The sequence below is a fragment of the Mytilus californianus genome, unplaced genomic scaffold (assembly GCF_021869535.1).
Source record: "Mytilus californianus isolate M0D057914Y unplaced genomic scaffold, xbMytCali1.0.p SCAF_44, whole genome shotgun sequence".
Taxonomy (NCBI): domain Eukaryota; kingdom Metazoa; phylum Mollusca; class Bivalvia; order Mytilida; family Mytilidae; genus Mytilus; species Mytilus californianus.
This window is the reverse complement of record NW_026262695.1, coordinates 331,165-403,253: the sequence shown is the minus strand read 5'-3', so window position 1 is coordinate 403,253 and position 72,089 is coordinate 331,165. Positions and strand designations below refer to the sequence as shown.

At 31.8% G+C, this 72,089-nt stretch overlaps 1 protein-coding gene and 2 long non-coding RNA genes across 4 annotated transcripts; all 3 read right to left on the bottom strand.

The window, feature by feature from the left end:
* Positions 1–3,530: 3,530 nt before the first annotated feature.
* On the bottom strand, positions 3,531–7,037 carry LOC127699917 (uncharacterized). Its single transcript, XR_007981293.1, has 2 exons — positions 6,846–7,037; positions 3,531–3,848 (listed from the first exon to the last, which is right to left on the bottom strand). It is a non-coding gene; the product is annotated as an uncharacterized LOC127699917 (long non-coding RNA).
* An 11,858-nt stretch (positions 7,038–18,895) lies between these two features.
* LOC127699908 (uncharacterized) lies at positions 18,896–28,781 on the bottom strand. The gene is made up of 5 exons (XM_052203299.1): positions 28,595–28,781; positions 27,189–27,311; positions 22,058–22,162; positions 20,911–20,986; positions 18,896–19,793 (listed from the first exon to the last, which is right to left on the bottom strand). The coding sequence occupies exons 1-5, from the start codon at positions 28,722–28,724 to the stop codon at positions 19,307–19,309; spliced, it is 921 nt and encodes a 306-aa protein (XP_052059259.1). The 5' UTR covers positions 28,725–28,781; the 3' UTR covers positions 18,896–19,306.
* A 7,214-nt stretch (positions 28,782–35,995) lies between these two features.
* Positions 35,996–47,133, bottom strand: LOC127699923 (uncharacterized). 2 transcript variants are annotated; one of them, XR_007981300.1, is made up of 3 exons: positions 47,063–47,133; positions 45,071–45,262; positions 35,996–36,117 (listed from the first exon to the last, which is right to left on the bottom strand). It is a non-coding gene; the product is annotated as an uncharacterized LOC127699923 (long non-coding RNA). The 2 variants fall into 2 exon arrangements; XR_007981299.1 differs by lacking the exon at positions 35,996–36,117 and adding an exon at positions 40,426–40,547.
* Between the last annotated feature and the right edge of the window lie 24,956 nt (positions 47,134–72,089).

The window sequence follows — 72,089 nt, the reverse complement described above, 5'->3', positions numbered from 1 at the left end:
TTGATTGATTAACGCACGTCGTTACAAAACCCATAGCCCCTGGGTGTTGCTAACCCATATACCCGGACGTTGCTATCCATTACCCCGGGGGACGCCACGTGCGTTTTCCTTAGTTCAATGGTTGTTCCTTGTAAAATATAAAATTCTGTAGATTATCCATGATGTCTGTGCTTAAATGTTTAATCCACTAACGAATTTATCTTATGATGTCGATCGTTTGCACTCATTTTAGTGAATGCATCACTTGGCTGCCACATTGTCCATAAATAGAACTCCTGACCTAGTTATGCAAATGACCCACGTTGACGTCACACCGTCTATGATGTAACTCTCACAACATTGAGCGCCAAATTCGACCCCTTCCAGTTTCTCTCTCTCCGGATTAAAACGTCTTGTATTTGACTACCTGTAGGGTTCTACCCAAACTCCGTACAGTGATCGTTTCCGTTCCGGAACTATTTTCCTTTACTCCATCAATCACTGCCACCGGATTTCGAAATTCGTTCCAAAATTTGGAACGAATATTTACGCAAATATATTTTCTCAGAACCATTAGTTACCGGCTTGAAAAACGTCAATTTTATAATGTCTTTCTAAATTTTAAACAACTTTTCCTAGATATAAAAAATGAGCATTAAATTTACGCACAACGACAGGACTTTTTTTTATGTATGTATTGTTATCCTCCCCAACCCTTTCGAAAGTAAATATGGAGGGAAAAGTGAATGATTGTGAATCAGATATAGATTTAATGTATGTTAGGCGTAAGTCCAAAGGAAAAACAAGCCCAAACGCTGCAACATTTACTTGACCAGGAACAAATGATTTAAATTTGATTTTGCGGTTGTCAACGGAGAAAGCTTAGAGTGACATAAACTTCAACGTGTTGAAGGCGGTCATTACAAAGTAGAAGTACCAATATAGTTCTGCAAGCCTTTCCTTTTCTCACACAACATTATGAACATAAATGGAAATCTTTAACCCATTCATAGGCGGATCCAGCCCCCGGGCAAATTTTGGTTTATGTAGGGAATCACTGAAGCATGCCTGGAGCAGCCCCTACCCTTTTTTTTCGGTCAGTCAGTGCACCCCTTTATAAAAAGTTCTGGATCCGCCACTGCCATTGTTACATTACTCCAGTAAATTGACCCTATATAATTTTTTGATGTTCCAAAAAAAGCAGCCCAGACCTGTGTTTACCTTGATCAAAATGAGAAAACAAGGGATCATATTTCTCTTGAGGGATTGTCTTTCAGACAAATGGGTTATTTTCCTGTGCATACGGTAGACAAGAAAAAAAAACTTAGCGTTTTAACTTAAAAGGGGGTTAGGGAATTCCTTACATTTGAAATAACCTTTTTAAAGAGGGACCGGTCCTCTTATTTTCAATAAATAAAGTAAATTGATGATGTCCATGAATACAATACCAGATAGAAGTATGGTTCTGTGGGAAAAGTTTTTGCAAATAATATAAATATGTTCCCTTTTTACTCTTTTGTACTTTCACTATGATAAGACATTTCAGTATGAAATCTCAGTATGAATTAAGAGGTTGTCAGTTAGATTACAACCCTACAATTTTACATATATAAACTTAGTATGCATCATGAACATATGATAGTGATACACTTAGAGACCAATATGCAGTCTTTTAACTTCACACATTTGTGACTAATTACCAAATGGCAATGTTAACCTTCTCTTCAATATGTTAATACATGGTGAGATTCAGCATATCAAAGAACCAGAAGAATTTAATTTTTGATGAAAACCAACTAAGTTTAATTTTGTTTTCATCACCTAATTCCTAAATACAAATGTACTAGTAGATAAGACAATAACCCCCAAAATCTATCTCAACCTTCATTTTGTGGTATGGAACCTTGTGGTATTATTTCATACAGATCCTTCACTTATACTTTAGTTATTGTCTGGAAACTAAATGTTTTCTGATGATGACATTTGTCGATGATCACCATACCATTATACAGCCACAAAATTTTTTAGTAGTTGTATAAAAAAATGATATATGCAGTTTAAATTTATGTTACTTCTGAGAAGGAAAACAAACCTCCCCCCCCCCCCCCCCCCCCTTTAATCGATAAATGGTAGGTGTAAAAGTGACAGTCCCAATAATTATGAAACCTATTCTCGTTCAAGCATTTTACCTAGACACCTATGAAATAACATGGGGCCCTGCCGAATGGCGGTCGCCATATAGTAGTCTGTCCATCCGTCTGTAACAAATTGTGTCGCTCTATATCTAGAGAACCCTTATAATTTCATACTTTATACATGACATGTGTATTAACCAACACCAGAGGGTGTGTCATAATGTTTGTATAACTTCCTAGGTCAAAGGTCAAGGTCAAAAACTTTGGTCTTAAATGACAACCCCATGTCCTATGGTAAAGATCGTGTCCACTTTATATCTTGAGAACCGTTATGATTTCAAAGTTTATACTTGACATGTATATTAGCCAACACAAAAGAGTGTGTCGTAATGAATGTACAACTTCCTAGGTCAAAGGTCAAGGTCAAAAACTTTGGTTTCAGTTGAAAACTCTATGTCCTTTAGTAAAGATACAAATTTTTTACCACACGTTATTTACAGCGGGGCCCACAGAGCTGGCTCCCATCTCAACGATATCTAGTTCTTTCAAGTTCTGAACCTTGCTGCATTAGTTTTTATTATTCTATTTTTATTTCTGGTCATCAAAAAAATTATCTTGACCCCTTCTCTCTTACATGTACTCTTTACTTTTACTGCACATTAACCAGTATCAATTATTTAATATACACGATTGGGGACTGGGTTTTAAGCTAACATATATCTTGGTAGCTGTTACATCCAAATTATGTCCTGATACTCTTGGCATTAACAATAATTGTTATTGTAGTTGTGTGCATTAAACCAGTGATGAATATATGTACTGTAAATCAATTGCTACTATTTCAAGTTGAAAAGGACTGTGGTCCAATGTCCTGTTTGTCACTGCTAAATTATTGTCTCACTAGCAACTAAATCATCTCATAATTTTTATTCAGTAGGCAAACAAAAACTGGAAGCTACATGGAGCCTGAATTTCACATCTGGTAAAATATGCCATATTTATTTAAACATCAAATTAAGGACATAAAATAATTGTCATTGTAGTTATAAAGGTAATCTTATGCATAAAATCTACCATTTAATCAAAAGCGAACATGATGTACCCATTTTCATGATTTTGAGATCCAGTTAATCCTGTTTGCACAATAATAATTCATTTGCAAGATAACTTTTATTACTGTTTTCTTTTTGTATTTTTATATATATTCACACTTTTCGAAGAATGGACAATTGAAAGTTAAAACTTGTCTGTTTTGGAAAACTGTATGTAACTTAAGTCTTGTTTTTTGTGTTGTTGGAATGCTGTCCAATGGACCTTTACCCAACATCTCCTTGTATTCATATGCTTAAATCTTTGGAAAAAAGTTAAATTAGAGTTTTATTTTCATACTGCTTTGCAAAAACTGAGAAAAAAATATTCTTTATTTCTTTTTTAATTATTAACAACAATATGTTCATGATAAAATTATGAAGACATACAATTTTTTCAAAACAATTAATAAAATGGAAATTAATATTAAAAAATGCACACAAAGTTTCATGCGCAACTGGTATGCACTCCAATTCACTCATTGAAACATGAATGATCCTTGTTTGAGATTGCATTAGTCACTGTCTTGTCTGAAAGTTTTTTGAAAGTGTGAGTCTATTCCATTTGTGTATATAATCTACAGGCTTTCAATGCTTCTCATGTAACTTGATAATCTTCCAAAGATCAGATTGACATCATTGTGATCTGAAAATATAATAACACATTTTTGTTTTACTTTGTAACTTCTGGTTTTGATGTAGGTAAGGGACATTATATGGTATGCCATTGTTTTCCCATCCATCCATTCAAATGTCAACATTTTGTTCAATATCTCAAAGGAGAAGTGGTTATAAAACGTTATCATTTGGCCCAAATATTACTTCAAATTAAAAAGTTACCCTAAATATTGTAAAATTTGTCCAAACTAGACTCAGGTACAAGGTATTCAGATAATATTGACTTTATTAGCTCACCTGGCCCAACTTTTACAAAAATGTGTCCAATGACCCCGCCTGCCAAACAACATGGCCGACATGGCTAAAAATAGAACATATGGGTAAAATGCAGTTTTTGTCTTATATCTCTGAAACTAAAGCATTTAGAGCAAATCTGACAAGGGTAAAATATTCATCAGGTTAAGATCTATCTGCCCTAAAATATTTAGTCGAATCAGACAACCGGTTGTTGGGTTGCTGCCCCTGAATTGGTAATTTTAAGGAAATTTTGCAGTTTTTGGCTTTTATCCTGAATATTAATATAGAGAGATATAAACTGTAAACAGCAATAATGTTCAGCAAACTAAGATTTACAAATAATTCAACATGACCAACATTTTCAATTGACCCCTTAAGGAGTTATTGCTCTTTATAGTCAATTTTTAACAATTTTTTGTAAATTTTTGTAATATTTTACAAAAATCTTCTTCTCTAAAACTACTGGGCCTAATTTAACCAAACTTGGCCACAATCATCATAAGGGGATCTAGTTTATAAAATGTGTCTGATGACGCTGCGTGCCAAACAACATGGCTGACATGACTAAAAATAGAACATAGGGGTAAAATGCAGTTTTGGCTTATATCTCTGAAACTAAAGCATTTAGGGCAAATCTGACAGAGTAAAAATGTTCATCAGGTTAAGATCTATCTACCCAGAAATTTTTGGTTGAATCAGACAACCCGTTGTTTGTTTGCTGCCCCTGAATTGGTAATTTTAAGGAAATTTTGCAGTTTTTGGTTATTATCTTGAATATTATTATAGATAGATATAAGACTGTAAACAGCAATTATGTTCAGCAAAGTAAGATCTACAAATAAGTCAACATGACCAAAATTTTCAATTGACCCCTTAAGGCTTTATGCCCTTTATAGTCAATTTTTAACAATTTTTTTTCGTAAATTTTTGCAATCTTTTACAAAAATCTTCTACACTTAATCTACTGAGCCAGAAAGAATTAACCTTAGCCACAATTTTCAATAGGGTATCTTGATTGAAAAATATATCCGATGACCCTGCCATCCAACCAACATGGCCGCCATGGCTTAAAATAGAACATAGGGATGTACTATACAAGTCTAAGGGAAAATTGTAAAAAAAACAATTTCAAATGGTCACAATTGAAAACTAATTTAAATAATAAGGGGTCTTCAGTTACTATTGTAAGTCTAGTTACTAGTGGGATGACCTGCTTTTAATTTAATTACTGGACCAAATTAAACCAAACTTGGCCTCAATCATTATTAGGATATCTAATACTATTTATTATGATTTAAACCTTATTTTACATGATTTCCAAAACCACAGTAGATACAATGTACAGGTGAGCGACACAGGCTCTTGAGAGCCTCCAGTTTAAACATTTAACGAGTAACCATAGCAACAAACTTGACGAAATTTGTATATTTTGTAAAATTTCTTGTTTTCCTTGTTTTTGGTAATTTTTTTTTTAGTATATTTTAGATTGGCAAAGTATGTGCTCATCAAAGAAACAACTTTATATTTAGTGAGATTATGTCATGTATGTCAATAGTTATAATAAAGGTTTTCTTAAATTATTTTGTTGTTTATTGACTGCGCTTGATGTTTCAATAATGGAAATAACAATGGAAAACTGCATATATTCTACATTTGTCCTCGTTTTCATGACAACTTTATATACAATGAAGTAATTGTGACGTCATCAGATTAAAAAAATCTTATGTTTATTATTCATATTTCTTATATCTACGCATTTCCAAACATCATGTGCCTTTTTTGAATACTTGTCACCAATTTAATTTTTTTTTTGATCAAAAACAGGCCTTTAATAATGCCCCTTCTCCTTGCTTTGAACAATTTCTCATGAAATTTTAACACTACATTTGGATTTAGTTCCCTTTTGATTTTGTTTTTTGGAGTCTGTCGTTCAAAAGTTGTGGGACCTATCAGATTTAGGGTAATTTCTCACATATTAAGCTTGAGTTTGCTTAGAGTATATACTCTCAGATCTGTACTGAAGTGTCTTTTAGTTGTTTGGATGTACAAGTACCCAGCCATGTCCACTCTGTGTTTTTGTTAAATGTATTTCTAATTGTATCCATCTGAAGAGCTAAGACTTTTTCGACTGATTTTTATAGTTTGTTGTTACACCACTGTCCCAGGTTAGGGTTGGGTTGGGCACCAGCAAATATGTTTAACCCCGCCACATTCTGTATGTACGTGCCTGTCCCAAGTCAGAAGCCTGTAATTCAGTGGTTGGTTAGTGTGATACGTATTTGTTTTTCTTTCATTATTTTACACATAAATTAGGCCGTTAGTTTTCTCGTTTGAATTGTTTTACATTTGTCATTTCTGTGTCTTTTATTGCTCTCTATGTGGCATGGGCTTTGCTCATTGTTTAAGGACGTACGGTGACCTACTGTAGGCTATAGTTGTTAATTTCTGTCATTTGGTCTCTTGTTGGAAGAGTTGTCTCATATAATTGGCAATCATACATCACATTCTTGTTTTATATTCACAGTTTATAGCATAAACCATGTAGTTGTATCTCACAATCTGGTCATATAATTAATATCACCATAGTTACTATAAGTAGTGTTTAGAAAAACGTTTGTGAGTATTTGTTTTAATATATAATTTGGTCCTGTATTTACTCAAATATACCTAGTAAAAACTTAATTTTGTGAACAAACCAATTTATAACGTTCATAGAAAATATACTAACAGTGTACCAATCAATTGATTCATATTGAAGCTACATGTACACTGTATATGTAAATTTTCTCAAAGTTTCATTCTGTCTGATTTCAAGTTTTAACAATTACTGTTAACATCTCCAAGGAAACTAAATCAATAATCATGTGAAAAGTTCTTCTGGTTGATGTAGCTGAAAGTAATAATGAAATAATAAAATGAGTATAACTAAAAATAATGTCAACTTTGTGTTGAAATGCAAGGACCTGTATTATTTAACATATAAAAAGTTTGAAAAATAGGGGGGGGGGGGAGTATAATTGACAATGAAAAACTGAATGCAACCTTTTTTATAATTCTTTCACACGCATCGATCTGTAATATCTTACTATCATCATTGATCATAATTAAAGAAATGTATTGAGTGTTTAAGTGTCACATACATTTGAAACTATAAAAAAAAAAGTCATTGTTAATTGCTTGGTTAAAAAATAAGGCTTCTCATCAAACTCAGTTTTCATTTTGACAGTTTGAACATTATTATTAAGCATTAATATTACATATGGAACTATTCAAAATGAGAAGCCACCTTATTTACAAACATTTTTTTAAGAACAATGAAAGTAATCATTTTTATACCATGTGACAGCGAGACGAGATAATTAAATAGTTTTGTTTTATAATTTGACAAAGTAATTAATCCATGCAAATAAAAAATTTATAAAAATAAACCAATACCTAATGAAAACTTTTTGTTTTATTCATTCTGATTCAATCTTAGCACTGTGCTGTTATCTATTGTTTCACCATCTGTAAGATAAAAAGAAAAACATTAGAATTGATTATTGTCATCCTGGAATTAAAGTCAATTTTAAAAGTGTATTTTTTTGCAGGAATAAATTCACTCATTTTGGTTCAGTAAATATTTTTGTAACTTAATTTCTCTAATTCTTCGTCAATTTATCCCTTTCTGTACCCATTGTATAAAAAAAATTTAATCAACGTGTGGTTCGTTTGATCTCAGTTCTTCATTGGTTAAAATCCGATTATGACGTCGAATTTTCTTGCTTTCCTCTGAATTTCCTATTGTGACGGCATGAAAAAAGGCGACCATGCCTGATGACGTCACATAGAAAGAACACATCTTTTTGCAGATCATTCGAAAAGAAGGAATAAATTTGCCTGCGTATTGTTTGAAAATCATAAGAGAAACAGATTCCACCACCAAATCTCGTGTAATACGATATTTATCCACTCTCGACAGTTACATTTTAAATATTTAAAACGCTCGGCAAGCCTCGCGTTTTAAATTTGAAAATTTAACTGTCTCGAGTGGATAAATATTGTATCACACTCGATGCAGTGGTAGAATCTATATATATACATTATGTAGATATGATATTGTTGAAAGTATAGTATCTTCACGGACCTGTATAGTGAACATTTTAGTGATATGCATGTAAAATATTTCTCTATTGATTATGAGAGAAGTTGGAAGTAATAAGAACTCAGTGGCGGATCCAGAAATTTTCATAAGTGGGGCCCCACTGACTACATAAGAGGGGGCCCACTCCGCTCATGCTTCAGTGATTCTCTATATATCAACCAAATTTTTCTAAGAAAAGCCCCCCCCCCCCCCTCTAAATCCGCCTCTGGAACTGTCTACATGTATATGCAAATGAACTACATGTATGGAACTTAAGAGTTACACAAACATAAATTTCAAAAAGTAAAGAATAGTCTTTAAAATCACATACTGTATGCACCATTTTTTATTTCAATTTGAGTAAATTGCTTAATGCTGCATAAAAATCATTAAAATGGTATTAGAACATTAACAAACTGATTAACTTGATTTAAGATTTTATTTTAGCAATACCTTATCAGCATAATCAGGCTTATATACATTTGTACATGTAGATGGGTTTATACATTCTATATCTAAATTCAAAAACGACATAATATTGAGTACATGATAACAAACAAACAAAAATCATTAAAATGGTCTAGTTTTTTTTGTGCTAGAATTTTGCTTCAGGGCTGGACAAAATATTAAATATAAAATGAGAATTTAGATATTGATTCAAGCTCTTTCCTATTATCCAGAACTTTTATGTTAAAGATAGAAACTTATAAAGGGCTCAAAAACATAAAGATTGTACTTTTTTTTAGGGGAGGGGGGATGGGTGGACATTTATAATTGTACATGTATAGTTATAAATTTACTGGATAATACATTAACAAAAAAATATTCTGGAAAAAAAGTAGTAAATTGTAATACAGAAATAAAATAGCTCCCATGCAGACCATTGTAAATTCATACATATAATAAAGGCAAAATGCAATACAATTTTAGTATACAATATATGTGTGTTACATATATTATTTTTCAAATTATAATCCATGAAATTATACCTGAAGTGAGTTTTTGAGAAGTTCAGATTGGTATATAAAAGGAGTTTTGATACTAGTTGGAAACCCTAATTCAACTTAGTCAATTTTGCTCAAACAACCTATTTGAGGCCTTGTATCAATTTGACATTATTTGGAAACTCTTCCCCCTTTCTATAAAAAAATCCAAAAATCCCTGCATGGAGTCCAATTTTGTCTTTTTATAAAATATCTTGAATTCCATTAGGAGCAGCTTCTCTGGAAAATTTGAGTCCTGACAACATTTTTTTTTCTATTTTGTATATGTATTTGATTATTTTACACCAGTTTGATAAAATTAGGGTTGAGGTATTGATAAATTGTGAATACTGTGAGAGGTCTACAAACGACTTTTATTTGCTGATGATTGGGTGCCAGTATATTAAAGGGATGAATAATTAGTATCAACAGTTCAAGTCCGAACTTTCTTTCAAAATGCAGAAATGAATTTATATTTCTCCAGTAACGAAGATAATTTATTTTGCAAAGTTGATCGAGTTTTCAAGCCAGAAATGGTTTCTTTGACGTGGCGATACAGAAATTTCAAAAACTTTGATTTTGTAATAGATTTTTTTTTTTATTTCCCAAATTACAGGGCCCATAAAGGGCATAAAATCAGATACAATTGATTTACATAATTGGTAACAACAACAATAATAGTCACTTGAAAATATATATTTAGTATATTAGCATTGGTCAGAATCAGAGCCAAAAACCACATATATATATTGTGAATAAAAGAATAAAATTACATTATATGCATTCATTCTCAAATCATTTACTTGACTTAGTGTAATATTATTTGGATTGAGTTTGTTTTACTTACTTTGATTGTGTTTTTCCTCATTTACTGGTAAAGTTGGTAAAAAATATCCTTTCATCAATATGCAGCCATATTTGCTTCAGTAGCAACGAAAGGTCAATCCGGGTCAAACAGCTTGAAGATCGGATTACGAAAAAAGCCGAAAGTAGTGATTAGTGTAGAGTAGTATGCGGATCGGAGCTGGAACTGCCGGGGAGTTTGGGTTCTACCAAAAGTAGTACCCTACACCCCGTAAAAAATATGTCGAATTCCCAAATTTCAATATAAGATTTAAAAAAGATGAAAAAAACGTTACTTTCATGTTACACTTTGTGGTCGAATTTCTCTAAAAATGGCCAGATTTGGACTAAGACCGGGGATAAATTCGTTATTCAGGGTGTTAAAATATCCATATCTACGGATATGAACGTAGATAACTTATATTCTACGTTTCTTTTTTTCTTATATTTATTATTTTTCTTCCACGTTTTTTGTGCAGCTGATATCTTGGAACTTTATGAACCAATGGTCATGGAACTTTACCATAATGTTACCCAGCATGTACAGATGTGCAAACAGGGTATGGCATATTCAAGATGGCGGCCGTTATCATGGAAACTGACAAAATGTGGAAAAATTTCAAAATTCTAAATCTTTCATTATGAGACCAAAGTGAATGAAACTTTATGGAAGTGTTACCTGATATGCCCAGATGTGCATGCAATAGTGAGAAGTTCCAAACTGGCTGTCATTGTCGTGGAAACAGGGCGAAAGTTTAACATTAACCCCACGGGAAAACACGTTGAAACTGCATTTCTTACAAGAATATTGGATCAAATCTAATAAAACTTTATGGTTATGTAACATGGCATGTCCAAAAATTGCACCTGTCTTTGGAATTTTGGAAATGGTAACCTTTACCATAGAAACCACAAAAATTTCAAAATTTTTAAAATGCTCCAAAATTTATGAATTTTAACAACTATGTTAATAGACATCTGTAGATGCGCTCTTTGACTTTGGAATTTTCAAAATGGCTGCCTCCCACCTGGCAATAGGGGAAGGGTGCCATCCGTTATTGCTAGCAATTACAAATCTAGTTATTATTATTATTATTATTATTATTATTATTATTATTTACCTAAAGATGTCTAACCATTTTATTCCAAGCCTTAAATGATGGAAACTTTATATTTGGTATAATGTTGGACTAGTATCCCTAGGGGTGCAGTGACTTTTTTCTTATCTGAAATGGGGGTCATCTTGGCATATTTTAGGGGGTCGAAACATGAGTGGGGTCATTTTTCGAATATGGATTCGCTACTGGTAGAACTTTAATGTTTTGTGTTATACAAGAGACCGACGTCCAGGCGTCTATTCCACATTTTTTTTATTTCAGCCCGGGGTCCCCTTGGCATAATTTTAGGGGTGTCAATTTTCATGGAACATTCTAGAACAATAGGCATGTGATAGTGTTGAATTATTCCTATCACTTTATATGTTATATGATGATAGATTATTATAAGTGGCATCATATGAAGCTGCAATTTGACTTTGGAATTTTCAAAATGGCCGACGTTACCATGAAAACTGCAAAAAAAGTGTAACATTTCAAAATGCTTCAAACTGAATGAAACTTTACACAAATGTTAACTGGCATATGTTGATGTGCTATTTAACTTTGGAATTTCCGAAATGGCTGCCGTTACCATGGATACCGCAGACCAATGATTGGGGGTCCATTTTGGCGACTTTTGTGTTAGCATTCTAAAACAGGCTTACTTGTTATAGTTTTTTTTTTTTCTGTTCTCAGTCTTTTAACACATATTATATGAATTACAAGGGTGCGTCATGTATGATCTTGCCAATAAATGTTCAATTCAATTCAATCCAATTTTTCCAGTGACAGTCCAAATTTCGACCCTTCATCCCAACTTACACACTTTGCAGAACCTACCTGTGAGTTTTCGTCCTGAACGTGCATGAAATATTTTCCAGTCGACAAAAAGTAAACAACAATCAAATAATAACATATCCTTATTTTGTTGGCCATCAGTCTTTGAATTATTTTAGTAAGCAGTACGTTACAACTTTTTATTTCTGTTTAGGTTCACTGTTGGTAAGCGGATGGTCGTAACGTAAAGTTACGGTTAGCCAAAGATGGGAGATAACTTTAGAGATAAGTTTTTCTTTTACAATTTTCGTGCAGAATAAGGTTCACTTCAGCCAAACTGCTTATCTCAAAAACACGAATCATTAGTACATTGATATTGAGGTAATTGATACATAAAATCATTCGAATTTTCGTAAAATAGTCATTGAAAAATTCGAACCAGTTGGTCGTAACTTAAATGTGTGATGGTCAAAACGTTAACTATTATATTTTCGACGATGGTTGAAAGAAGATTGTAACTCAAGTATCAAAACGAACGTTTATCAAAGTATTTTGAAAGTACTGTACACATAACCAGGTTAATAAACTCAGATGTCATGATATATGGTTTACTTTTTTTTTTTATGTTTAAACATATTTTATTGTTCAAAATGACAAATTAATCAGACACAGGTTTTACAACTTAGTAACACAGGCACGATAATTTAGTTAATAAATCATACTAATGATGCCCTTTCTTGTTATAATCATTCAGGAATCATCAACTGTCGCGTAATTTTTTTCGTTGTAAAATTAAAGTAAATTCAAAATGAAGACTAATCTTCTTTGGAGTTTGACAAAACAAACAGACATACAAGGTTAAAATGTCAGAAATAGGGGTACAGCAGACAACATTTTGTTATAATCTTAAACACTATAAAATCAAACAAATATACCAAAAAAGAGAAACAAAATGGCATATAGACAAAGCATATGAGCAAAAATGAAAGACAAGATTACAAAAAATGACCATTACACAATGGCGGGATGTATAAGTACCGAGGTTTAAGAGTTTTAATCGGGTTCATATCATGTAATAGTCACGCGCATGTATTACCAAACATTTGTTGTCAAAAAATATCTTAAATAGTCATAAAAGAAATAATTGACAATATGAATGTCAAACCTTCAAAAATGGTTCTTGACAAAGTAGTTGATTTCATGTCACCAGACATGTTTTTCTGAGGGATGTTGTAGCCGAAAACTTTGCTTACATGAACAAAGCTTGAAATGCTTGTGAAAAACACAGATTAATTCCATTAATCAAATCTTTGAAGCATTATCATTGTACATGCAAACATGTGCCCCAAAAAACTAATGTTTAATTTGTCAAGTGAACAATACACATCGTAACTTGTCTTTCGTTTAAAATTAACTCGACTTTCATAACTTGGAAAATGACTTTTAAGCTCGCAACAAATTTCCTGCAATTTTGAAATTTTGATTGTAGAACATCATGTTGTCTCTCTCTTGCAAGAGATATGGTTTTATTCTTTCACATATGTGTCTCGTGTTTTTTCGTGCTATCTGTCACATTAGTTTTGTGTTTATTCATTTGTCTCTAAATCAAGCCATTGATTTTTCTCATTAGAAATTGTTTTACATAATGTCATGTCAAGGTTTTTTTGTAGATGATTACATGGTATAGGTGTTGCTCATTATTGAAGGCCGTGCGGTGTCCAATAATTTCTTAAACGCATGACATGTGCAATCTGGTGGATAGTTGTGGCATTATCATCCGTAACCATAACCCCTCAAGTGTATATTTATATATATATATTGTAATATTAAATTTTAAATATCAAATTGACTAATTGAGATTAACAGGATGAAAGTTTTGTGTGGAATATAAAGTACTAATTGAACTACCCTAAATGTATACGTGCTTGTGCCTAAGGGAGGAAACTAGACCGTGTATATTGTTCATATCTTATTGTTTTACCTAAAGGGAGATAAATGTTAATTAGATATCGGTGTATTATCTTTCAGCTTGTCTAAGACTCGGGGCAATCTAGAGCTTTTTATTGTATATGTGTAAAGACTGTATACAACGTTGACCTCTAAATGCCTTTTGGAATTTGTATTGTTGGATCATTGACAGATACTTCAGAGGAGTAACTTTTAATTGCGTTAGTCACAAGCCTAAGTCTAAAATATTGAAGTTCAAAATCTCGAACAAATTTAGCAGCACTTTACAGAAACAGAAAACGGGATAAAAGACATTTCATGGGATATTGGTCTCCTGTATTTTCTCATCACATCCTTCATTTTACCTCAATATTGTAATATTTATAATTTAAATATTAATTTAACACAAAACATGATTTTTCAATTAAACAAAAAACATATATTTTCTACAACGGATATGATTTCTTCATTGTAGACACAATCTCGCCCTCCTCTCTTCTTTGTTGACATACCATTTAACTTCAAAAATACATTTAAAAGATCCTGAAATATTGGACGTAACAGACCACACTAACCACAAACAGTCGACTCCTCCAAAAACATGAATGTACGAACATAGACAAACAGCAATGAACAACCCAGGGTTAATATAGGCTCATTTGGTACAGGCTTAATCCAGTTTTAACATGTTTAACGAGTTCGTTTTTTTACTTAAACTCATCACCCGATATAAACCTTAGAAAAAGGTAATGCCGATGTTAAAAAACCTTAATTGAAAATATGTAACTGTGTGTGATTCTTGCACATCGCAATTAAAAGCAATGTTGGATTTTAGTTGTAAATAAAAAAGTGTATATAGCTACTTTTTGAATTTACCTTTTAAGGCTTGCCTTTTTTATATATTACCTGGAAACGTACATCACTTTTTCTTCGTCTTTAATATACAAAGTCATAATCCTATTGCAATACCTAGTTTCTGCAAACCGGATGTCTCAACAAATTGCACAGACCAATCGCAATAAAAATTTAAGTACTCAGTTTGCTTTATAATCTGGATGCATATCTTCTATCTTTTGAATCTTCATATTTTGTTTCCTGGATGCCTTAATTATTATCATACTCATTATTTAAGCTGTCTGTACTCGTGGTAGATATGGTACAGAAAAAGAAATTCAAATTCACATTTCCATGTGGAATGGAACTCTGTGTCATGCAACTTATAAGAAGTTTTTTTTTATTTGAGAGTAACACACCAGCTTCATTGGGACCTCTTATATACTGACAATCATTTTGGTCACATAAAACATCTCAAATTTTAAGGATTTCTTGAAGTCATTTTAATCAATCCAAATATTCTACAGGAAAAACCTAGTTTTGAAGAATATCTTGTTTTCAGAAGTTTTATGAATACCTGAACATCCTCTCAAAAGTACCAATTTAAATAAAAAGATATGTAGAGATATAATGAATACTAGGATTAAAATGATGAAAGCCAGACAAGTTTTTTGTCTACAAAAAACTCATCAGTGACGATCGAATAAAAAAAGTTAAAAACATGAACAAGGCCAAATTAAGTACGAAGTTGAAGAGTATTGAGGACCCACATTTTCGAAACAAAGGTTTTGCCAAATACATCTAAGGTAACCTATTCGTGGGGTAGAAAATCCTCAGTATTTCGAAAATGTCAAAGTTTATACATGTAATAGGAACGTCACTCAAAACAAAAAGAAAAAGAAAAAAAAAAAAACAGCTTAAAGTCAGAATATCTAAGTAATGATGACCATGATTCAAAGTTACATGCCAAGTTCTTACTGCAGTGTCCTGAATTTAGTAAAGAACTGCGAACATTCTCATTCCGCGATTGAAACTAATATTTATGCAATCCCGTGGTTTTCTTGTGCAAGAAATAGTAAATGGGAAGCATACGCACTGATACTCTAGATTATAATACGCATTTGTGTCATCATATATATTTATTCTAGGCTGAAATCTAATGTTAGTTGTTTCGGAAGTTAAACTACCTACCTCAAGCGTTTTGACTAAGGATTCATTGCCATTATCTTGGTGTGAACGCAAACCGATGTTGCGTCGTGTGAATACGGTGTAAAATAATGTAAACGTGCAAAGACGTGTGTAGGATAGCTGGTCAACGCAATGAATGCAATTTTCAAAAACGCACCATATTGGTCGGTCTTCCATTTGATCAACCATTGGGGAGTTATACGACAAGAAAAAACTTAAAATATGTATTATCTATTATAACATAGCTCTGATTCCTTTCCGGGTTCAGCTAACTTTGGGCAATTTTGGTTGTATTACCTCTTCAATATTTGCTCTAGGTTTTGGACTTGAAATATTTTAGCCACAATCATCACTGATGGAACATTAATTGTCGAAATGCAATAATTGGTACCGTTAACGGATTTATCACCGTAACGATAAATTACTAAACTTATCGCGTTTCAAGTTCTTAAGTACATGTCATGAATAAGTTGGTCTTATAAAGCGCTTAAAGATTCTCAAATTACTAGTTAAAATTCAACTATGTTGAACAATGCACTAATTTCAATACGACATTATTACCAGATCTATGATTAATATTTTGGAATTTTCTATGATGATTACTTATGAAAAATAGGCCAATTATCTCTGATCTTACCACAATGGGGAAGAAATATAAAATTATACAAAGAATTTTCAGATTGCATTATTGCTTTTCAAAAAATAAATCACAAACTGACAAATGCCATTGTTGTGTCGCACTATTTGTCTTTATAGACGTTATCATTTCATGTTTTCGTTGACATACATTGATTGCTATCAGTGTTGCTGCTCAAATTTGCAGATTTTTTTTATTTTTATTTTGCCTGCATGTGTTTATCGACAACCCATACCTATAAAGTTTGCTGTATGTTCATGCAGCTACACTTGACTTGATTTTCATTTTTCGTTTTTATTTTCACAAAATATATCTTTGAATGAAATAGATAAAATTGATTATATGACCTAAACATTTTTAATAAGTCAAGTAAAGCATCTAGAGTTTAATGTATAGTTTCCGAATAATAAGGAATTGGCAATACCAAATATGAACTGAAAGTTGGTTGAAATATGAACAGGTTAAACAATGCATCATTACGTTCTGTTTCATTGTAAGCTGTATGTAGTAATTAGTTATATATATAATAATTTGAAAAGTGCATTTTTGGATATGATTCCATTGGCTTTCTTCTCTTTTTAGTTCTACCAATCAAAGATGAAAATGGGGCATGTCAAACACATATATTATTTGGCGTTTCTATTAATATTTATATATGGACTATCGGTATATTCCGGATTTTCCAACTTAAAAAAAAACTTCTTTTCATGCAAACAGATATTATCATCGATAGCTCTGTATGATTAAGTGCGTTTTAAACCAAAAAGTTGTAAAGTGGTAAATTCTAGTCCTAAGCAAACCCATAGCATGTTGAAGTAACAAAAATAATAATTCTCAAGTTGAAAAAGATTACAAATTACTTCTTTTTATGCTAAAAAATATCAAGAGCTAGGTATGATTCCATGCATTTCAAAACCAAAGACGTTTAAAGTGTTAAATTCTGGTTCTACGCAAATCCGTTGCATTTAAAAGTAACAACAAAACATATAACCGAGTTTAGAGCCAGACAAGTTTGTCCTTGTATGGTAACGCATTTTGCTTCAGAACGTTATCGTTTTTTTTTGTTCATAAATCAATGACTACAAATATCTTGATCAATTAATATTTTATCTAACTTTTTTCTTATTAACGCAAAAATACAGACCATGCGTTGCAAGAAAAAAAATATTTACAGTAATATCATTTACAACGTTTATGAATTGACCCTAAAATACATCTTTATAGCTTATACGCCTTGGTGGTCTCGGTTCTCCCAAAAAGAACGGGAGGTCTAAGGTTAGACCCCCGACCTGATTAACAAAAGATAATTGGAGTCTACTGCTGTTCTTTTAAGCACGCGCTATGTGGTTGTAAATACAGTTTGGTCGGCTTGGGTATTGAAAAACAAGTAAGGTGACTTGTTTTCCTGTGGACTGTAAATGTGAAATAGGCAATAACAAATTCTGTTCAGCGTGTTGGTCTTCTCCAAAGAGGGGATTATATGCATATAACATTAACGTTAACGTTTTCGTTTTTTGACAAGCATGATATATTTGCAACGGGATTTTAAACAACAATAATCTAGTAATAGAGTTTTAAGTTTAAGAGCTTTATGGACCGCCAAAACATTAAACTATCATTTTAGTCCTGTGGTAGAGTTTTCCCACAGTGCAGTTTATTTTGTAAAATCGCGGTAAAGCGTGATTTTCCGTTGTTTTTTTTTCGTTATCAAACACGGGAACATTAATCATTTCCTGAATGAGGATATCAGCAAATATGTGCTATGAAATAAAAACACTTATGTATCAGCTTTCATTTGATATTAAAATCAAATCTATTATAAAAAATACAAATAGAGTGAACTTGAAGAATTACGATTTCATGTGACATTTTTTTCAATCTTACCGGCTGTCAAAGTATATTACATTTCTTACATACATCAACCGTAAAATTGAGAATGGAAAAGGGGAATGTATCAAAGAGACATTAACCCGACCAAAGAGAAAAAAAAACCGAAGGCCACCAATGGGTCTTCAATACAGCGAAAAAAATCCCGCACACGGAGCCGGAAATTCAGAACCGCCAAATCTCCCAAACTTCAAAAATGTTGAAAAGTTTAGTCCGTGTCATTACTGTTGCGTAACATGTCAATCTTGTTGCAAGATAGATATCTTAGTCTTTTGCTTTCTGGTCGTGTGAAAAGTGTTATTTTTATTCGTCGCCCCTTTTTATTCCATGGACCATGTTGGCAATATTTTTGCAAACAAATTTGCTACCAATCCCTTAGTACATGATCCTTATTTTACGTGAAAGATGTAAACTTTTGAAAGAATATGATTTTCTTTCTTTCTTTCTTTTAATTTCCCCCGACGTAGGCACAAACATTGGTATCTTCTATAGATTTTCATCAATCTTCAAATCATGCGTATATCACAATACAATTTCAAATACGTTTTTTTTTCAACTGAAATCCTGAAACAAATAAACTCATCATTTATACCAGGATTACAATTGTGTACGCCGCACGCGCGTTTCTTCTACAAACGACTGACGAGTGACGTTCGCATTTAATAGTTAAAGGCCAAATAAAGAACGAAGTTGAAGAGCATTGAGGAACCAGAATTCTTGAAGGTTTTGCCAAATACAGCTATGGTAATCTATTCCTAGGGTAGGAAATAATGATTGTCAGGGATAGAAAAAAAGAGGATTGTCGATCTATAATATCTTTTTATGCAGACAGTTTTGTTGACAGGTGATAAATATTATTACCATTTCACATGGCTAAGTTGGTTTGTCGTATATATCAGTGGTCATGCCGGGGTCATGTTTTTTATATGACACGAATGAATAATCTCCTTCAACCACCGAAAAAGACATGTCATATAATTCGTTTCCATCATTGCAATTTCCTTTCCGAAAGGCTGCGCTATCGTATGTAAGGCCATCTTCATTTCGATATGCGCCTTGAATATGGTACACATTATCTGGTGGACAAATTCTTCGATTTTGTTTATCATGTAAAAGATCATATTCTCCATTGGCTGCATCAGTATATGTCTCGTTCATATTTTCCGGTTTATTTATGTTATTTACAGCGGAATATACTAATATGCGCATTTCACAAGAGTCATTAGTCTTCGTTGATGCTAATGCTGTACTCGTTCCTTTAGTTGTATTCGTTAAATCTCTGTTGCTTGTCTTTGAAAAGTGCAATTGACTAGTTTCTCTATTCTCATGTTTATCAGATTCGTTAAAGATTCCCTTTGACCTAAAAACAAAACAAATATTATTGCATAAAATAACATCTACAATTGATCACATTACGATATAAGAAAAATAAGAAAAAACTAATTAATTAGTATTTTTTTTAGCAAATTGCAAAACAACACAATGCGATCAAACCTCGCACTTAAATGGTCAGTAACTGCTAGTAGTCTTTTGTAAATGTATGCATCATTTTGATTAGTTTCTATTGTTACTTATTCTGACATCGGACTCGGACTTCTTTTAAACTGAGTTTTACTGTACGTTTTGTTGTGTGTTTGTTTAATCTACATTGGTTAAAGATATAGGGGAAGGGTTGAGATCTCACTAAACATGTTTAACCCCGCCGCATTTTTGCGCCTGTCCCGAGTCAGGGGCCTCTGGCCTTTGTTAGTTTTGTATGTTTTTTAATGTTAGTTCATTTATATGTTTAGGAGTTTAGTGTGACGTTCATTTTCACGGAACTAGTAAACATTTTAGCTAAGGAGCTAGCTGAAGTCCACCCCCGGGTGCGGAATTTTTCTCGCTGTGTTAAAGACCCATTGGTGGCCTTCGGCTGTGTTTTTTACTCTTTGGTCGGGTTGTTGTTTCTTTGACAAATTCCCCATTTCCATTCTCTATTTTATTTTGCACTTTTTTAATTCGCACGTTAACGGTGAACCTTAAGCAGACGAAACATACGTCTGGCGTACACAATTTTAATCCCTGTATTTTTGGTGAGTTAGAAATAAGTTTATTTTACTAATAGCATGTTTTTCCAATGTGTATTTATAAAACACACTTCCTATGTAAATATAGATCTTTTTAGTCAAGGATTATGATCTATATAATCCATTTGTATTCTTGCCCTAAATGATTATGCTTTTTTGTTTCATCGTCTTATGTATAATTACTTCATGTCTGTATAACCACTGAAATGAATATACTGAGAATTATTTACTATTTTTTGTTTAGAATATACAGATTTAACAATTCATTCGAAAATGAAATTGCAAAAAAACATGAAATAATGCGATATTATTAACAAGACTATTCGGTTTCAAAAAGCACTTTCCCACAATGTATAAACTATCCTTTGTAAGTCAAAATGTTTTTAGTAGTTGCACAAAAATGTTACTCACCTTATTTTACATACAATCAATACTGTTGATACAGTAAGTATAAAACACGCACCTAGAATTCCGCCAATCACTGCACCTGAATGAATGTAGCATATATTTAAAAGAAAAAAAAAGAATAAGCTACATGTTACACAGAAATTAAAACATACCACATCAAAGTTGATTTTCAATTATTGACATGAATACATCTAAATATAACAAATATGTCAATGATACAGCAACCTTTTTACACAATACTAAAGGAAGGGTCTCCATAAACAGATAATTGATTTCCCATTGTATATTACGAACACTTATATGCAAATGTCTGCAAATATCTTGTACAATTTTAAAACAAATTAACTTATCACTCAACAAGTGCAAACTTATGCATCTTTAATTATCCTGAAAACAGGTGATGTTAAGCAATTTTCTTTTGAATTTTAAACCAAAGATGGCAACAACAAAAACAATTTGCAATCAAAAGAAAAACCAAGGAAGTTTTGACTCATTGTTGAATCCGTTTACTGAATACTGCATGTGTTTCTGTGTGAAAAAAATAAAAGCTGAACATTCTGATAGATTTGATTATTTTAGACAGTAAACCTATGCAATTTAATTAACATGAAATTAAAATTGAGAATGGAAATGGGGAATGTGTCAAAGAGAAAACAACCCGACCATAGAGCAGACAACAGCCCACTGCCACCAATGGGTCTTCAATGCAGCGAGAAACTCTCGCACCCGGAGGCGTCCTTCAGCTGGCCCCTTAACAAATATGTATACTAGTTAAGTGATAATGGACGCCATACTAAACTCCAAATAATACACAAGAAACTAAAATTAAAAATGATACAAGACTAACAAAGGCCAGAGGCTCCTGACTTGGGACAGGCGCAAAAATGCGGCGGGGTTAAACATGTTTTTGAGATCTCAACCCTCCCCCTTTACCTCTAGCTAATGTAGAACAAACAAACGTACAACAGTACGTACAGTAAAACTCAGTTTAAAAGAAGTCCGAGTCCGATGTCAGAATAGGTATTGTAAATCTTTGCCTAGAAAGTAGTATATAGTTACCAATATACACATTTTCAGTTCGTTTTCGACTTGTGAGTTTGAATTTCCCGCTGGTAGTAACGTCTCTCTTTTATATATATTTTACACTCACCTGTTGATGTTGTGATATTTTCTTTATCTGCTGGAATATTTCGTAATCCTGGTTTTGTATTAACAAGGGACGCTTCAGTTGTATACATGGTGTACAAAGTACTGTCTAAATTAGAGGAAAAATGAAACGAGTGTAATGCTAGTATTACACTAGAAAATAAGGGAAATCATCAACTATGAAGAATATATACTTATACCAAATTCATAGACACGAATGTGGATTGACAGATCTTTTTACGTAAAAATTGGCATTCATGATATAAGAGTCGAGCATGTTATTGCCAGCTTTATTGTTATTACATTTAAGGGTTGTACTGTATACATGTTTCACTAAAAGAACGCTCATCAGCAGAATTTTGATCATAATGGTCATGCACAGTTGTATACTTAAAACAATATATGAAAAGATACGCATACACTCATATAAGGCAATCTTAAATAGTAAAATTAAGAATCTATAATGCTTTATTATGCAAAGCATATTGATACCCAAAGGATACAGTTGTAATGTAATCGCATTTGTCAACATGTCATGAACGAGGTAATGATATGATAGATACACATCCGTGTTTTCTAGTGATGAAAAAAAATACGCGTTTCGTTCTATGTGTGTTTCAATAAGATCTGATTCGACAAATCGTCAACTTTTGTAAATGTTAAGATTCGTATATCAACCCATAAAATTGCTTAAACTAAGAGCCGTGTATCAATGAATGAATAAATAATTTATTAAAGTGCAACCTGAATTGACATAATATAATATACAAATGTTATGCTCCTTTATATTTTCAACAAGCCTTATAGGCTTACGATGCACTGTCATTTTAAAACATAATTATACATGTAGATACATTTGATTTGATATGAGAAAAAAATTTAACAGTTTTTACGTAGTGTAGTTTTGGTAAAATAAAAGTGTTTATATAACATCTTGTCTTATCTTTAAACAGTCTATGACAAAGTTTGCCACCGTTTTCGAGTTGCTCGTTAACAGTTCTTTTAGTGCTTCTTCTGGGGAGTAAAAGTTAACAGAAGTATGTTCTTGCATAATTTCGTTTCTTCTAGCGGAGTAACGGTCACACAAAACCTAAGGGTGGTTTTCATCTTCGATCAAGTTCGAAAAGCACACTTTGCAGATTCTCTGTTCGGCTGGAATATTTCAATATCGACCTCGTTCGATTTCTAAGGGTAGTGTACTGCATCGAATTCTAGCTGTAACTGATTGCTGATTCTGGACAAAAACTTTTTAACATACGGTTCAGTACAAAATTCGGTCTTAAATAACTTATATGTTCTTAGTTTTGGCATATTCTGAACATTAATAATCCATTCGCTTTTGAAGTTATCTACAAGTTTAGTTTTAACGGAATCAATTACATATTTTGTTGAAATGGTATCGTGGTTGTTGGTACTGTTAATTAAGGCTGATAGACCACTATTGTTCAAAATTGTTTTAACACTGTTGAATCAGGTATTTTTGTAGCGTGTCGAAAGATCGGCATCCCAAAGGAATACTTTGCGACTTTGTATGAACATGTAAACACTTGTCGAGGTTGCATATGTGTTTTTATTTCTGTTGGGTTAAACAATTAACATATTGGAAGCAACTGGAAAGTGCATTGAATACTAACAAAAAGTTAAAAAAAGACAGAGAGAGAAAATCAAGGAGAATAGTGATTGTCTGGAATTGATACACCATATCCTCCCTTTTTTCCAGAAATAAACCAAGTTAATATACACACGCGGATTCACAAGACTGGTTTACCCCGAAAAAAAATATTTAGAAACTGTCCCTCCGAATTCCAATACAAAATAGTTAATAAACATGCATGTTAATGAGAATACGAAATTTTTATTGGCAGACAAAAATCGCGATTCATACTGAATTCATAATGTATTTCCTGATGAAATGCAACTTTCATGACTGAACGTACTTCTCATGATACCATCACTTCAATGCATAGGAAAAGAAATACAACGCTTCATATAACTTCTAATTTTATTACAAAAGAAACATTTAATTCTGAGATACAAAAACATATAATCAATCAGACAATGTATACGATTGAACAAATGCATTACAAATAAATCTTTAGAAAATATCAATATAGGGAAATCTTTGAGAACAAGTTTGAATACACGATCATTTGGTATATGCCCACACGAAACAGATTCTCATTATATATCTACTATATTCGTTGTCGATATATTCTCTATTTCAAATATCTGCTTTCTATACATTAACCCCCAAACTGGCGTAATGACATTGGCGATAATGCCTTGCTAAAAGGCAAAATTGTGCTTCATACAAGTCATTTTAAATAAGCAAAAGTTGGATAAATATTTAGTGTTGTAAGAATGTCGTCCCTCTTTATTGGCACGAAGCAATTGGTTATCAACCACTGGGGTTTACATCTTCCATAATAGACTTACTTTCTTTGGCACTAGACTTTACTTCTCTGACATTCGATAAAAAATATAACTACTTATATGTATGACACCTACAGTGATATGCTGCGTTTTGTCTGTTATATAAACGTAAATAGCATAAAAAACAAGCCATTGGTGTCGAACGTTGCATTTCTATTGATAAACACGACCACCAACAATAACACATTTGTTATCAATAGATCAAACCGAGCATCATGATACTATACTTATAAGGATATGTTACTTGATTCAAAGGGGACAACTATCCAACAGAGACGTAGATGAACTCAACCGTGGGTAATCGTAAGGACTTCAAAATTAATCCAAACCTATACCTTAGTGCAATTTTCAAATGCACTAGCATCACAAAATCTTACAGTATTTATACGAGAAAACATATACAAAAGCATTAAAAAAAATATGACCAATAACATATGAGAAAGTAAGCTAGATAGAACTTTTTGGTTGAAAATGTTTTTAGTCCTTCCAAGATCTATGTAGAACAAAGTTTTTGGTATTTCTTTACTTAAGAAAATGCGAAAAATTGAAAATATTTTATTGTAAAAAAAAACTCGAATGTTTTAATTACTGAGAGAAAATATGTTAAAACATACCATAAGGCATTTTTTGTTGATAGCAAACAAAAGGGTAAAACATGCTACACAGAGGAACAAGTGATTAGTATGCTGGAGATTCTTATCGACAACATTTTTGTTGAATTTGGAGGTAGACATTTTCAAAAAATTGTCGGCATTCCTATGGGAACGAACTGCGCGCCTCTCCTTGCCGACCTCTTCTTATTTTCATATGAATCGGAGTTCCTTCAGACACTTGTCAAAAACAAGAAGATCAAAGAAGCCAGACTATTTAATTAGTCACCAGTGTCTGAGCAGAAATTTGATGAACCAGGGGTATGTCAAAGAACGTCTCGTTCTTTTTCTAAAAAAAGTTCATCGAAAGGTACCAAGACCTTATTGATAAATATTCCGTATCAACTTCACAAATAATACATGATGGTCTTGAACTATAGATTCTGCGTACTGACGCTGTTTATAATCTTAATAACGTGTTAAAGTGTTCTTTTATTTGTCTTTATTAATATTACTTTTACTGTTTGCTCTGTTTTTTTGGTGATAAACATTTGACGTGGCTCTATACTTATGCATCCCGTCATTGTGTTGTTTGTATTATTTTTCATTTTTACTTGTGTGCTTTGTCCGTGTGACTTTTCATGTTTCTTTGATACATATGACGTGTCTCTGTACTTTAAACATCCCGCCATTGTGCTATTGTTCTATTTTTATTTTTGCATACTTTGAACGACAAAATTATTTTATACCTCTACCTGTGTGACGTTTACATTCTGATGTCAAACACGCGATTCTACGCCAGAGTTAATGTTAAAATTACGATTCGGCCCAATGCTTAAAATCCCTCGATCCTTTATGGGTTGATTTGGCATACATAAATGAAATACAAAAATAAGTAAGCAATGAATGAGGTTGTTAAATGTGATATATGCTTTTTTGTGCTTCTTTGTTAAATATTTGTTTGTTTTTGTTGTGATCAAGATTGTGACACGGTGTTGACTGCTGTACCCCTATATTGACATTTTTACCTATTATGTCTGTTTGTTTTATTCACGCATCGTTGTCAATATAATGGAATTTGATGCGACTGTCATACAAGTGAGAGGTTTAGCGCTTTAAAACCAGATTCAATCTACCATTTTCTACATAGGAAAATGCCTGTACCAAGTCAGGAATCTGACAGTTGTTGTCCATTCGTTTGATGTGTTTGTGCTTTTGATTTTGCCATTTGATTACGGACTTTCCGTTTTGAAATTTCCTCGGAGTTCAGTATTTATGTGTGATTTAACTTTTTAATAGTTTATGCGGTATTTGTAAAATTGAGGTATGCAATGTTTTGTATTTGTGTAATTTTTTAATTTAGGTTGGAGTTAAGGTATATCAACAGTCGTATGTAGGAAAATTCGGGGTGGATTTTGTAAAAAATATTCAAATAAATGAAGAACATTATTAAGTAGAGGTAGTCACCATGCATTGATTGTATGTTTGTACTTCACTACAACTGGAAGAAAATTGATATCAAATTAGACCATTCTTATTTTTGAATTAGCGTCGTCTTCTTAAACGATCATATACATGTGTTTGTTTCATTATAATGATTACAAAAACTGCTACTAACAGATTTAGTTATAAGAAAAATTATCTTTGAATTTCTGCCATTGTTATGGTCATGTGAATACAGATAGATCTTATCATTCTTCGTTGATATGTCAGGATATTAAACATCTGGGAAACGGTTTTGGACCTTGTCACTTGTGAGCAAAAATAAAGCCATGTGGCTGCTAACTAAAAGTGCTGCCACAAATAGAAAGATATAAATATGACACAAATTGTCTCAAAATATGGCTAATTTTTTATGTCAGTTTCTCATTAATTATTAATTGTTAGGATCGTTTTTGTTTTGAAATATCAGCAAATGACAAATATACAACATTCCTAACATTAGCAGTTGAATTTTCCAAAAGAATAATTCGTTGTGCTAGCTAAAGGAAGATTCGGTTTTTCCAGTTCGTTTGACCTTTCTATTAAACTATAAAGAACTCTAATAACCAGCAACATCTGTGTATCGTTTAGACACACAAAAAAAGCATTTAATCAATTACACATACTTACTTGTTTTGCATATATACCAATTTTTATTTTCGTTGCACTTGTGTTCTGTCATGTGTAATGTTGTTTGTCCTTGCACGAGGGTAAATACTCCAAAAATACATCGGTCTGGATCTTGACTGACGTCTAAAATAATGTATATATGTTTCAAGCGAGGTTTTAGTTGTTTTATATTATTGATTATAGTTAAAACATTTCTTTTTACCATTACATAATAATTAAAGATAATATCCATAACGTTTCATCCTGACCGCTATTGGCAATATTTAGCATTTGCTTCATAAACAGAAGTTAAATTACGATACCCTTTTCATTTTGAAACGTAACAAGATGTATAAAATTTTAGTTGTTGCAATATGTTTCAGATATAACAATTTACAGTGTGATTTGGAGGACATATTTTCAGAATTTATTTCTATTTATTAAATTAAAAATCATTATCTATACCGCTGAATAAATATTTACATGATTTATTACCATCATAGGCATTGAAAGTAATGCTCTCTCTAACACAATTCATTTCCAATAGTTGAAATTCCTTAAATAGTTAATATTTTTACTCTGCACGGGTATATCAATATGTTTATTCCGTCGACCATGACTGAATTATCAAAATATCCTTTTTTGGCAGAAAAAAAATCAACTCAAGGCAACAAGACAAGCAAATGTATCTGATTTCGTTTTATCGGACGTCCTAAGATGACAGCTTGATTCGGAGCTTAATATTACGTCCGACAACGTTTTTCAGTACATACATTTCAAGACTTTATTTTGTAGTCTTCAATGTTTTTCACTTTTACGTTTTTCAATGCAAACTTTGTATCGCATATATCGACAGATGGAAGAAGAGAAGGTTGATTCCTAAATAATAAAGTTAATCAGCAGCCAAGGATTTACCCTATCCTTCTTTCAAATGATTTTTTAAATGAGAAAAGATAATTCTTTTCCTTTCAGTACCTTTGGTGAGGTTCGTGTTGCCCAGTTTTTTGTTTTCTATGTTATGTTTTGTGTACTGTTGTTTGTTTGTTTGTCTTTTTTTGCCAAAGCGTTGTCCGTTTATTTTCGACTTGAGTTTATAAGTCCCTTTGGTATCCTTCGCCCTTCTTTCCTTAGTCTCATTATCATACGATTTAACATTTTCTAGTTCAGAAAATTAAAAAAAGTATTTAAAATGATTTACAAAATATGTAAGAATAATATTCACAATACGTCGACAAAACCATCTAAGATCTAGGTAACGACGTTGAGTGTTTTGAAGGTACTGGTGATAATGGAAAACAGCTGGACCGAACCAAAGAGAGAGAATGATATGTGTTACTTCACCACATTGAGTGCAGAAAGAAGTATCAAACAATAAGTTTGTCGTGAGATAGCAGACAGTTCAAGTAGGGTGAAATGTACACATTTACCTTGTGTTCTAATAATTTCAACCTCCTCACGGAACACGTTTGTCCAGGAAATTTGTCCGTGATAAACATCCTTGTCATCTATTATTTGACAATAGTTGGAGGATGGTAGTAATCTGTTTTTTTTCTGCATACAATAATTCAAGCTTCCATAATAATCTAAATCCCATTTAAAACCTGAGTTTTGTTGAGTTCCTAGTAATACAAATAGTACGTTCCTCAATCAAAACGTTTTATTAAATTGCTCTGAGTAGATGAGTATACAATATGCTTATAAATGTGTTTGTATTGCTAGTATTATACAGTAGAGTACCAAAAATATTAATAATATTAGCTAATCGATTCATATCAATTAGATATTGGTGCTATAAAAAGATCAAGATGTTGTATGATTGCCGATGCGACAACTCTCAACCAGAGACAAAATGACATAGAAGTTAAAGAACTATAGGTCACCGTACTGCCTTCAAAAATGAACAAAACCCATACAGCATAGGTAGCTATATAACCCCCAAATTACAAATGTAAATCAAATGGAACGAGAAAATTAACGGCCTGATTTGTTTGCGAAACAATAAACACATAAAATACGAAACACAGGAACAAACGATATCACTAAAATATAGGCTCCTGACATCGGACAGGGACATAAAGAGGATAGCAGTGTTAAACATGGTAGAAGGCTCCTACCCTCGTCCTAACCAGGGACAGTGGTGCAACGGCACAATACAATAACAAACTCTATAAAATATCAAATAACTAGCTCATATCATTTATGTATACGTTTCTCGTTATCAAATGTATCAATCTTATATGACAATGACAATGTTAAAATATACTCTTACACTTAAATCAAATTTTATGAATAAAATAAAATAAAATATTATTACTTTAGATATAAACTTACTGGGGTTCTATTTAGATTTGTTATCACCTCAAAACTTTCATTATTTAGCTCTAAAAAACTGTTTATCTTGAGTTAAAAAAAAAAGTGAAGTTATTCCAGCTACAATCTAGTAGTATCTGCTCCCATGGTAGATCTTCCTTCTTGTTTTGTGTACACACATTCGGTATGAAATGTTGACAAAATCACAATCCCCGTATTTTACATATTCAAAGGATTTAATACTTTTAGATTTAGACGGTCAAAATTCCACGTTGTTACAATGTTGTAAAATATCTTACTGTAACACCCGGAAGGTTACAAGCAACAAAAAGGAACGTACACACACAAAAAGTCCATGGCAAATTTTGAATTCGTTTAAGCTTCATGCCATTGGTTTTGACATTTTTTTACTGCTTTAACGATTACGTTTTTTTTCGCAGAATACATAAACGAACTGTCGCTCCGTAAGAAAAGTCACGACCGTCGCAAAAACAGACTAATTGAAGTTCAAAGTGTCTTTTGCTTGTCTGTTATTTTACATTTCTAAAATTTTTGTGGAACAAGCACATTCGTATTGCTTTCCATACCATACCTTTATTGTACCCAAATTAACTATGTGAAGAGAACCATGAAATTCCCGTTATTATTACCACTCATTCCCTCTACGTGCCGCATTGTTGCAATTATTATAGATATTGCTATTTCAAATATTCTACATGAACAAAAAACTGATTCCTCGGTTAATACAAAGGTCGTAAAAAAAAGATTTTGATACCAATGAAAACAAAATGCACACACAACAAATAAATATTTTTTTGGAAGTGGAAAATGAGAAGGGTGTTAAATCTTTGCACGTCCCTAGAAATGCCATGATCTAAATACAAACTGATCTAAAAGCAATGTAATTTAAAGGGATCTAGGCCCTTCGTTTTGTTTTCAGCTTGTTCCTAGTAATCACAACCTCTGTTTTGTCAATGAGGAACTGGTTTTTAGAGGTTTAGAGGTTTAAACCATTAACGCCGTATATGTCGTAATTGGGCACAATCCTCGTGTAATAAACAATTCTAAAATTGCCCGTTTATAAATTTTGAAATTATAAAGAAACTAAGGTTTCAACTCCCTCTGGCAAAGTTGACCTTAGATCGATTTGGCTATTTGTTTTATGTTTTTTTGTCATATAGCTCTTCAACTGTTAATTCGGTACTTATACATCCCTCGGATTTCAAATGTTTGGCTTTGAGCGTTCCTGATGAAGGTAAATCTAGAAAAGCGCTTCGGACGCATGAAATTGTTAAACGTGTTGTTTTCAATTTGTTTATTCTGTTGTTAATTTTTCTATGTAGTGTCTTGTATTTGTTATATATCTCTTTGTCGTTTTTTTGTTTACCATGATTCTGTTGTTCACTTTCCGATCTTTCAGTTTTCATGGTTTTAAATATCTTTTTGGTAGCTTCCGCCTATTCTTTTAAAATTATATATTGATCATCAGACGTTTACAGGAAAGGTGCTACACTTTTTTCATTCATAGGGAAATAATTCAATTTTGGATGTAACACGTCTTCTGTATGGCTGAAAGTAATTTGTCTATCAGCTCATAGACATAATATTCTCATATAGCCGTGACGTCATAAACGTTTTTTCGTAGTTTACTCCTTAAAAATGTTATTTAGAGTTAGATTATAAGGAATGACTAATATTTTTTCTGTCTTTTTTGAAATACCTCAAAAATACGTGGGTTATTCAGTGTGCACAACATTTTTGATGTTATTTCTTCATAGACAGAAATCATATTACAGTCATTCCTTAAGTAACAAATACGTTGCAAAGAAAACGTGTTTTAATGAACTTCAGGTCTAAGAAGTTTCTTACAACCAACGAAAACGCAAAAAAGTAGATTCGAAATGGAATCTACTTTTCTTTCAATTGCACTCTTGATGTTTCTTATATCTAAAAACAATTCAAATAAGTTTAAATAGAGGCGACAGTAGTTTATCGATGTAAAAAGCTCAAAAAAGCATTAGGAATTTACATATTAAGGTAACAAACAGAAACTATTGGATTCGCATGAAATTCTTAAGGAACAAGACCGGGTGGGTTTCCTGCTTTAAATTGCAGTATACATACGTTCGCTTGTCCAATGCGTTAGTATGGTAGAAATAAAAAAGTTTTTGTAAACGCTCACAAAAATATCCTGTTGGTCTATTGTGAGTTTACATATGAAAGCTGAATAAAAATAACCTCGACAAAAAATGTTCTATTTCAAATGTCGTAAGAATAATATGTACAGGAATACACCAATATTTCATACTGAACAAAGAAGGTTTTACATTGCTTATTTAATAATTTAAGTATTACCACATCTACCAACTATAGGAATGTCCACTGAACTGCAACATCTTCCTTCCAAGTGATTACCGTTTACCCCATTACAACTACCGCAACAAATTGTTGTGCAGTTTCCAGGGTCTGATGATTGACGGACTGAACCATTATAATCTTAAAGTAACCAAAAAGTATAATTCTAAACCCTGCTTTTTGTAATTACACACTTCAAATATACAAAATTGAAATAAAAAAAAACTGAATACATGAGAATATCGACAAAGAAACGGAAACACGACAATATTAACTATAGAATAAATAATTTTATAGAAAAAGCAGAGAATACACACGGCAATATTCTAGAAGAAATGATATGAACATCTATCCTAGTACAACCTAATTCTAACAAATATATTGGCATAAACATAGTACTTAGATAGTGACAGACTGTCATAACATTTAATTCAACTGATCTGTGTGCCTCTCCTTGTCGACCTCTTCTTATTTTCATATGAGTCAGAGATCCTTCAGACACTGACAGAAGATTAAGGAATTCAGATAATTTAAATTCACATTCAGAATGTATGACAAACGAGACGATTTCATTTTAAAATTATCAATTTCCCCAACCTTACGAGCAATATACCAACTTCACCTGCATATGGGATATACATTTCGCAACTCATTCGGTATTCGAGAGCTTGCAGCTGCTACTCTGACTATATAAAACGTCACCAGTGGCTGAGTAGAAAGTTGACGAACCAGGGTTATGACTAAAAAGTGAAATAATAAAAATACCTAACTCCAAGGAAAATCGGAAAGTCCCTTATCAAATGGCAAAATCAAAAGTTCAAACACATAATGGGAAACAACCGTCATATTCCTAACTTGGTACAGGCATTTCCTTACAAATGTTGAAAATGGTGGATTAAACCTGCTTTTACAGCTAGCTAAACCTCTCACTTGTATGACAGTCTCGTTCTCATAGGAAGATATCACAATATTCCGTATCAACTTCACAAATTATACATGATGGTCTTGTGGTATGGATTGTAAGTACTGCCGTTGTTTATCATTTTAATTGCATGTTAAATTGTTCTTTTTATTTGTCTTTGTACAAAAAAATGTTGTATATTGTTAATCTTTATGTATACTGTTTAGTCCATTTTTTCTAGTCAAGTAATATCCTTTTGGCTTGGCTCGGCATTTATACATCCTGCCATTGTGTTATTGTGCTATGGTCAATTTCTGTATTCTTGTCTTTCTTTTTTACGTATGTGCTTTTTCTATAGAGTGCCTATATGACATTTTGTTTTTCTTTGTTGACATAGTTGTTTGTTTTTATAGTGATTAAGATTATAACACAATATTCCTCTAATTTTTGACATTTTGACCTTTTATGTCTGTTTGTTTTGTTCATACATTGTTGTCTATATAATGGAATTGTATGCGACTGTCATACAAGATAGAGGTTTAGCTAGCTATAACACCAGGTTTAATCTGCATATTTCTACATAAGAAAATGCCTACAACGAGTCAGGAATATGACACATGTTTTCCATTCGTTTGAAGTGCTTCAGCTTTTGGTTTTTCCATTTGATAAGGAACATTCCGTTTTGAACTTTCCTTGGAGTTTTGCTATTTCACTTTTTAGCGTATGCTCGACCGATGAGATGGGCATTTAGTAGTCTTGGGGAGGTACTGAATTTCCTTATAAACTTAACCACAGTCATTGTTGGGACCATATAATTTTCACTTAAACACACAAAAACAATGCAAAAGAGACTGTAAAAGGTTTTGTAGAAAATCCCAAAAGAAAAATGTTCTAATGTCTGTTAGCCGAATTGTTTGAAATTTTTTTGTAAATTTAAAACGATCAAATTCAATATAAGTTTGTGATTTTCAAGATTTATAACCTATAATTGTTTCAGAAATGTTTGAAGGAATTAAAACAGTTTGTTTTTTGTTCAGTAGTTTTAAGCCGTTTATTAACATTCAAGCTACAATAATTTCAATGATATTTCAAATTTACTTTAAAATATGTTTCTACTACACAAAATTTCTAACAGTTATGGGTATTCCTGATGAGAACATTTGCGAAAAAATGATAAAAACATGTGACTACTAGCGTTTGTAATTTTGTTATAGTTAACAAAAATTTGTCATATTCAATACAACATGAACATAAAATTCAAAGGTGACTTTGGCAGATGATGAATTGGCCTCTACCCTTTCATATGTGTAAATATAAGAAAAAATCATACGCGAGGAAAGTACTCCTTAATTTAGAAAGTTAGATTGGTTATAAGGTTGACAGAGACTAGAAAGTCATATTTACTCCTATATCTGAAAATTGATACTGAAGGACAATTTGCAACAAGGCTCTATGGCAAACCCAATACATTATTTTTTTCATTTTTAACTTCCAGGTTAACACTAGTAATTTTTTGGGCCCTTTATAGCTTACTGTCCGGTGTGAGCCAAGGCTCCGTGTTGAAGATCGTACTTTGACCTATAATGGTTTACTTGTTTTAAATTTTGACTTGAATGGAGAGTTGTCTCATTGGCACTCATACCACATCTTCTTATATCTAATAACAGAAGTCAAATATCATTTTATCTAGATATTGCGTTTTCATGTGCCTTCATTCATGAGCAATGACAGTATAAACTAAGGTGATGTGGTATATTTGCCAGTGCCGTGTAGCATTCACTGAAAAAACACTAGTGTTTGTTTCAATCAAAACGATACAGCGGTTTCAATTACAATGGAATACCCACAAGTCAAAAACCTCTTGAGCACAGTTATGAGAAGGAACAGCTTAAATAACCAAGTCAAATGTTCACCTATGGTTTCAAACATTGGTTAGACGTTGCAATGCCTCAATGTTTTAACTAAGTGATGACATTTTAATCTGTGATCTCATTTGATGCTATTTACTATATCTAACTAAATTATCTATCCTGTTTACCTTTGACCTAGGAAACGTGCACTGCACATCTATTTACAACATTTATACAATACAATTAAACCTAGAATTTATGTGCTGTTCCATCATTGTCCATCGAAATAGAAATAAAGAATTTTTTGCATCACGTTGAAAGGTTTGGATTTCATTTTTGTAACAACATGCTAACTTTGTCATGTTTAAAAAACGCGTTAGAATAATATTTATTGAAATGTACAACAAAGCGGACTATAAAAGTAACACAACAATGCAGCACATTCAAAGTTTATCCTCCTTTAATAACACTCTATTAGCATGATTAGGTAACGTCTGTATAAGACAGATTTCTTTTACATTATCACGGTTATGTTTGTCTTTAGCTGTAGTGAACCTGTTAGAAAATGTATGTTATTTCTCGATTTTTACACTTTCAACATATAACATTTATATAAAGGTTAAAAAACACCACAAAACAAAAATGTCAATTTCTGACCTTATAAGTTGAGCACAGAAAGATTCAAACTGGCATCTCAATATACAAAATATATATGCTATAATTGCAAGTTAGCGAATTATCCACCAGAGACCAAAGGACAAGGATGTTATTAATAATCAAAACAAAAAAAAAAACAAACATGGTGTTATTCGTAAAGGATTAATTTGTACGGTAGAAGAGCGGAGAAAGAAACTAAAGGGATAATTAACCTTATAAGTCAAAATCAAAATGACAATGCCATGGCAGAAAACTAAAACGACGAAAAGAAAAACCAACAATTTACATGACACAACATAGAAAACTAAAGATGGAGCAACAAAAACCCCATCAAAACACTGGGGATGAAATAAGGTGCTATGGAAGAGAGCGAATATCCTGCTTGTGTCCATAAAAACCAAACATGATTATTAGCCTAATCAAAGCAAATTACCTCTATAAACAAAGAAATGTGTTGAATTGAGACAATACTGTATGTCTTGTTCTTGTATTGCATCGATTCTATTAGGAAGGCAGACACAATTGTGTGTTTTCGTCTGTAAAAGAAATAAGTACAATATATTTTAGTTTGACTGAAGAGACTTTGAAATAAGCTTACTCTTGATCTTTTACATATGCAGAAGGAAAATTGTTCAAAGTGTTAATGCATATGTCTAGTAAAATCAATTCTGAATGTGACATAGTCACACTTTATAAAATACGAAATTACTTAAATATCAAAAGAGAATTTTCTTAAGAGTTAAACTTACATTCCGAATACGCTGTTTGTAACCAAAATAACTTCCCATGTTTTCAGAATAACATTTTTGTTGACAATATCCAATCGATGCCACTGCAGGAAATGAGCGGATATGATCGTCCTCAATTTGAAAACACCCTTTAAGAGAAGTATGTAGACTTATTAGATTTCAATTTGAATAAAAAAATCTGTTCACTTCTAGTATGTTTAACAACGGCACATGTTCTTTAACGAAACAGTCTCGACTATTCGTTGATCCTTTCAAAACATCTGATATTGTCCCCGATTTTTCTATCTTTAGTTTTCTGTATGTATTTTTTCGACTGGTGTTAACAGTTGAAAATTAAGTGAAACTGACGTCAAAATTTTATGACATTTAGAAGAGATTTGTCAAAATATACATGTAGAGGTTGGCTTTTGAAACTTTAATTTACTACTTTTTTTTACAAACACCTTTTAGGAAAAACTCACAATGCCTGTAATCGTACAGCTTGATATCAATTCGAATTGATATTTTACATGAGAGATCGTGAACTGACTACCCTTCCAATGTATATGAGTTCAGCACCTGTGTTTGTGGAGTTCGTGTTACGTTCGTTGTCTTCAAATTGTGTTTGGTTAAGTATCGTTTTGCTTTGTGTCTCATTTCTTTGGTCAGGGTGCGATCTGTTCTTATTAGCCCTATGGGTTGTATTGCCCACTTGGTATCGTCATCCTTCTTTGGTATTATTTTGTTTAAATACATTACAAATGACACTAGTCTATACTAGAAACGTTTTATTATAACAATGAACATTGTCGAATTTCCCCTTTATTTCGAATAAAAAAAACCAAGAAAAATGAAAAAAAAAAAAAAAACAAATACACCCAGAAGGAAATATTCTGACATAAATCGAATTATAAATTTATAGTTCGTTATAAAATAAAAAGATATACTGGTTACGGTATTTTACAATATAAGAATAATGATTTAAGTTAAATAAGCGTTCCTAAAACTTTTATGAAATGTGATTTGATTTGCATCAATTTCAAATACCAATAAAATCAGAATAGATGTTTGCCCTTGATACAAGTTATGTACATAATATGATAATACTGTCCAAATTCTTCCGGCAAAAGTGACTTGATGTGAAATTGGACTTTTTTAGAAACTGAATACTTGTCCACGAGAATATCATTAGCTCAGTAGTTAGTACTACATGCTTTATACATTGTTATAACACACTTTATTTTAATAGTCTGTTGGTCAATTTCGAAATTATTAGAAACTAACGTTGCAACTCCAAATGAGGTAAGTTTTTTTTCCAGTACTGTAGTATTAATACATCCTTAGCTCTAATAGTTTTGGGTTTGAGCGTTCCTGATGAACAAAAACCCAGATCACTGCTTCTGATGCATACAGCTTGTAACGTTATATCATATGATACTGCTGCTGAATACTAGTCTTGCTTGTATCATCAACGCAATAGTAAATATTGGACAATGGGTTATAAAATACCATGTTGGAATAATTCTCCATTGATAAAATTCGAAATTATTTTGAAAATTAGGATTGAACTGGCACGGGAATGTTGATTTATTATTTTTGGCTTCAGCTCCTTAAAGATCAAACAGCCTATTCAATTCTACTAATGATTTGTTTTCTAAAAAAATTGTGTCGAGGTAATTCATGATTTTGGGAACAAAATATGATGAAAAAAATGGGGATCACCGACTTTGTTTTATCACTATAGCAACATCAATTTCGTGTTTTTCTCCAAATTGACGATTATTTCGTAATTATTTCAAGTAACTATTATTCAGTTATATCAAAGCCAGAACCTTTTTTTTTTCTAAACAAAACATATGATTTGTATCTATCTAATAAGACTCTATACTATATGATCTAATATGTTTTAATTTCTAAATTAGGGTTAGCATCATTCCCGCCAAAAGTTATATGTCAAAGTGAAATATTTTTCCATTGTGAAAAAATATCTACTATTGATTTCTTTCAAAATCATTACAAGAGCGGAAGAGCAATTTGTACTCATTAAAATATGTCACCGACCTTTTAAAAAAATTTACGAGTTATATTACATTTATTTTTTCATTTGTTTTCAAGAGAATAGTTATCTATCCCGAGAACAATGACTCTGACGTTATAGTACAAGTTTGCCGTAAATTTTGATAAGTAAAAAAAATGTAGTTTTAAATAATAAAAAAAAAAAAACATGGACTTTATTTTTTGAGAAAACCAGAGATCTAATTTGTAAATATCTGTATTTTACAGATCTAATAAATGCAGCTCAAAATCGGCTTTCGAAAACACTGAAAAAACGTATAATGAATCGTAATTACATGTATGTGCTACTCCTTTATATGACTCCTATATTAAAATTTAATACCATGTAGATGGTAACAAAACCAGACGAATATTATCGATTATGTAAGGGATGATGAGAGAATGAATAGGACTTGTAGTCCTGAAATGTCAATGTTATGAGACGGAACAAATGAATCTTGTGTTTGTAGCAAAGGATTAAATGTACCGAGTTTTTTAAAAATATTTATCACTAATTTCATAGTACTTATACCGGCTACGAAAATGTGAAATATCATAATTTTCTGCATGTGACTAATATGTTTCTGTATGCATACCATATTTGACCTAAAATCTATGGCATGTTTTGCTGTCACTCCGTTATTTTTATAACATGTATGTTCGTCCTTAATGTATTTATATGTGAAAGTCATACACCGATTTCGGTTGTTGCTGAAAATCATATTTGAGTTGTTTTACATTTCGGCGTCATTTATAGCTTGCAATGAGTTATGGGTTTTTCTCATTGTTAAAGGCTATCAGATTACTTATAGTTGCTAACTTCTACGTCATTTGGTCCCTGATGGAGACTTGTCGCATTGGTAATCGTACCACACCCTCTTAGTTTTTCAATACTAATTTCAATGAATTTTCATAGATATTCCGATATCCCAACGAAAACATTATCCAGTTTTCGGGTAAATACTCTGTTTTAATCAAAACCCAATTCATAAAATAAAACAAATTTTTAATATAATTTGTTAATGCTCCATCAATAGCGTTTGCAAAGTAAAGGTAATAAGTTTCGAGAGTGAAATTAATTTATTACATAAACAGTAATAGTATTGATAGACTGACCAATATAAAACAATAATACAAGTACGCTGCGTTTAAAATAACCATTGTATGTTTGTTTGAACTCAGGCATTACTTTAACCTCACCATACAGTTTGGCAAAGAATATTTTATGATTTATATAATAAATATAATAGAATGTAATTGATTTTATTACTTTTTTCAATACATTTTTCGATGTTTTATTACAAGTAAAGTGTCGATACCTTTTAGACCTTAAATTACAAAAGGTAGAACAAATTACCCTAAATCATCCATATTTTTATACAAACACTTTCAACTAACATGCCTGTCGTGTTCATTGCTGTCGTTTTATTAAGGAAACAAAGAATAAATTTCCCGAATGTTTCAGTCAGATTATTTTCGATAAAATGCAGAATTGATAAATGCATAGTGATTCCAGGACTCCACACTTCAGGAATATTTGTAGCTTGCCGTGAACTGTTACATGATGTTTAAGTCATATTCATTTGGTGTAAATCATCACTGACCTTTTTCCGACACGACTTTTCAGTATTTTTAACAAAACGTCTTTTGATGCAGGACGCCATATTGAAATTTTCTAAATGCGCGAAATGGAACACGATACTTTGCCATTTTTTTGTTGGCCGAAACGACAACGTAATAGAGCTTTGTCTCACAATACACGTTGCGCTAGCTAATGCACATAAACAATAGGCTGTTTGTTTACGATCCGCCATCTTTGTTATTTATATTGTAGAGGGCGCTCTTATCATTTTTCAAACTAATAATTTTAAGGGTAAAATATTTATACATTCTTCACTAGCTCTTAAATGTTTGGTTTTGAGTGATCCTGATAAAACAAGAATAAAAAAAGCGCTTCTGACGCACCACATTTGTAAATAATATTGTCATTTTAATGAATTAAACCATTTCGTTGTTAACAAATAATTGGCAATTAATTTTGATAAAATTGTGTTTAATTACTTGCGCGTGTTTGCAAAGTTGAATGTATAAACGACCATTGAATATCACGAACTTATCTCTTAGCAGTTATATTAAAGTTGAATTAATAACTTTGGGAAAAATACCATTTAAAAAAAAGATTAAGATGATATGTCAGCTATTGGAGAAGGGTAGAAGTAAAACATATCCATTCTTCCAAGTTATAATTACCATATCATTGTTGTAAAACCAATGCCCCTTATATCATATGGAATATATACTGTACTTTCGTCAATCTGAATGTGACATAGTCACACTTTATAAAATACGAAATTACTTAAATATCAAAAGAGAATTTTCTTAAGAGTTAAACTTACATTCCGAATACGCTGTTTGTAACCAAAATAACTTCCCATGTTTTCAGAATAACATTTTTGTTGACAATATCCAATCGATGCCACTGCAGGAAATGAGCGGATATGATCGTCCTCAATTTGAAAACACCCTTTAAGAGAAGTATGTAGACTTATTAGATTTCAATTTGAATAAAAAAATCTGTTCACTTCTAGTATGTTTAACAACGGCACATGTTCTTTAACGAAACAGTCTCGACTATTCGTTGATCCTTTCAAAACATCTGATATTGTCCCCGATTTTTCTATCTTTAGTTTTCTGTATGTATTTTTTCGACTGGTGTTAACAGTTGAAAATTAAGTGAAACTGACGTCAAAATTTTATGACATTTAGAAGAGATTTGTCAAAATATACATGTAGAGGTTGGCTTTTGAAACTTTAATTTACTACTTTTTTTTACAAACACCTTTTAGGAAAAACTCACAATGCCTGTAATCGTACAGCTTGATATCAATTCGAATTGATATTTTACATGAGAGATCGTGAACTGACTACCCTTCCAATGTATATGAGTTCAGCACCTGTGTTTGTGGAGTTCGTGTTACGTTCGTTGTCTTCAAATTGTGTTTGGTTAAGTATCGTTTTGCTTTGTGTCTCATTTCTTTGGTCAGGGTGCGATCTGTTCTTATTAGCCCTATGGGTTGTATTGCCCACTTGGTATCGTCATCCTTCTTTGGTATTATTTTGTTTAAATACATTACAAATGACACTAGTCTATACTAGAAACGTTTTATTATAACAATGAACATTGTCGAATTTCCCCTTTATTTCGAATAAAAAAAACCAAGAAAAATGAAAAAAAAAAAAAAAACAAATACACCCAGAAGGAAATATTCTGACATAAATCGAATTATAAATTTATAGTTCGTTATAAAATAAAAAGATATACTGGTTACGGTATTTTACAATATAAGAATAATGATTTAAGTTAAATAAGCGTTCCTAAAACTTTTATGAAATGTGATTTGATTTGCATCAATTTCAAATACCAATAAAATCAGAATAGATGTTTGCCCTTGATACAAGTTATGTACATAATATGATAATACTGTCCAAATTCTTCCGGCAAAAGTGACTTGATGTGAAATTGGACTTTTTTAGAAACTGAATACTTGTCCACGAGAATATCATTAGCTCAGTAGTTAGTACTACATGCTTTATACATTGTTATAACACACTTTATTTTAATAGTCTGTTGGTCAATTTCGAAATTATTAGAAACTAACGTTGCAACTCCAAATGAGGTAAGTTTTTTTTTCCAGTACTGTAGTATTAATACATCCTTAGCTCTAATAGTTTTGGGTTTGAGCGTTCCTGATGAACAAAAACCCAGATCACTGCTTCTGATGCATACAGCTTGTAACGTTATATCATATGATACTGCTGCTGAATACTAGTCTTGCTTGTATCATCAACGCAATAGTAAATATTGGACAATGGGTTATAAAATACCATGTTGGAATAATTCTCCATTGATAAAATTCGAAATTATTTTGAAAATTAGGATTGAACTGGCACGGGAATGTTGATTTATTATTTTTGGCTTCAGCTCCTTAAAGATCAAACAGCCTATTCAATTCTACTAATGATTTGTTTTCTAAAAAAATTGTGTCGAGGTAATTCATGATTTTGGGAACAAAATATGATGAAAAAAATGGGGATCACCGACTTTGTTTTATCACTATAGCAACATCAATTTCGTGTTTTTCTCCAAATTGACGATTATTTCGTAATTATTTCAAGTAACTATTATTCAGTTATATCAAAGCCAGAACCTTTTTTTTTTCTAAACAAAACATATGATTTGTATCTATCTAATAAGACTCTATACTATATGATCTAATATGTTTTAATTTCTAAATTAGGGTTAGCATCATTCCCGCCAAAAGTTATATGTCAAAGTGAAATATTTTTCCATTGTGAAAAAATATCTACTATTGATTTCTTTCAAAATCATTACAAGAGCGGAAGAGCAATTTGTACTCATTAAAATATGTCACCGACCTTTTAAAAAAATTTACGAGTTATATTACATTTATTTTTTCATTTGTTTTCAAGAGAATAGTTATCTATCCCGAGAACAATGACTCTGACGTTATAGTACAAGTTTGCCGTAAATTTTGATAAGTAAAAAAAATGTAGTTTTAAATAATAAAAAAAAAAAAACATGGACTTTATTTTTTGAGAAAACCAGAGATCTAATTTGTAAATATCTGTATTTTACAGATCTAATAAATGCAGCTCAAAATCGGCTTTCGAAAACACTGAAAAAACGTATAATGAATCGTAATTACATGTATGTGCTACTCCTTTATATGACTCCTATATTAAAATTTAATACCATGTAGATGGTAACAAAACCAGACGAATATTATCGATTATGTAAGGGATGATGAGAGAATGAATAGGACTTGTAGTCCTGAAATGTCAATGTTATGAGACGGAACAAATGAATCTTGTGTTTGTAGCAAAGGATTAAATGTACCGAGTTTTTTAAAAATATTTATCACTAATTTCATAGTACTTATACCGGCTACGAAAATGTGAAATATCATAATTTTCTGCATGTGACTAATATGTTTCTGTATGCATACCATATTTGACCTAAAATCTATGGCATGTTTTGCTGTCACTCCGTTATTTTTATAACATGTATGTTCGTCCTTAATGTATTTATATGTGAAAGTCATACACCGATTTCGGTTGTTGCTGAAAATCATATTTGAGTTGTTTTACATTTCGGCGTCATTTATAGCTTGCAATGAGTTATGGGTTTTTCTCATTGTTAAAGGCTATCAGATTACTTATAGTTGCTAACTTCTACGTCATTTGGTCCCTGATGGAGACTTGTCGCATTGGTAATCGTACCACACCCTCTTAGTTTTTCAATACTAATTTCAATGAATTTTCATAGATATTCCGATATCCCAACGAAAACATTATCCAGTTTTCGGGTAAATACTCTGTTTTAATCAAAACCCAATTCATAAAATAAAACAAATTTTTAATATAATTTGTTAATGCTCCATCAATAGCGTTTGCAAAGTAAAGGTAATAAGTTTCGAGAGTGAAATTAATTTATTACATAAACAGTAATAGTATTGATAGACTGACCAATATAAAACAATAATACAAGTACGCTGCGTTTAAAATAACCATTGTATGTTTGTTTGAACTCAGGCATTACTTTAACCTCACCATACAGTTTGGCAAAGAATATTTTATGATTTATATAATAAATATAATAGAATGTAATTGATTTTATTACTTTTTTCAATACATTTTTCGATGTTTTATTACAAGTAAAGTGTCGATACCTTTTAGACCTTAAATTACAAAAGGTAGAACAAATTACCCTAAATCATCCATATTTTTATACAAACACTTTCAACTAACATGCCTGTCGTGTTCATTGCTGTCGTTTTATTAAGGAAACAAAGAATAAATTTCCCGAATGTTTCAGTCAGATTATTTTCGATAAAATGCAGAATTGATAAATGCATAGTGATTCCAGGACTCCACACTTCAGGAATATTTGTAGCTTGCCGTGAACTGTTACATGATGTTTAAGTCATATTCATTTGGTGTAAATCATCACTGACCTTTTTCCGACACGACTTTTCAGTATTTTTAACAAAACGTCTTTTGATGCAGGACGCCATATTGAAATTTTCTAAATGCGCGAAATGGAACACGATACTTTGCCATTTTTTTGTTGGCCGAAACGACAACGTAATAGAGCTTTGTCTCACAATACACGTTGCGCTAGCTAATGCACATAAACAATAGGCTGTTTGTTTACGATCCGCCATCTTTGTTATTTATATTGTAGAGGGCGCTCTTATCATTTTTCAAACTAATAATTTTAAGGGTAAAATATTTATACATTCTTCACTAGCTCTTAAATGTTTGGTTTTGAGTGATCCTGATAAAACAAGAATAAAAAAAGCGCTTCTGACGCACCACATTTGTAAATAATATTGTCATTTTAATAAATTAAACCATTTCGTTGTTAACAAATAATTGGCAATTCATTTTGATAAAAATGTGTTTAATTACTTGCGCGTGTTTGCAAAGTTGTATATATAAACGACCATTGAATATCACGAACTTATCTCTTAGCAGCTATATTAAAGTTGAATTAATAACTTTGGAAAAATATCATTAAAAAAAAAAGATTAAGATGATATGTCAGCTATTGGAGAAGGGTAGAAGTAAAACATATCCATTCTTCCAAGTTATAATTACCATATCATTGTTGTAAAACCAATGCCCCTTATATCATATGGAATATATACTGTACTTTCGTCAGCTTGATGACAAGTTTTGATGCAGAAAAAAAATACAAATTGAATGTTCAATCTGTAGAAATTAGTTTAATTCATTTTTGTTTCAATGTTCACGCCAGTGTTTCTATTATTCCTTCTTTTTTGTTTAAACAATGACAGACCTTTGGTAGTCTTTGATTCATTTTAACGTGTTAAGCTTGATACGAATGAAAACTCAACATGTTTTGCACATTTCTGTACAATGTTTTAAAGATTTTTCTTGTTATATTTCTTGTATCATTGACACAAATATATGTTTTTCATTCATCTAACAAATTTAAGTTACCAATTATCTCAATCCATCGTGTTGGTACTCTGTAAATAGCCTTTCCTATCCAAAATTCGAGTTCATTAGCAATGCCACTTTCCCTGAGGTATTCTTCTCGGCTTTCTAGGCCATTAGGTTTACATTCATCTTGAGCGCGATCCCACGTTATGCCATTCGAATCAGTATGCAATAATTCATGCGCTGATTTTACTAAAGAAATATAAGATAAATTGTAGTAAGATTTGCAATATCAATTCATATAAAAAGCTTTATATTTTAAGTTTAATTTGCATGATACCGTCTGCAATACCATGAACAAACTGCACAACCAACTCTTTACGTCACAAAAAAAATACCCTTTTTCAATCATAAAAATTAACATTATTGACACAAAGCTGGTCAGTGTCAAGGATGCGGCTGGTGTGTTAAGAATTTATGTATATATACAATTCCATGAACAATAAATAACCTGTAATATTAAACAAAAAGTATAACTATATGTAGTTCATGTTTAAAATCAAAACACTGACTAATACATAGAAGGCAATATCGAAACCTTTCTGTCGTCAATTGTGAATACATATATCCCTAACATCACAGAAGAGACATTAATTGTCGAAATCCGGATATGGTGTACAAAGTTTTGCACCTTTGTGATATACCATCTTTTCCGCAAGTTTATTGTTTTCTAATTGGTATTAAATTTTTAATTAAGATCCATGTTAAATCTGGTGATCACTTTATTTGGAAATCGCTAATGGCAGTCAGCAGGGGTTAATAACATCAGCTGTTCGACCTGTTAGTCAAATGCGTTTTGTTAAAATATACTTTTCACTTTTTGGTCTTTTGGAAAATGTTGTTTGTGCTGTATTTAGACCCCTCTAACAAGAAATGAGTTTTAAATGCAAACGTATAAAAATAGCGGTTTTTAACCAACGCAATCATAGATTTGAACGTTGTTTTCAATTTAGACTTGCATATATACATACATATACACATTATAAGATACATGAAGGTAATAAACAAACAAGTCTGACTAAAATATATATCAATTAGTAATAAAACGAATGTGTGAAACGAGTAGGTATTACAATGATCACATGTACAATTGGCTTGTCGTCGGAAACTATTCACTATTAAAGTATTAATCGGAAATTGAAAGTTGATTCATCATTATCCTTATTGGTTACATTAAACAAGGAAGTCGAAAGTTCACATAATATTACATTTTTTAAAAACGACAAAACCTTCATACTTTAAGTACACATTTGCGAATATAGATTATAAAACCAAAAACATTTAGTCGAACCCATTTTTGCCAAATTAGAATACATGTATCACATATTATCGTAAAATGTCGTCTAAACCTATTTGTTCAATGTTGAGATTTAAAATAAAATATCATCAATAACATGAAACAATTATAAATACCTAAATTTATAACAAAAGTCCAAATATCGAAAATGAATTGATTTCAGTTGATCAACATCATGATCTGTATTCTCTTTTAATTGTATCAGTTTCAAATACTGGGCTGAGGAATTGAACATTTTGTATACCTACTTTTTCATTGGTGATAACATGTAAAGATTTTAAAGTATAAACCAGGTTTAATCCACAATTTTCTACAAAAGGAAATGCCTGTACCAAGTCAGGAAGATGACAGTCAAACTATTCTTCATTCGTATGTTTGAGCTTTTGATTTTGCATTTTGTAAAGGAACTTTTCGTTTTGTATTTTCATTAGAGTTCGGAATTTTTGTTATTTCACTTTTCTAATAAAGATGTTACAACTATATATAATTTCTGTGAACACTGAAACACACATACGGAATAGAGTCTCAGTGTTCTTGAGACATTTTCTGTTTTTAATTTGAATGCATACGCGTTTAAACAAAAGAAGAAATTCAGATACATGTAAATATGATTATACGGAAGAAAGCTTTATCTATAACTATGATTTGATATTGAAATTAGATACTAAATGAAAATGGTAAAAAAAAATACTTACCATAATGTATCAAAATTATCACAATTAAAGCATATAAAATGAGCATGTCAACGGCAACCATTGATGATAACAGCATACGGGAAAAACGTATCTGAATCATCATTGTATACACTTACGACAAAACAAGGAAGTTAATAGTTAAAAAAACTAATACATTAGGGAAAAACTACAAAATGTACTTATTTGTAACATCTCATTGCTGAAATTAAGTATAAGTAGAAAAGAGTTAATTAAACACATTTACGACGTATTTAAGTATGTCACATTATCGCTATTTTTTTAAATGTGCTTTGTTCTTTTTTTGTGAAAATATTTACAGGATAAAAGCCTATAAGCTTACTATTATATAAGGAGATGAGGTATGATTGCCAATGAGACAACTATCCATCAAAGTTCAAATTAAGTAATCCTCAGCAAGTATAGCCAACCGTGCGGCCTTTAACAATGAGAAAAAACCCTTCCGAATAGTCGGCTATACATTTCTGCTTTGTCCCAAAAAAAATATATCTTATATAATTATAATATTATGATATATTTGTATAGTCCCAAATAGGATTACAATATTTGTCGCTTGACTCTTAGCAACATTCAAGCAACCAATCAATATTTTTATTCATTCAGAAGTATATTATGTGTTTTCACGAAGACAAAGACCTTGTATTGAAATACGAAAAATACATATGGTAAAATTATTTACAACGTTTATAAATTGTCCTTTAAATATTTCTCGAAGCATATACGCATCGGTGGTCAACGATAGCGTAATTGCAGAGACAGCTAGCGTTATTCTACCCTTTGTCTGCTCACAAAAAAATAATAATTAGATTTTGCTGCTTCTCTTTTAAGCAAGCGCGTTCTGATTTAAAATATAACAACTGATCCCCTTGAGTTTTGAATAACGTTTCCAGGTAAGTCTTCCTGTGGACTGTTATCTTAAGAACTAGTACATGAAATATCCTGCTCAACGCGATTGACTTGTCAATAGATGTGTTTATAATCATATTACATATTAACATATTCCTGTCCTGAAATGCGTTTAGTATTTGCCACTGGACTTAAAACAGCAATTAACCGCTCTATCTTTTGAGCTTTGCTGTGTAAAGAGTCTGATTGATAACGCAAATCATCATTAAAGTTCATTCATTGCTACGGTATAGTTTATTATCAATTTAATTGTTCTTGAAATAGAGATGTCGAAGATATTTAAGGAATATTCAAATCTATAAGTCGAAGACAAAATGATAAAACCGTGGCAGAACACGAATAGTCTTCAAACACAACATAGAAACCTCAAGACTAAGCAACACGAACCTACCGAAAACCAGTGGTGATCTGAAGTACTCCGTTCTAAAATGTACGTTTTTATCTATTATCCTTATTCTGTTTTGTACACTGATAATTCAATTTTGATCTGAAACGGTCATTTTGGTCTGAACAGCTCTTAAAAGAATGAACTATAAATTATATTGTTCGGTCAATGGACATACTATTTACAGTTGTTGTTTACTTGTGCACATCAACATGATACTGAATTGTCTCAAAAGCTACGGAACAATACTGGATGATTAACTGCAATCAAATTGTCTAAATAGTTCATTTACCGCAGTGGATAAGTCTGATAATTTACAGAAAGACTGAACATAACTGAATATTTTATTATTCAGACTTGAGATGATGTTAAGATTAAGGCCATAGTTTATGTATTCTTATTCAAAAATAAATGTATGCGTAAAGCCTATTTCGACATGTTTTGCCATCATTATGACATCACCAGTGACATTTCTTACTTAAATTGTTAATATTTTACCTGATTGGTGATCAATAAACTGAACATGTCTGTGATAATTTTGAATGGTTATCTATTTTGGCAATTTCCGGGGTAAAATATTGACTATTTCCATATCTTCTTCTTTATTAACGAATCGTTTTGGCACGGACTTATAACCTGAAAGAAAAATATACCGTTATTGAATATCCGTTTCACAGATGACAGCGGATATGTTCCATTTGTCGTAACCACAATTCCGTCCCCTTTTTACCGAATGTGACCTACCGAACTAGAGTTATTACCGGTTTGTACTAACATGAGCAACACGAGGGATGCCACTTGGGGAGCAGGAATTGCGTACCCATCGGGAGCACCTCAGATTACTCCTAGTTTTTGGGGTTGTGTTGCTAGGTCTTTAGTTTTGTATGTTGTGTTTTGTGTACTGTTGTTTGTCTGTTGGTTTCCTTTTTTGTTAAATGTACCATGTTAAATGTAATGAGGCTGACATGTATAAGGATCAGACAAACCAATTGCATATGTCAGTAAAAAATTGCTTTAGTTCTGTGTTAATGCCTGCTTAAACCACTAGTTATGCTTTTAATCAGTCTTATGGATATATAGGTTTTTAACCGGTCATTGTGATAAGCAAGTTTTGATACCAGCTGGCTCTGTGCTTGTTTATATAAAGAATAAGTGCATCCATTCATTTATTAGTGTATTGCTAAGAAACTGTACTCATATTATAATACACTCAATACATATATTTTGGAATTTCTTTTCGTGAATTAACACCCTTGGTAAAAATAATTTTATTTGATGATGTATACTGTACATGTTTTAAAAAAGAAAAGAATTTATGATTCTTAAACTATTTCCAAGACATACACATGGTATATAAATGCATTGGAAATAATAAAATATATGGTGGGACATGTATAATTTTATGCCAATTTTTTTTTTAGTCTTGTATGAAATTTTCAACTATGATAAAAGCTTTTTGTTATTTTAAAATTTCCCGTCGAGCGTAATTACAGAGGAATACATTTATTGTCCAAGTGCGTATTTTTTTTTATAGTAAAGTGGTATCGTTTATAGTATGTGGTCTACATTTATGATATGTGAGAAATATTGAGGTAAAATATAATACAGTTCATCCTGAGTTATCAAATATACTGATTAAAAACAGTGGCTCAATTTCAGTCAAATAATATAAAAATGGTTGTTCCATGAAAACGATTGTAGAAATATCAGTGAATTGTCATAGAGTTAATGCAAGCTAATTTTGAATTAATTTCACATCAGGGCCATATAAAAAAGACCCATTTTTTTCTTAGTGTATCACTGGTCCATGTTTGCATGCTAGCTACATTATGTCAACCAAAATATAGATGCCTAACTATAGCCCAAAACTGCGATTATGATTGAGTGTGTCAAAAAAGGATGACAAAAATACCGAACTCCAAGGTAAATCCAAAAAGGTTAAGTCAAAGTTTAAGCAATTAATCACGACAAGGACATTCTTAACCAAAACAAAACGAGATTATAATGTCTTTCATATATAACTATATATATATATCATATATATAATACTGTGAATTTTAGAAAAAAAGGTACCTCTTTATCTTGGTTTAAAACATTCTCCGATTCAAAATAAAACAGGAACATGTAAATTTTCTAAATTGTATCGCTTAGTAGCATTTGATTTTATTAAAATATGTAAATCAAATAGTTGAATCAAAATGTTGTATCAGGGTTTTTCTGCTTGAATTCAAAATATTAGTCGTGAAAAGAGAATAAAGCATTCACAATCTCAGGCTAATGAAAGGGGTCAGAGACCCGTGTGATCATATTACATTGTAGCTTTTGATTGCCATTATTGCGATTATAAATAAAAAACCGCACAGCTATGATGAATTAAAATTTAGAAATAGTTTATTATATTAGTTAAGCTTGCACTCAACACATGTACTCCCATTGTCCTCAACTTCAACATCCACCATTAACCTGAAGTTTTGTTCAAGTGAAAGGAATTCAATATGTTGGGCTTTAAGCTTACAACTTTCTAAGCTCCACAGTGACCATTACCAAGATTTCCAAGAGCCAGCAATTCTTTATTTCACAACGTACTCAACGAATGAAATGCCAGTTAAACTGTTTTATATATTCCAATATCCTCTACGGTTCATTTGGCTTTATCGGTTTACATATGCTTTGACATTTAAGTTCTGAAAATAACTTTATGCCCTAACTTGACATCGGTAAACTAGCTTCCTATTATTCAAGAGTGACATGTCAACTAGCCGAGGCATCAATCTAGTGATTGCAAAGACAGTCATCAAATATAAGAAGGTTTTTACTTGAGAGCACCAGACGCACATGCTGAGCGTTGGCACGCGAGTATTACCATCTAGAAGGCCCAATCAAATACAAAGGTGTCGAACATTTTAAACCATACATTCAATTATGGTGTACCACATCTTGCTACATCTATTAATTCCGGGGCTAGAACCATTTTTTTTTGTTTCTTATTTATAACACGTTTCTTTTTAAAATTATCTATATAAGAATGTAGCTAACATGGTGTTCGTGTAATGCATTTAACAGTTGTAACCTATGTGACCAATGTTTATCTATATAACTATGTTTCTGTTTGTTTTATCAAATATTATTTCGACTAACACTGAAATATTAACGTAAAGGTTATTGAGGAGATAATTATGTGTCCTGTGAAGGAGAGACAGTAGATAACTGACAGTTAAACGCAAAAGTAAAACAAAAGCTGACAACATCATGCCAAACACAACATAGAAAACTAAAGACTGAGCAACACGAACCCAACCAAATATTGGTAGTTATACCAGGTGCTCCAGAAGAGTTAGTAGCTTCAGCAACATATGTGACACCCGTCGTATTACTTCTATAAATTATGTTATAACGTTATATAAAGTAATTATGCGTCATGCAATAGCGGATTGGTAATTGATTCTTAACTAACCCTTACCAATTTTGTAAGCCATCGGTCATGTTACTATTTCTAACCTTCAAACTTTACCGAATGATTTTTTTTTCAAATAAACCGTTTTTTATTACAAAGGATAGAGAATAATTTTACACAGACATTGAAAAATTTAAAGGCATAATAACACCACTCAAACCTAAAACGAGATAAACACAAACTGGTTAGTTTATATGCTCTGTAAGCAGATCATGCTCCACATGTGTCATTCGTCCACATGTTGATCACGTAAGTACAAATGTTGTGATAAGTCTTAGTTGGTAGGTCACATTCGAGGAAATAGGACGAAATTGTTGATACGATAATTAGAACCTGTCTGTCGTCATCTGTGAAACATAAATGCCATAACGGTCAATCAACTCGTGATGGCTTCCGTAAAACTTTAAATATATGCCCTCAACTTAAGTACTTGGAACTTTTGGTTTAATAACTTCCTTGTAAGCACCTGCTTTGTATCAAGGATCTTGATTATCATGTTACAAATTGTTAAACATTACATTAGGAAATTCCAAAATGAGTAAAGATCCCGAGGATACTCATGTCTTCAAATAAGTCATAACATTTAACTTTTTTTTTTCAACTTTACATGTTTGAATTGCCACACATAAGAATTAAGTAGATTAAGTACTAGTGTAATAACTCTTTTTCAAATTTTTCAAAATAGAATAAATTAAAGAATTAGATATATATATGCATTGATAAATATAGCTATGATATAATATTAGAATTACCTGTTTCAAACTTCAGTAGTTGTAGTTCCTTTTTTAGATTCTGCAGATCAACATTTGAAGGTTTTGCTCCGGTTGGTCCTACCAAAACTGTTAGTAGCAACAATATTTTCAGATATACCATTTCTTCTCAATAACCTTTACGTTAATATTTCAGTGTTAGTCGAAAAAATACTTGATAAAACAAACAGAAACATAGTTATATTGATAAACATTGGTCACATAGGTTACAACTGTTAAATGCATTACACGAACACCATGTTAGCTACATTCTTATATAGATAATTTTAAAAAGAAACGTGTGATATCTCTTGTGTGTTTTTACTAACTATAAATAAGAGACAAAAAAAATGGTTCTAGTCCCGGAATTAATAATGTGGCAAGATGTGGTACACCATAATTGAATGTATGGTTTAAAATGCTCGACACCTTTGTATTTGATTGGGCCTTCTAGATGGTAATACTCGCGTGCCAACGCTCATCATGTGCGTCTGGTGCTCTCAAGTAAAAACTTTCTTATATTTGATGACTGTCTTTGCAATCACTAGATTGATGCCTCGGCTGGTTGACATTTCACTCTTGAATAATAGGAAGCTAGTTTACCGATGTCAAGTTAGGGCATAAAGTTATTTTCAGAACTTAAATGTCAAAGCATATGTAAACCGATAAAGCCAAATGAACCGTAGAGGATATTGGAATATATAAAACAGTTTAACTGGCATTTCATTCGTTGACTACGTTGTGAAATAAAAAGAATTGCTGGCTCTTGGAAATCTTGGTAATGGTCACTGTGGAGCTTAAAAAGTTGTAAGCTTAAAGCCCAACATATTGAGTTCCTTTCACTTGAACAAAACTTCAGGTTAAGGGTGGATGCTGAAGTTGAGGACTATGGGAGTACGTGTGTTGAGTGCAAGCCAGCTTAACTAATATAATAAACTATTTCTAAATTTTAATTCATCATAGCTGTGCGGTTTTTTATTTATAATCGCAATAATGGCAATCAAAAGCTACAATGTAATATGATCACACGGGTCTCTGACCCCTTTCATTAGCCTGAGATTGTGAATGCTTTATTCTCTTTTCACGACTAATATTTTGAATTCAAGCAAAAAAACCCTGATACAACATTTTGATTCAACTATTTGATTTACATATTTTAATAAAATCAAATGCTACTAAGCGATACAATTTAGAAAATTTACATGTTCCTGTTATATTTTGAATCGGAGAATGTTTTAAACCAAGATAAAGAGGTACCTTTTTTTCTAAAATTCACAGTATTATATATATGATATATATATATATATAGTTATATATGAAAGACATTATAATCTCTTTTTGTTTTGGTTAAGAATGTCCTTGTCGTAATTAATTGCTTTGACTTAACCTTTTTTGATTTACCTTGGAGTTCGGTATTTTTTGTCATCCTTTTTTGACACACTCAAACATAATCGCAGTTTTGGGCTATAGTTAGGCATCTATATTTTGGTTGACATAGTGTAGCTAGCATGCAAACATGGACCAGTGATACACTAAGAAAAAAATGAGTCTTTTTTATATGGCCCTGATGTGAAATTAATTCAGAATTAGATTGCATTAACTCTATGACAATTCACTGATATTTCTACAATCGTTTTCATGGAACAACCATTTCTATATTATTTGACTGAAATTGAGCCACTGTTTTTAATCAGTATATTTGATAACTCAGGATGAACTGTATTATATTTTTACCTCAATATTTCTCACATATCATAAATGTAGACCACATACTATTTACTGATATATGTTAACGCAAAACAATGGATCAGAGGGAATGTTACTGCTTAGAAATGAGAAGTTGACAATTAAAAAATTGAAATCATCACGTTTGTCATAGATTTTACTCTGAAATCGTCCATCTGTATCAATATCGATGAAATAAATTTATTATATATCCCAGATCTTGAGATCAAGGATACTCCTGAAAGTAGAAGGTTCGCTTGATAGGTAGTTAAGCCAAATCAAATACAAAAGTGAAGAGCATTAAAAAATTACAAATTAGAAATTAAAAAGTTGTGCTTATTTAGGCCAAAGCTATCTTCACCTTGGTGTAGAAGAACCTCAGTGTTTCAAATGCGTCAACATTTTATACACAGTAACAAAATATTAAAAGTACCATCTTTTTGCTTTGAATTGATTACAATTATGATCACTAGTAAACGAGTTTTAGTGGGAAATGGTCATTTTGACCTTTACCTCAAATGAAAAGACTGAACAATAAATTTTTACTTTATGTTCAGTCTTTCCGTCAATATTCAGATTACTTGATTGTAGTTAATTCAGTACTGTTAAGAGAGTTCGCTTAACTTGCAATCAATTCAGCACTGGTTAATAGCTTTTCATACAATCCAAAATATTGTTTGTCTATTCCTTTAAACATGTTAAATTACAGCTACTGAACAGTCTGATCATTGCCTAAACAGATCTCAACTGACTGCAAGCAAATGGTCTGAGCAGTGCTGATTTAACCGCCATGGATAGGTCTGAAAATTGACTGAAAAAAATGAAAATGGCTTCATAGTTGATTGTTCAGTCTTTAATGAGCTGTTCAGTTCAAAATAGATGTTTCAGACTAATCCTAATTTACTTGTGGATGTAAAGGGACCAGGCAATTTACATCTCATGAAATGCTTACACCACTTAAAGAGTATTTAGATTACAAGTTGATAAGACAGGAACACAACAACAAACTTTGCCAAATGATATCATCAAAATGTCTGACGTTTTGACGAACAACACATTTTTAGAGTTTGGTGAATTGATATTTAAGCAGATAGTTGATATTCTAATGGATACGTACTGTGAACAACAACTGGTTTACCTGTTTTTGTGCTCACATGAAGCAGAATACATTCAGAATCTCAAAGACAAAAATAAAAAGCCATCTTGAATAGATCTTTTATTTCAATATCGAAGATGTCCTGTCATTAAATAATAGACATTTCAATCAATGTTTACCATTTATATATCCCAGATCCTGAGGTCAAGGATACTCCTGAAGGTAGAAGGTACGCTTGATAGGTTGATATTTTCATCGATATTGTTACAGATGGACGATTTCAGAGTAAAATCTATGACAAACGTGATGATTTCAATTTTTTAATTGTCAACTTCTCATTTCTAAGCAGTAACATTCCCTCTGATCCATCGTTTTGCGTTAACATATATCAGTAAATGCATTACCCTCGTATGTGTTCACACTATACGGACGTCATAAGCTGGGTAATGCTCCTTATACAAAAAGCTGCTCAAACAGATGTACTACTGAAATCGAACCAACAAGTTTTAAAGTCACCACCACCACGAGTTGGTTGGTCGAGACGATGTGTCAGTGCCTTAAATCCAAGGACTTCTTAAAGACATGTTTTCATGTTATTGTCTGAACTGTATCTGAAAAGATTGTTTCCTATTCACGATTGAGCAGTTTAACTGAATGTGGAATCGCATGGAGGCTGAAACATGCATACTAGGAGAAGGCTCCTGCTTTGTCGACGAACCCGGTCTCGTGCATTTTCTCAGTTTTTTAATGTAAACGTGTTTTTTTTTTTTTAATCTTTTTTAACGATTTACGAGATTTGAATATCGGTAGACTATACTGTCCAAAAAAAATAAAATGCAACAACCATTTTTTTTTTCTTCATATATGATTTTTTTTCAAAAATTTGCGTTATTGAGACATTGACACATAATCAAATTTAAAATTTAAAATATTCGATAATTAAATTTTAACTCTTATCGTTGATGCTGATCACACATGACCAGTTTATATAGGCATGTGTAACGCAAGATGAGCATGGTGTATTGGAAAAATTAGGGCAGTTGCACATGCGAATCCTGTATAATGATTAAGCGTGTTTCATGAGAATTAAAGACACCTAGCAATCTAATTTAAAATAGTCGTTAAATCGTTTCTCTAAGCTGCTCAGATATGCCAGGACTAATTGCAGGGACCCGGAACATCACCAAACATCTTCCTTTCGGAGCAGTACTGTCTATAGAACTCGCCAAGGAATTTGTTTTTTCCCTGCTGAAAAGGCTGCCAATAATATCATTATTGTTTGACGTAAATTTTACATTGAGGTTCTGCAAAAGGAAATCACGAATTCCAAAACATTCCACCTGACTCCATTTTCGGAAAATGACATCTGTAACAAACATTAAATTTTAGCTACCTCTTTAAAAGCATAACCGAATAACATGAAAGTTCCAACTATGTACTGGCTTCCGAAGCTGCACAAAACACCTTACAAATGTAGATTTATTTCGTCTTCAAGCCATTGTTCCACTACGAAACTGTCTATTCTACTTACTAGTTCACTTGGTACAATAAAACACCTGGTAATAAATAAGGCATTTGAAAATAGTGGAAAATAATTACTTTTGGAGTGTCAAAATTTCGATGGAAGTACTTGATAAATTGCATGCTCATATTGGTGATTTTGCATCTGTTCAAAGTTTTGATTTTTCTACCATAGATACCACTTTTCCTCATAATCTCATTAAGAAAAAAATCATACACTGAATAAAATGGGCATTTAAAAAGTCATAATGCAAATGGATATGTTCAAACTCTTTTAGGTCATTTTTTTAGTAACAACAAACAAAAGAACTATGTCAATTGGATCTGCTTTCATACGATAACTGCACTTGATTTTTTACTAGATAACATTTTTGTCCGTATAACGTCAAATTATCGGAATTCCAATGGGGAATAACTGTGCACCACTTGATGCGTACCTGTTTCTGTATTGTTACGAGTTACAATTTGTGAGACTATCAAAACAACATCTGATACAAAAATTTAATAACACTTTTATATATTGGCTCTCAATAATGACGACTTCAGTATGTACACTAAAGAGATGTATCCTGCTGAACTGAGGCTAATACTAACAATGAACACTGCCCTTTCCTGGATCTTGATATCTACACCTTTAACGGGGAGCTTGATACCAAAAGTTACGATAAAAGAGATGATTTTTCATTTCCTATTGTTAATTATCCATTTTTAGATGGTGCCGTTCCCCTATCGCCATCTTATGATGTTTATATATCTCAACTTGTTCGATTCGCTCTTGTATTTAACAACGTATTTGATTTTAACGTGCAGACTTCTTATACGTTCAGGTATTTCACATCCAATCTTTAATGGTAATATTCTATACAAAGCACAAACATATCGTCATTTACCTCAAAAGCTAATCAAACCTTTAAACAGACTTATTCAGAAGGGATATAGTTACGCTAATGTTGTCAGATTATTAAGGATGGCATTTCTTTTGAAATAAATAAAGGCAACAGTAGTAGACCGCTGTTCAAAAGTCATAAATCGATTAAGCGGAAACAAATCCGGATTACAAACTTAAACCGGGGGAAACACAATAAATATAAGAGGAAAACAATGGAACAACAGAAACAGTGAACTGCAACAAAAACAAACGTCAACATACATAGAGACGGACTATTTGATAACAACTGCCATATTCCTGACGTGGTAATTAATGTTGATTCACTCATAGGGTCTTTGCATCGGAAATAAACACATTTATTCTAAAAACAGTTATTGCCATGATACGGGTTATGTTCTTCTCATATATTTTATGATGGTATGATACTATACCCCTAACGGGAGGAATTGTGCTTGATTTTCATATAATGGAGAAATAATCTTTCAATCAGTTAAATTGAAGTCTGGAGCTGGCATGTCAGTAGCTGTTCGTAGTCCTTTGTTAATGTATGCATCATTGTCATGTTGCTTAGTTTTTTCTGTTACTTATTCAAACATCGGACTCGGACTTCTTTTGAACTGAGTTTTACGGTGCGTATTTCTATATGTTTGTTTATTCTACATTCGCTAGAGGTATGGGGGAGGGTTGAGATCTCACAAAACATATTTAATCTCGATGCATTTATCGCTTGTCCCAAGTCAGGAGCCTCTGGCCTTTGTTAGTCTTGTATATTTTTTTAATTTTGGTTCATTTATATGTTTCGGAGTTTAGTATGACGTCCAATTGCGCTGAACTAGTACACGTTTTTGTTAAGGGGTCAGCTGAAGTCTGCCTCTTGTAGCAGGATTTTTTTCGCTGTGTTAAAAATCTATTTTTGGCCTTGGGCTGTTTATTGCTCTTTAGTTGTGTTGTCTCTTTGACTCATTCCCCGTTTCTGTAGTTCAGTGGTTGTCGTTGGATCATGTCTGTCATATTTATTTTCGTAAATCACTTTATTATAGAAAAGGCCGTTTGTTTTTTTTTGTCAATTGAATTGTTGAATATTTCATGTCGGCGCTCTTTATAGCCGACTATACGTATAGAGATTTTCTCATTGTTGAAAGCCGTACGGTTGCCTATAATTGATTACATCAACTTCATTTGAACTTTGGTGGATAGTTATCTCATGTGCAATCATACTACATCTCCTTATTTTTATATGTATTGGCCGTTTAAAAATAGAAAATTTTACGATCAACAGTCTCGCTATAGAAATAATGACCCAATATTGTTCGGAGAATGTGTAGTGGGATCATGTAAGCTAAATGTCGAAACTAGATCCTATTTAATTCCTTTATGATTATATAACTAAATGATAAAAACAAACAATGTATTGTACTAAGCTTTTATATTTCTATAATTCAGCCTTTCGAGCATTTACAGTACAAAACAAACTTTTTTCCAATGTTCCTAAAGGACATATAACTGTATTTGACAGTGTCTATACAAGCGAAGGAAAAAGATACAATCCCCATTCAGGAACATTTATTGCGGATGTTTTGGGATCGTATACATTTCTTTTTACTATCAGAGTTAGATACCACAGCTAGTTATTTTTCACTCAACTTGTAAAAAACAGTAATAAAGTGGTTGAAGGAATGTCAATGTCTGGCACAAAATACCATCAACATAGCAGTGAAAATAATTTTGCAATCATTCATTTAAGCATCGGTGATAAAGTAAAACCGGTCCATGGGATGGAAACACCTGTACCTTTGATGACTTATCTAGTTTTTCGGGATATCTAATGAGTTTTTCTTAAAACATTTTAACCTTCTTGACATCTCTCAAACAATTCTGAAGTCACAAGTGCATGTAAAATGCTTACAACAGTACTATACAACATAATTCTAATAAAAATGAGAAACAATTAATCTAAAAACAAAGCTTATCAATTGTAATAATTTGATACTAGAACTGAAGGTAGATGAATTGAAGTTACAATGATCTGTTAATTCTGGTGATCCAGTAAACAGGATAATTAACCTGTCATAACGTTTCAGGTGTTGCCTATTGGTAATATTTTTTTCTTTTTCTTTTGTTAAATTAGTTTTTAATATATAATGTCAAATTTTATTATTATATGATTATCACCTTCGTATGTTTTGCTCACCATCACCGAACACTGTCAAAATATCCTTACGACACATGTCTCTTTACATTCACAGAATGCTCAGAAAGTAACAAAATAAAATTGAACGCAGAAAACGTGTGAAAGAATATCTGTGCTTGTGAAAAATGAAAATGTAACTTTAATGTTAATTGATTTGATAAGCGAATTACTCCTAATTTATATCAATGACTTTCATAATTTTATATTTGGCCAAGCGTTCACAAGAAATAATAACACTGCCTCAACAGGACAGTTTGTACCGTATAGAAAACTAAACTACTCTGGATATCGATGATACTTGAACTATTTTTTCGAAGTGTCTTCTCAAAATTAATATCAGAGTTTGTGAACGTGAGTTATCAGTGGCATCTCGTTTGGTTTACTTATATAATTCTTTAATTCAACTTAAATATGGGCTTAAGTTACTGTCTTAAGAGTAAATACTGATGTTTTTTTCACGTGTGTCCATATATGAAAATGTATGCACATATAGGCTGAAATATACAAATTAAGAACTACTATGTTGGAAAACGACAGACAATAGCGTATGGCAAAAAATAAAAAAAAAAACAAAGCAACGACAATGCAAATTTTCTATAAAGTATTTTGCTACAATAATTCCTGACAAACGATTTAACTTTCATGTCCTACTTTTCGTTTAATTGATGACTAGACACGTCTTGTGATAAATTGCATTGGTGTGACTAGTGTTACATGTGATAAACTACGAAAGGATGACAAATTGTTAGGTTTTACAAATATATGTTTACAATATGAAAGTTGAATTAATATCAGAGTTACATATTTGTCTTAATTTGACCATGAACGGGGCGTAACATTTGGTAACATCAAAACTGCTAACATTCTTCTTGACATCTTTCCCCCCAATTTGGGGGGATCATAGATCAAGTGTGCGTTGTATAATGTCATTGCATTTTATAAACAACATATTCACAATCAAATATGGCAATCAAATGACCAATAATGTCACAGCAAAACACAGGAACTATAAACAAAATTGAAGACACAACACGGGACACATCGAGATAAAATTTAAATAACTTGGCAGGAATTATTGTATAAAGTTTCGGCATAAAAACTTCATTTTTGGTCAAAAATCAAAGAAGATCAGTATTGAGCAAAAGAGAGAACATCAACACTGATAAGTTATGTAAAAAATAAATACACCAAATGTAAAAGTATAGTATACATCATTTAGCCAGCGTTTTTGCACGTCACAATTTGGTTTATACTTTTTAATAATTTTGCCCATTTGTTAAAACTATAATGATCTTACATCCTGTAAAGATTCGATTTTTCAACACTTAATGTTTATCTTCCGTGAAGCTCGACTCGAAAATGTTTAAAAATCCAAAAAGTAATGCAAACTTTGTAAACGGGATAAAACGGTAAAAGACCAAAAAATATAGCCAAATAAACATAGAACTGCACGAGGGATACGTATTTCTTTTTTGAAAATGAATTTAAAATTGAAAACGGCAAATATCAATCAAAAAAACATTCGTATTTTCAAAACACTGGTAACAGTCGACCAGTTAATGAATCGACCCAGTGGAAGTAATAACATTAACAGTGTCAATTTTACTGCAACCGATGAAACCAAAAATAAAAGATGAAGAGCTGATTAAACCACAAAAGACCTAAAGTATAGCTAAACATGGACAAGAAATCAGGGATTTGTACGAGAAAGATATATATTTCACAAAGTTAATACCTTGCAGAATAAATTTTGATTGCATTATTTGTATGTAGCATTTTGTAGAATAACAATGAGTAATCACGTGTTAGTGAACAATCGCAAAAATAAACGCACGCAATAATTTCTGAATTTACAACTATATTAAGGTTACGAAATGCATACACGCATTAAAGATATTTGAATAATGCGAAGTATTTAACCCTTTTATTCAAAACATGTGCTTGTTGGAAAACTCTATTAAGAAGAGACAGATTACCAAAGGGATAAATTCAAAAATTATAAGTTGAAAATTGAAAATACCCTGCCGTTAAAAGACTAGACACATGTCTACAAGACACTGCATAGAAAACTCAAGATTTGAACAACATAAACTCAACCAAACGTAAATGATGATAACAGGTGGCAGGAGTTAGCAGATCTTCTTTTACATATTCCATCCGCCGTGCTGTCATTGCAAGTACTAATTCGGTGATAATAGATTCGTCACTATAGAGGAAAACCTATCTGGATTGTGGCTACAGCAATTTAAACATATCCATGGTTTACATATTTTTCAATGTGAGGCAAAGTAGCTAAAAGAGCGTAAGCATAACAAGCAAGACCGTCTAGGTTAAACTATACAAGAAAATTTTGACTTATATCAAAATTCATTACTTTATTAACTTGAAATTTACAAACCAAATGTATCGTAAACGTCACTCCAATAGCAGAGTTGTTCGTAAAAAAGCTATTTCAGAGCACATATTCTATCCACACCCTTCACAAATGCTTCAGTCAAATTGATAAGTTTTGTTATATGACACAATTGTTCTGAATATGCGATTAGCATTATGCATTGGACGATTGAAATCATAGAATATATACCCAGTTGGATATATTTACCTTGTTTTGCCCATCCTTGTGCAGATAAAAGATTTCGATTTGCTATTCCATGTATTCCTTTAAATCATTTTGTCGATATCCTTATCCTGTACTGCACTTAAAACAAGCTAGGCCAGGTAAAATCCATACAGATACAAATAGGTAACGATTGAGCACACAAACCTAACGGAAACTGGGAATGAACGCTGGAGCCCCTGAAGGGTAAACAATTCCTGCTACAGAAGTGGCATCTAACGTGTTACTCATTAGAAGTAAACATACGATAATAGGTTACACATGAAAAAAATAACGTCACCATAGACGAAAAGGGGATGGATTATATTCAATACATATGGAATCTACCAGTGGTCACCTATTACACGTTAACATATCAACAACAGCCGTTCTTTTGTATGTTCAAGTATTGTACACGGAACTTATTTTACTATCCAAAATGCGCATTTCAACAGTTGATGTCTCTACGGGTATGCACGAGGCCACATTATCAAAAAAAGAAACCTGTTAGAAATGTTAAAGAGCTAATCTAAACGAAAAGGACCATACAAATTGCCAAGTAGAGAAACGGGATTAGAGCCATAATCAACATGATTATGGAGGAAACGTTTCTGTGACATGATCTATCATTGATATTGTCATATTTCTAAATTTAACGTTTTACAAAACTTTGAATTGTATGAAATACTAAGGATTTTCTTTCCCAGGAATAGATTACCTTAATTGTATATGTTAATTCCACTCGGAATTTTTGGCCCTTAATGCTCTTTAACCTCGTATCTTATTTGGCCTTTTAGCTGTTTTGATACGAGCGTCACCAATGAGTCTAATGTAGACGAAACTTGTAACTGGCGTACAAAATTATAAGCCTGGAATCGTTGATGATTTTTTTTTTTTGATTTGAAATGATTTTGCAGGTTAGTAAATCGCAATGTGTCTCTTGTTCCTGGTTTTAATATTCATTAAGATTGATTTAATGCGATGAGATATATATGAGATTTAAGGTCAATAATGAACAAAACAAAGATATTCCACTATGCAGTACTAACATTTTGAAGGCGTAGTTTAAATTTAGTTTTCAATAAGCCTTGTCATACATGCTGGTTTCTGTCATGACGGATACAGATCGATCATAGTCTTATTCCGGTATCATATTTGAAAAAGAATGGTCATAGACATTTTCTGAATCTGATTTCCTGGACCTTGACGTTGTATCATATGTCTGATGCTCACAGCTTCGAATTCCTACGTTGCTGTCATAGGTATTCTGATTGGTTTCTTCTCGCCTTCTGTCAGTTAGATTGAAATGATCATACTCTCCATCGACAGACTCTATATATGTGTCCTCAACATTACGATTTTTGTTCACTTGTACATAGCAAATATTTGTATGTCCTTGTTTGTTTGTGTCCATAGTAAGATTCCCTATCTCGTCATTCACAATTCCATAAGTATGGTTAATTTGTTGTTTTAGTTTTATCTCTTGGTCGTTCTTTGTCTCATTGTTACATGGTTTTTTTGTCAAATCATTTTTACCATTAAATGGGCCAATTCGTTCAAAAATAAACACAAATTCTGTTTGGTAAAGCAAAGCTTTTTTTCAAATAAACATGTATGTGCTTCTGTCGGTTAAATGTATATGAAAATACTAATTGAATTAAAAAGTTGGATATATCTTGTTATCTATGTGCATGTAATAGCAAACATTCTTTCTTTCTATCTTTCTGATTTCTCTCAATGAAGTGAATACGCTAAATAATCCTCAGAACAATCAACATAATTTGATCATTTTCGTATAAATGTATTGTAAAGTAATTTGTAATTACATTTTTAAAGATCAACTGTTTGATATCGAATGCTTATTACACTGTATTATTTTTGAATTTTAGGAAAAAACTTCATGTATACACCCATGTTTTCCTCAAGTTACCGGTTATTTATTTTTAAAACCAACTTTATTTGTTACATTCTTATTTTCACTAATTAAAAAAAAAACAAAAATATGGACATGTTCGTACTAAAAGATTACATATCAGTTGTTTCTAGTAGATATTACAAATAGTCGCATATACGATTTTTTTCAAAACAAATAGTAAGGAAGAAAAGAGAAAATGATGAAAATCTTCATTGATAGTCAAGCAATTTTCTAACTCAAACAATAGACCACTTTCGAGACTTGTCCTTCACCAGACAAGTTCGTCAATTATGCGTGCCTTCATGATCGTCATTACGCAGGATAAACTAGAAATAATGTATGTTTCTTATATACTTATTCACGATTCCCCTAAACGAACGAATGGTGTTCACTAAAACCAAGCTTTTTAACGGAAATGCACCAAACTCGACAGTGGTCTATTAAATTATCGGCTTTTAACTATTATCACAAATATCTTACGAGAAAAAAAAGTACGTCACGAACATTTCAGTATTGCTAACAACAATTGTAGTTGTAAGATATTTCAATGAAAAGAACCACTATTATCTTTGATGCATTTTAAAAAGAGAAGTAATCCTATATTAAAATACAAATGTACTTATTTTTCCGTTTAATTACCGAGCAATTTGTTTACGATCTGCGTTGGTTAAAGAATAACTTCAACAACGATTTGGATTTCATCTATTGGTGTGTTGTATCATAGGATATATATGTTAAAAGAAAAGTACCGATTTAAAATGAATATGGTTTAAAACAGAAATACAGATAGGGAATGGTCAAATACTAAATGCATGTTCATTTTAACATCATTCCGTATTTTTTATGATTTCGTATCATAGTTTCAAAATTCAGCTGAAAGTGCAAAGTTATATCAACATATGACTAGGAGTTGAATGCAACTGATTCATTCAAATGCAGTTTAAGGAGACAATTGAAATGTTGTGTTCCGATCCTTGCAGCGAATAAGTCGGAAGAAGAAAAAAAACACCTACAGTTAAGCGACTTGTAATCAATTTTATATATTATTTTCCTTGTTTTCAATGTATTATTTGAAATTGCTACACACAACCTTTCATATGAGAAATTTCAGCAGATTTGTTACACATTTTGAAAGAAAATGAATTGATACCTTAGTCTGCATACCACTACTGATGTGACAAAAAGCAGAATAGTGATCGCTGAAACGCAGCCACCAGCAATAGCATCTGAAAAATTAATCAAAAGAATAATGAAATCAGAAAAAACAAATTTAACTGCTTAAAATAAAAATAGAATTTAACAATACAATGTATTTTTTGGTTGGCTTTCAAAAGGGCGTATACTCCATATATTTTCTTTGAAATAAAGACATTAGTTAATGATAAGGTCATAATGAAAAAAACGTAGATTTCTCTTTCCTGATTTTTGTTTTTAGAGAAAAACAAGAAAAACTTGCTATTCTTTTTTTATTAAAAAGAGTAGAGCCACTAACAACAATAAACGGCCCTGAAAAGAAGTATCATTTAATGTTTGAGTAAATCTAATATAAATTTATTGCCAAGTATGTTATTTTTGAAAGCATAATACGAAACACTGTTTATCTGCCTCCTATATTATAGATCTACGAGCCTTGAATAAGAATAAATATCTTTTTAGTTTTTTGGTAAAAAATATATTTTAACTGAAACAATTGGACATTTAAACTAATGTTTTCATCAAAAATTCACAACATGTAGTTTATCTACAGTTTAAAAATTACAGATTTTGAGGGCCAAAATTATGAGTAAGTGAACTAACTCCTTTCTGTATATTTTCAACAAACACAAATGGCAAACAATTAAAGATAAAATCCACCATCACTTCCGGTATCTCCCACCCGATGGGAAAAAATCTATGTATATTATAATAACATTTCTACAGTTAACATTTTACCATAATCTAGTAATCAACATACCAGTTAATACCTTTGAAGGTGATATGTGTTCCTTTTCTGTATTGTCCTTTATTGTATTATGACTTGAAACGAGCAGTTGTCCAGATGTTGGATCTAAAATTATATTACTTAAGTGAATTAGTTTGTGTTGTATAATTTCTTGAATGTTTTTATTTCCATAACATTTGAAAATTACTTTAAACTGCGTCTGCTATTAGCAAAAGAGCTTGTATTAAAACAATAACTGTCCTTCATAAACTGTAGTACAATAATACTGATATTCAGCATATCCAACTATTGCATCTTGCGTTAGGGGGTACTTCTGATACAGTATTGGACATAACTGGTGCGCATTTTTCGTCAGGTATTATATTGGGCGTGAAAGGAAAGGGATTTAAATGCTGCGCTGATGTTAAATAACAAAACCGATACAAGATTTAAGTGTGGACTTTCTTAAAATGTAATTGCATTGAAAAGTATTCCGGCGTAGTATAGTTAAGCTTTGTGGTGTGTTTGATACAAAATGAAGCGAACGGTAAACGTCGACTCCAAATTTTAAGACCTGCATTGGCCTTACGTAGGTTATCATACATTCATTTATATTGAAAGATGGGTCTCTTGGGACTATTAAAATATCATTTCCTTGAAAATCTTGAGGTAAACAGATATAAATAGATAGAAACTTAAAATTAAGACTTGAAGTTATTTATAATTTGTAACGCAAAACTATTACAAATGTTGCTTAAATAATTGTAATTACTAATTCTTTCAAAGATGTATAAAATAACAAACCAGTAATATTTTGTTGTCATTATTTTTAAAGTAACCTTGTATCCCCATACTCCCTTCAAATTTAATAAATGCTTAATTCTATGTGATGAAATGATGTAAAATTTCATAAAAACTACATTTAGTCCATGCTTCTATTGAAATTTAAAAAAAAACAACGTTGTTAACGCACAGTTTAATTTTCGAATAGTATCATTTTCAAGTCGGATTATTTAAAAAAAACTATACAAACTTGTTGATTCACGACGTTTAAGAAATCGTACTTTCACCTACGGATGTCCATTTTTCCGTGCTACAAGTACATTACGATGTGCTGTTCGTGATATTTTTACAATTGTATAAACACTATCAAATAACCAAATATTATCATTGTTTAAAGGTGAATAGCCAATAAATTAATAGCAATGGGGGATATATATTTTATACAGCTACTCAATCTATTTTTAGAAAAAAAATACAAATACCAAAGAAAAGGGAAAAAATCATATACACTGAATAATTCGTATAGAGTTGTTAAAAATAGTCTGTTTCCAGATAACGATTTTATGTGGTTGAATTGTAATAAAACAAGAAAAACACATAATCAACCTTTTATAAATTTAATATAATAAATTACTCACCAAATGGCATGTTTTTGCCACACAATTCATTTATGTGTTTTACTGGACAATGATTATTTGCATTTATATTTAGATTAATGACTAGTATTTCACCTTATAATTCAGACGTTGGGCGTTGCACTACCTAATCATAAAAGGTTACGCATACTTTACCAGATAGCTTGAATATGCTTATTGGAAATATGAAATATAATGTTTAAACAGTGCATCAGCCTACTGTTATCACATTCAATTTTGAGTGTATATCTCTGACTTTAACATGTTTGAAAAATTGATTATTACTGTTTTTGCAGACAATCCAATTCAATCTTGAGGTACAGTTTTCTTGTTTAATCTGTAGATCTTTTAGGCCGGATTCAAATATATTGCCGAAAAACACCGAACTGGTACTCCTGTTTTATCCTCTAAAAAAAGTCAATTAACGCACAAAACAAGATGAATATAAGTGGTAAAAGAATGAAACATTAAAAGGAAAATGAAATGACCTTCAGGTTTCAAAAGTAAATAACATGTTCGTCATAGATCAAAATAAGTGTCTTTTCATATATATATACTCAAACGATTCCTGCATTTTTTTATACATTTTTGCTCCAATGTCTTGATTCAGGTATTATAATTTCCTAGTCAACATTTTCACAGAGAAGGGTGGAATGTTTTTATATTGTCCTGCATAGGTCTGTGTCAAAAATATTTCAAATTACCAGGAATAACTTTGATAACAGATAAAGGCCACGAAAAACATCATTTCTGTGTATAAATTGCATAAGATAAACTGTTGACAACGGAATAAGCTGAGGACAAGTAATTTAAACTCAATATATACTAATAACCATTGCACATAACAAAGGAAATCTTGAACAATATTAGGTCTGTTCTAAGTTCCTTTGGAATTTCAACCAAATATGAAGAATTTGGTCTTCATGCATCGAACAGGATACCAAAATTACACATGTAGCCCTACATTGCTGGGTCTTCACAGTGCTCATATAAACCTCTCTCCATACTATTAACATTAAATAAATGTAATTAACAATAAAAGTGTTAATGTTAAACTACTTACTCCATCTATACATGCCATAGTGAAAGTGTGAATCATATATTGAAACTAAAACGTTTCAAAGATCTGTTAAAATTGAAGTACTCAAAATCCAAGTCTCTTTCATTTTGCAAGAGTATACAAACATTATCTTTTATTTGTACTAGTATTCCTTACTATAACCTTAAAGAAAACTTGAAAGAAATATTCCGTATTTGTTTCATTGAAAAGAATGGCCAACGTAGATTAAAATGTCGTTTTAGGAAGGAATACATTTGTCAAATAGCATAAGTTTTACTCTGATTCAAACCAAACAATCCACTGTAACTGACATCATCAAGATATTTGATGTTTTCATTGATCCCTATCTGGTACTTGGTGGACTTGGTTTAACAGGAAACAATCGACATACCGATTGGGCCAAATGTGTTCCTCTTTTTGTCGGTCAGCTTCTTTATTCATCTTTTACAACAAAGGGGATAATTTCAGCTTTCAAATTGTTAACTTTCCATTTCTAAATAGCAACATTCCAGCAGCGGCTGTGTGTGAAGAACGCATCTTCCAATTGATACGATATATCAGAGCTTGCGTTTCGTACTATTATTAACGTGATGGAGGTGTGCTGCTTTCACCGAAGCTATTGAACAACATGATTCAATTTGTTGATTTTAGATTATTACTATGCGAAGGGATTCAATTCAAATTTGTATGTGATTATGCAAGTTGTCATATAAACAAGTTCAAATTGTAATTTACTGATAAACACACTTTTGGAAGCTCTACTTTTTAGCATCACATTTGGAAATTGCAAAATAAGTAACGAGGGTACGCATGTTTTTAAATAATTCATCAAAATAAACTTTCATTTTCCATTTTCCATTTTTATAATGCCACACACAAGAATTGAATAGTTAAAGTACTTCTGTCATAACACTTGCTGTAATGTAAAAGAATTAAACACTGTTTTATTTTGATGAATGATTTAAAAACATGCGTATCCTCGTTACTTTTTTTGCAATTTTCGAATGTGATGCTTAACATATTAATCAAGATCTTTGATGAAGAATGTCTGGTTACAAGGAAGCTATTAAACCGAAAGTTCCAAGTAGTTAAGTTGAGGGCATTCATTCGAAACATTTACGGAAGCCACCACGAGTTTGTTGACCGTTATGGAATATCTGTTTCACAGATGACGACAGATAGGTTCTTATTATCGTGACAACAATTTTGTCCTCTTTGCCTCAAATGTGTTTTACCAACTTAGACTTATCAGCATATTTGTTCTTACGTGTGCAACATATGGACGAATGCCACACGGAAGCATGATCTGCTTATAGAGCATATGATATAACCCCTAGATCTGTTGCAAAGGAGTTCATGTTGCTCTAGATTTTAGTGGTGTTCTTTATGCCTTTAAATTTTTCAATGTCTGTGTTTTTATATTGTCTATCCTTTGTCTTGAAAAAAAAGTTTATTAAAAAAATCCTCATTCGGTAAAGTTTTAGGGTTAGAAAATTTACATGACTGATGGCTTACGAAATTAGTGAGAGTTAATTAAGAATCAGTTACCAATCAGCTATCGCATGATGCATACTTACTTCATATAAATTTTCAACGTAAGTAACAAGAGTTATACTACTGTTTCAGATATGTTGTAGTTTCTTCTAACCTTACGGAACACCTGAAATCTCCTTCGGTTTTGGTTGATTTCTTGTTGCTCCGGTTTTAGTTTTCTATGTTGTGTTTTGTACATGTATACTGTAGTTTGTCGTTTAGTCTTTTTCGTTATTTGCCATGGTGGTGTCAGTTTATTTCCACTTTGATTGTTCCTTTGGTATCGTCCGCCTCTTTTATTTTTTAACAGATTTTAAAAAATACCATAATATTTCGTGATTGTATAACGTTGTAATTGCAATCCGTTTTGTTTAAATTTGGTCTAAAAATTCATACTTATATAAAACAAATATCGATATGAATGTCAACAATTTTATATTTCATTTATGTGCTTTTAATTTGAGACAAGCCCTTTAATTCTAATAGAGATTTTTGTGCTAGGTGCATTTGTTTTCACATGTCTAAGTGGAAAACCTCTTGTTCAGTGGTTGTTGTTTGTTGCTGTTGTTTCTCATTTTTTTATATAGATTAGACCCTTGGTTTTCCTGTTTGGATTGTTTTACACTAGTCAAAATACATTTAATATGATTTAATAAAACTTTTTAAAATCTCCCTTGCCCTGCTTGTCCAAATTTAAAACATTTCTTTACTAAAAGCCTCGGTATAATAAATAAAACAAAACTCTAGGTATAGGTTTAAATATATATATATATAGTTGCTCGCAGTAGCTTTTCTCTTTTTTAGCTAGCAATTTGAATAACATGATTTTAAACCAACATATATATCAAAACAACAATATTCAAACAAAACAAAATACAAAATATCCAATACATGTAAATGGACTGAAGTCATATTTGATATTGTAATCATACATTATTATGTGAACTGACTGTCTAAAATCACTGCAGCACTTTCTGTGAAATGAAACCCAAAAATTATATAATATAACTGAACCCCACCTTTTGAACTGCTAAAGTATTTCTTTGCATATATTACCCATATATATATTTACCCCAAAACAAGAACCCATTGTACAACTACTCTCACTAACCCATTTTGAACTTCTGAATACTATCGCAATAACACAGGGAAAACCCCAATTCTCAACAAAAAGAAATTTAATTTTATTCTTAAGATGACAATTAAACAGTAAAGTGACAATTCAACATTCAAAACATATTTGCCTTTTAAAGAGGAACTAAAACGCTAAAATCATGTTTGTCTTATTCTAAAGTTCACATTTAACGTTTAAGAATGCAAAAAAACGGATAAAATTCCGTTTTGTTATTATCGAGATATTTGCAAATTACTGTCAGTTTGTCATTTGAACACATGAACGATTTAGTAAAACACGCCACTACAACTCACTACTTATATCCAACGGAAGTGACGCACAGTGGGTCATATACATATATACAGATATGTAAACAGGTCAGTTCGCAAAGTGAAAGTACTATCGTAAAAATGTATGAGACGCATGGTTTGCATTTCCCATTCTGCCCTTGTCAATTCTGTTTATGCACCGTTGGCGTTGTCACCGTGTTTCTTCATAGGCTCTATAGGCCTATGCCCCCCCAATGAAACTAGTAT

Bases quoted from the DNA above. Each gene is read 5' to 3' on its own strand.
- LOC127699908 (XM_052203299.1), bottom strand. From the start codon at position 28,724: ATGCAGAAAAAAAACAGATTACTACCATCCTCCAACTATTGTCAAATA. The intron at 20,987-22,057 runs GTGAGTGTAAAA...ACATTCATTCAG, and splicing joins AAATATCACAACATCAACAG to GTGCAGTGATTGGCGGAATT. The intron at 19,794-20,910 runs GTGAGTAACATT...TTTTGTTTTTAG, and splicing joins TTGATTGTATGTAAAATAAG to GTCAAAGGGAATCTTTAACG.